Genomic DNA, 72,089 nt, shown 5'->3' with positions numbered 1-72,089 from the left:
AGGGAAGGAAACTAGCATTTCTCGAAAGTCACCACTTTGCATGACCCCCTTCAGTGACATAGCAAACCCAGGTTGTTCAGCAAGCCCCTCAACAGCATCACGAGTCAGGTTGGTCAGTCTCAACAGATTATAAAAAACATAGTTAATGCGTTCTACATTTTTAGTAGCAGTCACAGGGAAAATAGCACCAATTATAGGAAGGTTCTCGAAACCTGCACAGGATTCACACCACAATTTATGTTGTGGTGGGACCCCCCTTGGTTGTCCAATTGCATCAAAGTAAACACCCTCAGGGTTTCTCATCAAATCAAAGGAGCCCGTTACACTCCTCCGAGATAAAACATGGGAAGTTAGAGAGGCCGCTGAAACAGGAGTTCCAAGGGGTGCCAATTTGGTACCCAAGTGGGTGACCGGGGTCACCAGTCTAACCACAGCACAAAGTCCAATGGCTGACGTCGGGATTCTAATGTACAATCTGTGCTCCCCACAATACCAGAATAAGTCAGCTCGTGCCCAAGGGCCTATCCTTGAGCCATCTATCAGGGTGGTGCACCAGGAGGGGGTAATGTCACCCAATTTGTAGGGGGATGTTGAGGGTCCTGTAAATTGAAAACACGTGTATTTCAGCTTTTGGGCCTCAAAGAGAAGAAGTCGGGTGAAATTGTCAACAGGAGGGTACACACTAACCAACAAATCACAACCTGGCGGTGTGGGTTCAGAAAACAAGGAGATAAGACAGTTTGAGCCATTAGTGTCAGTCAACTTAAAAGGGGCGGGGTAAGTGTGGGGAAAGGCACGTCCAGCGGTCACCCAGGTCTTCGCTCTTAGCCATGCTAGTCATCCACCTAAGCCACAGGTTGCCTGCCCCTGCTCCTAAGGTCAAAGCTACCAGGTCTTCGGTGGTGATGTCATTAGTATACACAGATGTGAGAGCCTTTGTAAGCATAACACCTGCTCTGGCAATTGTAAGGGAAAGGGGGTTCTGGGACCGATCAAAGTTCCTCTGAAAGGTCATCCCTCTCAGAATAACTTTGAATTGTGGAGGTATGTTGGCATATTAAGGGTCATGGTAGTCTAAGGGCCCTGTGTAGTGGGTTACCTGCTTCCACGAGGGGCACCACTTACCAGAGTATGTTGTCCGCATCCGACACCAATAGTTCAGGTTTGAGTCGTAACAAAGATAGAGGTTACTAGCACGGTAAGAACAATTTTTTTCCCTCACACTTAATCACACTGCATAGGTCAAAAAAGTAAGTCTTGCTGTCCCCCTTGACCCAGTCTATTTCAAGTCCGCCGTACTTTCTAAGACACTTGTCAGTCACTGTCGTCGGGAAGGAAGAACTGAGACACAAGGTCAGTAGAGCAAGCCCAAACACCAGTCCGTCAGGGAATCCTACTGGGTATAGCATCCTGCCTTTCAGAAATCAAAATCAGAGTAATTCAGGTAACGAGACGGGGATAAACATCAAACTTTTCACTTAATGTAACAACGCAAATAGTTATGCTGAAAACAAGCAAGAAAAACTAAGAAACATTTCGCCTATGGACTGGTCTCAAACACTGATATACAATATAGAAGTTGATCAGAGTAATGTAGGTAGAAAATCTGGAAGATCTACACGACGGTAGACGGCAGCTCAACGGAGAGAGGTGTCTCTCAGCGTCGTCTTCTGGGCCTCTTCCGTGGCAGGCTCCTCCGCGGGAGTGCGGAGGTAGAGGTGGTACCAGGTGTCCCCTGTACCAGCTAGTCGAAGGGCGTGGGACGTCCGTACTACGACCTTGAAGGGACCATTCCACCTGGGCTCCGTACACTTGCGTTTGATGACCTTGATCTTGACCCTCTCAGTGGACGGAAGGGAATCTGGAGTGGCGGGCTGTCATCCCCGAATCTGTACAGAAGAACTGGCACACAAATTCTGCATTTTGTGTAAAATACCATTTTGGTTTTACGCTGATTCTTTCTTCCAGGGGGGTGTTGATCCTGGGAAGGGGCTGACCTGTATGCAGTTCATAGGATGAAAAACTCAAAGGGCGGTAAAACAGTTTTATTCACGGACATTCGAATGATCATTAACGCTAATTGCAACATGTCAATCCAATTCAATTTGGTCTGTGCACAGATATTAGCCAATTCGTTTTTGATATTCTGGTTCATCCTTTCAACCTTACCTTGGGACTGAAGATGGTACCCCCAAACCAAACCTGTGTTCTAGTCCAAGAGCATTTTCGACCAAGGCTAACGGAGTAATTTTAAAATGGGTGTTTTGTCTGACCTAATCTTTTTGGGGAAACCATGTCTGGGAATTAGGTCATTCACAAGCCATTTAATTACTGATTTTGCATCCTCTTTTGAGGTTGGGGTTGCTTCCGGCCATCCACTGTGATTGTCAACACAAGTCAGCAAGTATCTTTTCCCTTTCACCGGATTGATCATATCAATGAAGTCAAAAACTATACACGGTTCACCCTCACCTCCGCCATATTCCAAATTGATTTAATAAACTACTATCGATGTGCAAAATGGCTATTTTCAAGGTAAATTTACAAACTTACAACAATTTAGTTATAACTTCTTACCCACAGGAATATTGTTAAAGCTATTTTGTTGTACGGAGTCTGAATCCAAGAGTCTGAATCCACCCTCACCTCCTCCCCCTTCTGTTTCTGAAAAAGAGACTGTGTCAGTAATACTATCACTTTCAGAAACATCTAAGAAAAAGGTCAGCTAATAGTCAAGTACAGCAAGAGCAGGGGCGGAGGACATGTCATGTTTGAGGTCAATGAAAGTCATTTCAGTCTCTGTGGACCACTGGAGGGTGGTATTAGGGTAGGGGACCCCTTAGCGAAATCAGAAATAACTCAAACTCAACTAAACCCTACATTTTATGTAACTTATTCAATATGGTGGAAGCTTCAAAATATGTCTATATTTATATCGCAACAAATACTAGAAAAATACTAACCTTATGGCGGATGCCGTCGCAATAGTAATTTGAAATTTTACCACGCCTGGTGGCCACAATAACAAATTAAGTCAAGCTCATGTTGTAGAAAGTCGAATAATGCGGACACGTTTGTTACTGAATACTTTCTATCAGACTTCTGTCATGGCGACTGTGTGTATGTAATAAGCAACTATAATTTTTTGATATGCTTAAATGTAATGTGTCGTTTTAGCTCAGCTGTTGTGTAGCTGCTAGCTCCTCGTAGCCTACAGCCGGGGTGTCCAAAGTGCAGCCCATAGCTATGTGCTTAACAGAAAACTTAAACAAGAGGAAAATGTGGTTTTGGGTGTCGGTGCAATGAGTGGCAGCTACGCCGTGTTTTATCATTGGACCTAAGTCTTTGGTTTTGTAGGCGGGGCAAAGAGCAAGGGAACAATGTGGGACAGCATTTGTGTCCATCTTATACTATGCTAGTTGTAGCAAAGATATGTCAACATGAGCAGCCACACCTTGAGTTCCAACATATATAAATATAAAGGAGTCAAAGGCCTCCTGGCATGAACATGAGGCGAGTCGGGTGGCGGTACACACGGAAGCATCTCAGTCAGCCAGGGTTTTCACTGATAGAGCAGTTGGAGATGTCAGCCATTTCTGGTGTTTCAGGCTGTGGTATGAGCTCATGGAGGAGCTTTGGTAGTGGTGTCGCAGCTTGGTGGTTGAGCCGTCAGGTAACACCAGGAAGGTTCCTTCTGTGCGATATTGAATGTCAGGGTACTGTCTGTAAAGGAGGTCATTACCAATTAGGCAAGGTGTGTGCAGGTCAACCACGAAGGGGTGCTTCAGTGTGTGTCCAGCAATCTGAACCGGAAGAGGTTTGGTGACCGGTAACATTCTTGTGACCTCAGCGAAGCCTTCGACCTTCAAAAAGGAAGCACACAGTTTCTTTGGTACCTCTGCATTCAGAAATGAGTGGGTGGCACCAGTGTCAATCACAAACTGATAACATTGTCCGTTGACACTTATGTCCAGCAGGGGGCCTGTCTGTATTTCCTGCTGGGGCTTCTGCCTTGGGCGTCCTTTGCCATGCCTGTATGATGTTTTGGCTGCAATTGGGAGCCTGTCTCGTTCAGAGGAGTTAGGACATTCACGTTGCCAGTGACCCGGCTGGTCACAGATGAAACAGTTTTCACCCTGTCTTGGCCTTAAAGCACCGTGTCCACCACCCGAGTCCAACCGTCTGGTCGCACGTCTGTTGAGGATTCTTTCCTCCACCTGCTGGGACTCAAAAGCAAGGTCACCCACAGCTGAATATACCTTAGCTGATCTTTGACCTTTTGGTTCTTTTGTCTTTTCATCTACAGCGATCTGTAATTTAAGTAGTTGTTTCCTTGTTACTCTACCACCATCCTGCTCTGTCCAATTTTGCATGTGATAAATAAGATGTGCCTGCCATGTGTTGTTTTTGGCACCGTGTATATCAGGGTTAGCTTTGTTTAAAGTGTTTAGCCAAAGGTTCCCTCCCTGAGGTACAGGTGGGAAAGCAAGGTCAACAATGGCTTGCATGTCTGTGACGGCAAAATGCTTATTTTGAAATTGGCCCCTAATAGCAGCTTTATATGTCAACAATGTCTGGTATGCACGCGCGAGGTTGCCATCTGCATATATACATATATACTACATATACATATGTATAGATATACTGTAGATGTGTGTATATATATGTGCGTATATGCGTGTGTATATATATATATATATATATATATATATATATATATATATATGTGTGTATATATGTATATATATGTACATATATGTGTGTATATATATATATATGTATGTATATATATATATATATATATATATATGTATATATATATATATATATGTATATATATGTGTGTGTATGTGTATATATATATATATAATAATGTATATATGTGTGTATATATATATATATATATATATATAAATATATATATATATATATATATAAATATATATATATGTGTGTGTGTGTGTATGTGTTTATATGTGTGTATATACATGTGTGTGTATATATAAATGTGTGTGTGTGTGTGTGTGTATATATATATATATATATATATATATATATATATATATATATATATATATATATATATATATATGTATATATATATATATATGTGTGTGTGTGTGTGTATATGTATTTATATATACACAGCTGTTTTCCGTGTAGTTCTGCTTGTGTTTTTGCCGTACATGTTTTTGTGGGAATTAAAGTACAGTCGTTTAGCGAGGAGCTAGTATCTACTAGCTGCCAATATGAGATCAACTAATCTTTGGTTCATCTAATAAAGAAGTAAAATAATATTAGGACCTCGGCAGCATTGTCTATCAGGAAAACTGTACGAACAACAACTCTCCACAACTTTGTTTCTCACTTGGAAGAAGACACAAAATACGTCGCCAATGTCGTCATCACTTTTAACTAATTCTTCATTCAAATGATCACTCGTGAGTACTGAAATTAAATGTAGTATGTTAAAATTACATAAGAGTGTGGTATGTTTTTATGAGTGTGTGAAAGGTTAGTGACTGCATGTTAAGGGTTGTAAAGACTTAAAATGCAAATCAATCATACGCTGAATAGCGTACCTACCACACCTATACGAGGATCTGGAACGTAACGTAACTCCGGCGCTTGGCAAGAGAACATCGTACTGTGTTTAGGGCTGTAACTATCGACTATTTCATATGCGAGTTATCGATCGGTTAGTTTGTTCGATTAATCGAGTAATCGGATAAAACACACTTAAGCGTATTTTGGGAAACACTTGAAATAAACAACAATTTTCCTGCTTGCCATAACCGCCATTGTTTTTTTTCTTATAATAAATGCACACATGTTACATTCCACGTAGTGGTGGTTTGTTTGTGTTTCTTCCCCTGTTGTTTCTACAGGTCACACTCATTCACTGCCTCTACTGCCAATCAACCGGTTCCTTTTCCCAGCTGCTCCTCATTTCACCTGTTAATCAGCCAGCCAATCCCGGTCCACCATTCATCCTCCCATCCTGCTTAAGACCACCTGCTCACCACTGGATCATGTGGATTCTTGTTCCGCCATGCTGTGTGTAGCCTTGATAGACGCTACTTTGTTTTGTACCCATTTTTGTTAAGCTCTTTGCTTAACTTGTTCCACCCGTTTTTTGTCTTCATTTTTTTTTTTTACCTTTCCATGTGTAACAGGGTCCATTATGTCTTGTAAATAATGTATTTTATAATGCTTTATTATTGTTATAATTACACAAAATGTGTAAGTTACATGTAAATACCTGAATATTGTTTGATGTTTTGTCAATGTGGAACCATTGTGTAGGTGTACACCTAATATTGTGCACATATTTCTTTATGTATCTCTAATAACCTGAGATCCCTCAAAATATTTTCATCCAATCGCACCCAGGACCTTGGCCATAGGCTCGGCCAATCAATGACTAGCAGGATGGTGGACTGGCGAATGGGAGGAGAGGAGGGGCGGGACAAGAGAAGGGAGGGAAAAACAGACAGAGACGGAAAATGGCGACGCCCGAAGAGCTTCGAGGCTGACGAAGATTTTCGGTAAGATAACAGTAAATAACAGTTTAGCTCTTAGTTACTGCGTGTGTGATAGGGTAATCTGAGCTACAGAACTGTTAAGGGTTGAGTGGTGTGTGGATGAGCGGAAGACTCCACGCTAACAACGCAGAAGATCCGCCCGCCATTATAGAAACAACAAGTATAAGTCGCGTAGTGCGAGGCACCCGTCCTCGTTAGAGAGGGAAAAGTGTTCTTTTATTCAGTTATATGACTAACCGTCGTCAACGTGGGAGTCTCCTCACAACGAGAAGGACGGCGCCAGCCTGTGGACTGCTGCAGTGTGGACGTGTTTGGGGCTCCTCTCTCCGCTCTCCTCCTCATCCTCTCACGCCAGTGGTATACGGTGCGATTGGTGAGTAAAAAGACTTCCCTGCCACACATAACTTCACCACTTGGACCAAACAATGCGCTCATGATGGACACAGGTTTTTTTGTTTTTCAAACGGAACGTTGCGTGGGACAATCCAAACCGAAAAGGAACTTTGAACTGACTGTGAACAATGAGAGGACATTGAATACTGTGGAAACTGTGTGAGACTGTTTTTGGGTTTACTATTAATAGCAAAGGTACTGTGTGTGCATTGTGTTCACAAGCATACAACTGCTATTTGCATATGTGGGAATTTTGCTGTTTTTTGTGTGTATAGACACATGCTGATGGTGTTGAATCCAGTTTTCAGGTGTTATTGTGCCACTCGAGTGAAGTGAAGGCGAACATGTTTTGGGATTCTTATAGTGGTTACACATTATTAGAGAAATCATTCCTATAAGTCTATATTTTGTTTATATATTTTGTTATTTACTTTTCTATTTTACTTAGTATTAGAATACTAATACAAGTGTTAATAAATAACAATCTTTTTCAACTTTCACGATACTGATTTTATTGTGAAGTTTTTCTTTTCTCTGAAGTAGGGGCGTCTCGTCCTCTGTACTGGAGCATAATAGTTAGGGGGAATACAGTAAGTACCACACACTGACACTTACTCACTTATTCTGTACTTTAGGTTCACACTGTGACAGGTAAAATCCTAGAGCCTAAGCTATTGTGTTTTGACTGGACAGGCAGAGTGGACACGAGACTAATAGGCCTGGGGGTTAGGGATTTAGCTCCTCTAACTTCCTGCCATTCAGGGAAGAGTGATTTACCCCTACTAAGCAGACGTAGGTCCCGTCTGTTACATTTTGGCGTCACGAACAGGATAACTTCTTGTAGCGTCTTAGTTTTTGCACGATGGCTGAGATGGAAGAGTTAAGGAAGCAATTTAATGATCTCCAGAAAACAGTTACAGCTCAGACAGCTAGGCTGGGAGAACAAGCGGTACTTCTTGATCAGGCCAGACAAGATCAGAGGGAAGCGCTGATGATGGCTAAGACTGTTATCGAACAGCAGGCCAAGAACCCTGCGTCTTTGTATATCCCAAGAGAGAGAAAATGTTCCGATTTCACTGGTAGCCCAGCCCTAGGGGAGCTTTGCGTTGAGGAGTGGATAGCCTCCATGAAGTCTAGCTTCAAGATAGCCAGAGTTCCAGAAGAAGATCAAATTGAGCTGCTCGGACAGCACCTCAAGGGGGAGGCAAAATTGACAGTTAGGTTTCTGTTAAGTGAAGGAAATACTGATATCACAAAAGTCTTTGAAGTTCTAGAGAAAACCTATGGCGACAAGGTCCCGGTTGGTACTCGCCTTAGAGAGTTTTATGACAGGAAGCAAGGGCCAGGTGAAAAGATACGTGCCTACGTTTATGATCTTCAGGTGAAACTATGTAAGCTGAAACGGCGAGACCCAGGGCGAGTCCAAGATTCAGACCAAATGCTGAAAGAGCAATTTGTACTTGGGTTAAGAGATGACTTCTTACGGCGTGAAACAAAGAGACAAGAGAAAGCCCAACCAACGCTGTCCTTTCTGGACCTGATGCAAGCGGCCATCACGTGGTCTGAGGAAGAAGAAGCTCCTCCAGCTGCGGCTGTAGCCAGAGGCCCAGTGCGAGGAGGGGTTCATGCAGCGGCTGCTGAAGAAACCTCCCCTCCACTGACCCTGAAATCACTATATGAAGCTATTCAAAACATTTCGGCCCGCCAGGAGGAACTCTACAAAGCAGTTCACGGAAGAGAGCAAACTGTAATGCCCACTAGACTTGCTAGACCACCTCTAAGAGATGAGGAAGGGCGACTAATTTGCTATTCCTGCAATAAACCTGGCCACACGAGTCGTACATGTCGGCAGGGTAAACCAGTAGAGCATAGAGCGACGATGACAGCCGTTGCCACAACAGAGTATCAAGCCGAAAATGACACACAAGGCTCTGGTGGTTTGGCTTCAGCTGGCATTAAATCCGTTACCCAGACCAACGAGAGGGACTCAGCAGCTTCTAGTGGTGCATTTGGGGAGTGCTTCACAATTGATGTTTTGATAGATGGAGTAAAAACCAGCTGCCTTTTAGACACTGGTTCCAAGGTCACTACCATTCCAGAGAGTTATTTCAGGGAACATTTCCAGGGGACCGAGTGCTGTCTGTCACCAGCTAAATGGGTTCGTCTAACAGCGGCTAATGGCCTTGAAATTCCAGTGATCGGGTGTTTGGAGGCGGATATTGAGTGTATGGGCAGGCTGTTGAAGGGTCGGTGTGTTTTTGTCCTGAAAGACAGTTGCAGCGGCCAGAAAGAAAAGGGAAAACCACCGGGTATTCTGGGAATGAATGTAATCGGAGGGCTCAAGGGCTTCCTGTCTGATTTCAAAGGTGTTAAGAAGCTTGACCGAGGTACTCTACAGCCAGGCCATGCCAGCCTACGCCATATACTGGCAACTATGGAAGAAGAGGAACGGTGTGTAGGTCCGAACGGGCGGATCGGGTTCGTAAAAGTCGCAGGGAGGCGGGCGGTCAACATTCCCCCGTTCAGTGAAAAGGTGATTGAAGGTCGCTGTAGGATACCACCCAGAGCAACATGCAAAGTGTTGGTTGAGGCATCGGCCAGGGCCAGTCTCCCACGTGGTCTACTGGTGGCAAATGTACTGGCCCAGGCTACTGAGGGGAGGGTCCCAGTGCATGTATTCAACTCGAGTGAGAAGACCATCACATTGTTCCCAAGGTGCAGAGTGGCAGAGTTGAGTAAACCCGATGTGATCGTACCAAGGGAAGTAGTGTCCGTGGAGGAGGTGGACGGAGAAGTGTACGTGAGGAAGGTTAGTCGTGGGGAGGTCAAGTCAGCAGAGGGGGAGGGATCATTGTCTGTTCCGATACATGCAAATCTCGAGGGCCTAACGTCATCCCAGGTGCAGAAGCTGGACGATCTTCTCAGGAAACACCGGGATGTGTTCTCAGAGCATAAAAGTGATTTTGGGTACACTACCACGGTAACCCACCATATTCAGACTGGAGATGCAAGGCCAGTTAAGCAAAGCCACCGGCGTATACCTCCACACATATTTCAAGAGTTTAAGAGACACGTGCAAGACTTAGTCGCACAAGGGGTACTTAAGGAGAGCTGCAGCCCGTGGGCCTCTCCTGCGGTAATTGTCATTAAGCCAGACCAATCTGTACGGTTCTGTTGTGATTACCGTAAGCTAAATGGTGTTACATTGAAGGACGCCTACCCACTCCCGAGGGTTGAAGAGTCATTGGATGCCCTTGGAAAGGCAAAGCTCTTCTCATCGCTAGATTTGACAGCAGGCTATTTTCAGGTGGCAGTCCATGTAGACGATCAGGAGAAAACAGCTGTTACCACCCCATTTGGCCTATTCCAGTGGACTAGAATGCCATTTGGTCTTTGCAATGCCCCTGCCACATTTCAGAGGCTGATGGAGGTGGTCCTCGGTGATCTGGCATTTGACGTGTTACTAATATATCTGGACGATGTCCTGGTTTTTTCGAACGACTTCGATAGCCACTGCGAGAAACTGGACCTAGTATTCAGTCGTCTGAAGGAACATGGGCTGAAGCTTAAACCAAACAAGTGCTTCCTACTAAAGTCAGAGGTCAAATTCTTAGGCCATATTGTTTCCGCAGAGGGTGTTCGAGTAGACATGAAAAAGGTCAAAACCCTCCGTGATTGGCCGGTGCCCAGGAGTACAAAAGATGTGCGGCAAGTGGTGGGGTTCATGTCGTATTACAGGCGTTTTGTCCCGAACTTCGCCCACCTGGCAAAGCCGTTACATTCTCTAATGGGAAAGGGAAAGAAAGAGAGTGGAGGCCAGTCTGTTCTCTTTGTGTGGAGTAGAGAGTGTCAAGAAGCTTTTGATAAGCTAAGGGAGCACCTTATGTCATCTCCGGTACTTGCGTATCCTGATTTCTCCCTCCCTTTCACTCTTACCACTGATGGGAGCCTTCTTGGGTTGGGGGCAGTGCTTAGTCAGCGGCAGGAGGGGGTGGAGCGTGTTGTCGCCTTTGCTAGTCGAGGCCTCCGGGGTTCTGAGAGAAATGACAAGAACTATAGTGCATTTAAGCTCGAGCTGCTAGCCCTTAAATGGGGAATAACAGAGAAATTTCGGGATTTTTTAATGTACTCAAAATTTGTCGTGGTGACTGATCATAATCCTCTGCGCTATCTCGAAACAGCTAACCTCGGGGCGGTGGAGCAGAGGTGGGTCGCCCAGTTAGCAGAGTATGATTTTGAAGTGCATTATAAACCGGGGAGGGAGAACACTAATGCGGACGTGTTGTCTCGGCTGCCTCGAGCGCTGGAGCCTGAAGTGAGCGACAATGATAAAGACTTTCTCGTCATTCAGGCTGAGGAAGTGCGGGCCTGTCTATGGCCTAGACAGAAGACAAATGCAGGAAGGCCTAGTGTGCAGGTGGCTTCCCAAGCTGCTGTTGCAGCAAAAGTTGCTGGGTATAGCTGGGAGGAGCTTCAGCAACTTCAGGTAGAGGATCCTGTAGTAGGCCCTATAGCACGGGCAACGAAATGTAACACTCGGCCCAACAAGAACCAGTTACAGGGAATGGCCCCGGAACAGAAAAAAATGTCCTCACAATGGGATCGACTGAGCATCCGTCATGGTGTCCTGTTTCGTAGCATTTGTGACCCCAGAGACGGTGAAGAGGTGTACCAGTTGGTATTACCAGAGTTTCTGCGGAAACATGTGTTCAGTATGGAGCATGAACATGGGGGTCATTTTAGTCAAATGGGTACACTTGCACGTATGACACGCAGTTTTTACTGGCCCTCAATGAGCAGAGAGGTACATGAGTGGGTGAAGCAGTGTAAGCGTTGTGCACTTGCCAAAGACATATTTCCAACTATCCGAGCCCCGTTGACATGCACTAATGTGACCACCCCTCTAGAGGTACTGGCCATGGATTACACCCGTTTGGAGATGTCTGTGGGTGGCTATGAGAATGTTAGTCATGACTGACATGTTTACACGCTTTACAATGGCTGTGCCCACGAAAGACCAGTCTGCTAAAACCACAGCCAGGGCCATAGTCAAGCACTGGTTTGTGTATTATGGCTGTCCCTCTAGGCTTCACTCAGACCAGGGCCGCAGTTTTGAAGCCAGTGTTATCAAAGAACTCTGTCGTATCTATGGCATCGCCAAGAGTCGTACAAGTCCATATCACCCCCAGGGCAACGCTCAATGCGAGCGATTCAATAGGACGATGCATGATATGCTTAGAACTTTGACACCAGAGAGGAAACGAAATTGGAAGGAGTATCTTCCTGAGCTTGTGATGGCTTATAACAGTCACGTTCACTCCTCAACGGGATACTCCCCGTTTTATCTCCTCTTCGGCCGAGATGCACGACTGCCTCAGGACATTCTGGGGGGAAAAGACTTGGAGCCCAGTGACATTGACAACCTCGATGATTGGGTCCTCGACCACCATGAGAGGCTGAAAGTGGCCGCGGAGGTCGCCGGGGACGCAGCTCAGGATGCGTCACGGCGACGCAAACGTCTCTACGACCGGAAATCACACGCTGCACTTGTCCGATCGGGTAATCAAGTACTGCTGAGAAATCATCGACCAAGGGGAAGGAATAAGATCCAGGACAAGTGGGAGCCAGAACCATATATAGTTGTCAAGCAGAACCACCCCGACATACCTGTATTCACAGTCAGGCCTGAAACGGGTGGGCCGTCAAAAGTAGTGCATCGAAACCAGATGAAACATTGCACCTTTCAGACACCTGTTAGAGAAGTAGTTGCTCCCAGGCACAAGAGAGCTGCATCTGGTTCAGACACTGACTCTGTAGGGTTAGTTTGCATTCCTTGCACCCTTCACAATGCACCAACACCAGGCGAGGGTATTGGAGATAGTCAAAGGGAATTGAGGGATGTTGAGCCAGAGGCAGTCTTTGGCGGTAGCCGGGAGGGGGTGTCGGATCATGAACGTGGGAGAGCCTCTAATGCTAACTTTGGGGACGGGTCTGTTTTGGGGGGTTTATCGGAAGATGCAGATAACTCAGAGTCAGACAACAAGTCTATGATAGGGAGGCGTCCACAGAGGAAAACTAGGGGTCAGTTACCCGTTAGGTATCGGGAGGGGTATGTTCTGAAGTGAATCCCTTTTCTTTTGTCATGTTTTGTGTGATATGTGAAATGTGATATGTGATTTTGTTTTACACTGAAAAAAAATCGAAAAAGAATTCATGTATGTGTACTTCTGACCTATGTTCTTAGGCTGTCAGCAAACAAGGAAGTCTATGATGTGGCAGGGTTTGGAAGGGGGGAATGTAGGTGTACACCTAATATTGTGCACATATTTCTTTATGTATCTCTAATAACCTGAGATCCCTCAAAATATTTTCATCCAATCGCACCCAGGACCTTGGCCATAGGCTCGGCCAATCAATGACTAGCAGGATGGTGGACTGGCGAATGGGAGGAGAGGAGGGGTGGGACAAGAGAAGGGAGGGAAAAACAGACAGATATGGAAAATGGCGACGCCCGAAGAGCTTTGAGGCTGACGAAGATTTTCGGTAAGATAACAGTAAATGACAGTTTAGCTCTTAGTTACTGCGTGTGTGATAGGGTAATCTGAGCTACAGAACTGTTAAGGGTTGAGTGGCGTGTGGATGAGCGGAAGACTCCACGCTAACAACGCAGAAGATCCGCCCGCCATTATAGCAGCAACAAGTATAAGTCGCGTAGTGCGAGGCACCCGTCCTCGTTAGAGAGGGAAAAGTGTTCTTTTATTCAGTTATATGACTAACCGTCGTCAACGTGGGAGTCTCCTCACAACGAGAAGGACGGCGCCAGCCTGTGGACTGCTGCAGTGTGGACGTGTTTGGGGCTCCTCTCTCCGCTCTCCTCCTCATCCTCTCACGCCAGTGGTATACGGTGCGATTGGTGAGTAAAAAGACTTCCCTGCCACACATAACTTCACCACTTGGACCGGACAATGCGCTCATGATGGACACAGGTTTTTTTGTTTTTCAAACGGAACGTTGCGTGGGACAATCCAAACCGAAAAGGAACTTTGAACTGACTGTGAACAATGAGAGGACATTGAATACTGTGGAAACTGTGTTAGACTGTTTTTGGGTTTACTATTAATAGCAAAGGTACTGTGTGTGCATTGTGTTCACAAGCATACAACTGCTATTTGCATATGTGGGAATTTTGCTGTTTTTTGTGTGTATAGACACATGCTGATGGTGTTGAATCCAGTTTTCAGGTGTTATTGTGCCACTCGAGTGAAGTGAAGGTGAACACGTTTTGGGATTCTTATAGTGGTTACACATTATTAGAGAAATCATTCCTATAAGTCTATATTTTGTTTATATATTTTGTTATTTACTTTTCTATTTTACTTAGTATTAGAATACTAATACTAGTGTTAATAAATAACAATCTTTTTCAACTTTCACGATACTGATTTTATTGTGAAGTTTTTCTTTTCTCTGAAGTAGGGGCGTCTCGTCCTCTGTACTGGAGCATATTAGTTAGGGGGAATACAGTAAGTACCACACACTGACACTTACTCACTTATTCTGTACTTTAGGTTCACACTGTGACAGGTAAAATCCTAGAGCCTAAGCTATTGTGTTTTGACTGGACAGGCAGAGTGGACACGAGACTAATAGGCCTGGGGGTTAGGGATTTAGCTCCTCTAACTTCCTGCCATTCAGGGAAGAGTGATTTACCCCTACTAAGCAGACGTAGGTCCCGTCTGTTACATTTGTCTCGTTGTCCCTCCTACTGCAATAATTACGGTGACACCTGTCTTTATATATGCGTTGGACACGCCTTCCAACTTCCCTTTTGTCCACCATAACGGGAGAGGTAGGCGTCCATGCGACGACAGATAATGTCATGTTAAGAACTTCTGTTCATTTTCTTGTTCTGTATTGTATTTTGTGTAGGGACTCGACGACGTCAAAAACTTATTGACAACAATTGTGTTCTGTTTTATCAGGTATGTTTATTTCACTGTTGTACGCCCTTTTGTCCACCATAACGGGAGAGGGACTCGACGACGTCAAAAACTTATTGACAACAATTGTGTTCTGTTTTATCAGTAAAGTGCAGCTGAGCAATCCATGGTGTCGGTCGTTTTTCACAAAAGCCACACAACGCAGAGAGGAAAAGACCACCGGTTACACATGTTTTGTAAGTATCTGTTTAGTGTGCAGCCTAGTCTTGGGAAAGGTTAGACAAAGACGTCTGCACACTACACACGTAGGATTTGTTCGCGAGGTGTGCTGACAAATCACGCTGTTTTAAAGTGTGTGCGTGTGATTTAAGCTCTTTTAGGTTTTTGCTGGTGACATTATATCCAGCTGGTACATTTTATGAACATTTTTGTGACAGATAGTCCTGTCATAGCAGAAAGAAAAGTGGTGAATGGGCAAGCCTGTTTGTATGAGTGGTTATTGAAGCCTTTTGATGGTGTTTTATTTTCTGTTCATCTATTAATGGGTGTGGGCTAATGAGAGGCTTGATACGCCCTAATAGCACGGGGGGGATTTTTTTTTTTTCATGCAACAGTGCTGTGCTATGTATTGATTTGTCAGGGGCTATTAACGGTGGGCTTTACAGTGAAGTTTTTGAAGTCAACTTGTGTCACTATTGCCCTTGTTTTGCTATACTGCCTTCGTGGGGATTTCTCTTTGTTGTTATAGTGAAATATTTGCATAGTATTCGAGATTTTTACAATGGCTGGTCGTGGGCATAGTGTCACATTTGGAATGGGGAGGGGTAGGTTGGTGTCAAGCAGTCCCAGCTTCATGATAGACCAACCAGTTTTTAACCCGCTACTGACCCCCATCTCTAGCTCCACACCAGTTACTCAAGCAGTGCGTGAACCCACGCAAGTCATATCTGTTGATGCTTTTGGAGATATGATCACAACTTTAGCTAAACAGATAGGAGACAATATCTCTGCCAACATCAGCATGATGCACCAGCCAAGTGCCTTTCAGCCTCAGTCCACTGCTGTGAGCCCTTCCTCCGGGCATGATGGTTCGCCACAAGTGAAAGTTGTTGTGCAGCCTGACGTTAAAGCGCCACCTTACTTTAGGGGCGATAATGCTGATGTGTTCTCAATTCATGAATGGGTAGACATGATGAAATGTTACCTAAATAGAGTAAAATGTGACAGTCCTCCTGAAATATTTGAGCTAATTATGTCCAGACTAACAGGCAAAGCGAGGGATGTTGTAAAGGTGTCGCTGCGCAGCCGCCCTGAACTAAATACAGCTGACCTGCCCATTGCAGTGTTTGACATTTTGAAAGGTAACTTCAGTGAGCTATCATATTCTAACTTGCCTATGAAAGACTTTTACTGCACTATTCCCCATTCTGGTGAGAGTGCTATGGACTACTGGATCCGTCTTAACAAGTCCATTGATGCTGCTGATGAGTGTCTCCATAGGCGGGGCAAATCTGTTGAGGACCCCAGTGCTGAAGTCGTCATGATGTTTATTAACCACTGTCCTGACCCTCATCTTGCCTTGTTGTTTCAACTAAAGACACCTGAGCAGTGGACTGCAGCTGAGGTTCAGGAGCGTCTAGATGCTCACATAAGAAAGGTTAGAAAGACAGCAGCCCAGTCTCAATGTATGATGGGCTTGTCAGCTTACAGTCAAAGCCCAGTGACTGATTATTCTTCGCCGCAGGCTGTCTCGGTAGCACGCCAGCAGTCTTTGCTTTCTGTTCCTCAACCTTCCCCTGCTTTTTCCTGTAGTCAGCCTCCTTCTGATGCACTTGTGGCGGTCGCACATCAGTCCACCTCCCCATTCCACCCATCTTCTGCTGTCAATGTGGCGCCGGCCGCTTTTGACCCACCAGCTAACGACCCTGGTGCTCAAGTTGTGGCCATGTTTGATAAGGTTCTGTCCTTGTGCAATGCATCTTTGGCTAACAATCAAAGACCAAGAGGCCAAAGGTCAGGCACCCGTCAGACTGGTCAACCCAGAAACCATCAAAGTTCTGTGGCAGGCACGTGTCGAGTATGTACTTCCAGTGAACATTCAACTCATGCACACTGTAAGCTCTACAGATTGTGCCTCAACTGTTTGAGACCTGGTCACATGAAGCGTGAGTGCCCACAGGCCTCACATTCCCCGGCTATACCGCCATCTTTTCCACCCAATGCTGATTTAAACTAACCCGCCTGTGTAGTGAGAGGGGTAGCATGGGCGATGCTGGTAGCACCCTCAGTGAAAATGAAGATGTGCAATTGACCTATGTGAACTGTTGTAGTAGCCTTTCTGATGACAAAACAGTGATTGTTGTGGGTTCCCATAGAGTGGAAGGAGCTAGTGAGTTGTTTTATGCTCCAGTGTCTGTGGGGGGCCAGTCTGTTTTAAGAGGGATGCTTGATTCAGGTAGCATGTCATGCACGCTAAGTGTGGAGGCGGAGTCAAAGCTTAGAGCTGTTGGGCTACTCCCTAGTCCTCGGCCTGTGCCGGAGAAGATGGTCCTTGTTGGCTGTGGTGGCCTTATGACACAACCCAGGTGCATTTATGACCTTGAAATTGAAGTTTATGGGTCTAAGTTCATTGTGCCAACTTTACTTGTTCCAGGGCAGAAAGATGAGATGATCATTGGGACCAATGTCATAAGACCCATTATACAGGCAATGAAGTCTGATAATAAGTACTGGCAGCTGGTCTGCTCCAATACTTCTGACCCCAAATGTGAACAGTTTCTTGGACTACTCAGCTGCATTACACGCTGGTCTGGTCCCGAAATGCCTGAAAAAGTTGGTACAGTCAAGCTAAGACAATCTGTCACTCTTGCACCTCAGGGAGAGTCTCTCGTATGGGGGAAGCTGCCCAGCAGTGCTCCTGTGTCACCTGGGAGTACTGTCATTGTGGAGCCCACCTCTTCCCGTTCAACCCCTAGAGACATCATTGTTGGGCGGGTCGTGACACCCATGTGGGGTGATCGTTGGGTCCCAATGAAGATCCTGAACCCAACAAAGAGACCTGTGACACTCCGCCGTAACGCTAAGGTAGCAGATGTTTTCCCTTGTATTGCAATGGAAGACCTTCCTTTGTCACAGAGTGTGTGTATGCAGCAGACCTGTGAGGAAAGAAACCCAGCCTCCAAGTCAGGTACCACCTCTAATCCCCTTCAGCAGCTTAAAGACTGCGGATTGGCGGATGTTGATCTTGAAGGCTGTGAAGTATCAGAGGAATGGAAACAGCGACTGGCTGAACTAGTCCTCACTTACGAAGATGTATTTTCTAAAGACAAGCTGGACTGTGGCGAAGCAAAGGATTTTGTCCACCGAATCCACCTCACTGATGATCGCCCTTTCAGACTCCCCTATCGCCGTGTCCCTCCAGCTCACTATCATAAGCTGAGAGAGGTGCTGTCTGAGATGGAGTTGAAAGGAATCATCAGCAAGTCAGTCAGTGAGTATGCCTCGCTCCTTGTTCTCGTCTGGAAGAAGTCAGGGGAGTTGAGGATCTGCACGGACTTCCGCTTGCTTAACGCCAAGACCGTGACGGATGCACACCCGCTACTCCACCAGGCTGACTGTCTTGCCGCCCTTGGTGGAAATGCCTTTTTCAGTACCATGGATCTCACATCGGGGTTTTACAACGTCCCCCTCCATGAGTCTGACAGGCGGTATACGGCCTTCACAACACCCTTAGGCCTATACGAGTACAACAGACTTCCCCAGGGCTTGTGCAACAGCCCTGCATCCTTTATGCGGATGATGATCAGCATCTTTGGGGACTTGAACTTCTCCAGCCTCCTCTGCTATTTGGATGACCTGCTCGTGTTTGCTCCATCCGAAGAGGAAGCCCTGAAGCGGCTGGAGAGTGTCTTCCTGCGTCTCAGAGCCAAAAACCTGAAACTGGCGCAGAGGAAGTGCTACTTCTTGCGTAGGACCGTGAAGTTTCTCGGTCATGTAGTGAACAGCGGAGGTGTCGCAGTCGACCAGGAGAAAGTCAAAGTCATCTCGGCTTTTGAAAAAAAGGACCTTATGGAGGATGACGGCTGCACCCCATCACAGCGGAAAGTCAAGTCCTTCCTGGGCATGGTGCTGTACTACCAGCATTTCATCCCTGGCTGTTCTTCTCTTGCAAAGCCACTTTACACATTGACTGCAGGACAGAAGAGGAGTGCCAAGGGCTCCTTTGGGCGGAGAAGAGCAGGCACCTTCAGAAAACTGACTCCTCAGGACTGGACTTCTGCTTGTGAGAAGGCGTTTGAGGATCTGAAGAGTGCACTTCTTAATAGTGTGGTGCTAGCACACCCAGACTTTGAAAGGCCCTTCATCCTCTGCACCGATGCATCACTTGATGGTCTGGGTGCAGTCCTGTCCCAGGTCCCTGATGGCGAAGAACGAGCGAGACCCATTGCTTTTGCAAGCAAAACTCTCAGCCGCAGCCAAGTCAACTACCCTGCTCACAGACTGGAGTTCTTAGCCCTTAAATGGGCAGTTTGTGATAAATTCAGCCACTGGCTCAAGGGTCACAGGTTTACTGTCTGGTCGGATAACAACCCCCTCACTCACATCCTGACTAAGCCAAAACTAGATGCCTGTGAGCAGCGGTGGGTCTCCAAGTTGGCTCCATATAATTTTGAGATTAAGCACATCCCTGGCAGGCAGAATGTGGTGGCAGATGCACTCAGTAGAGACCCATTTGTGACTCCTTTGAGGGAGCGGCTGCTGCGTGAGCCCTATGCTAAGCTGCTGAATCGGGTCTGTGATGTCAGTGATGGATGTGTGCAGGATGCGTTCCGCTTCACTTGCCAGCCACAATCACTGAGGTGTCATCCTCACATTGACACCATTGAAAGTTCGATGTCCGAAGAAGATGTCTCTTCAATCCTTTCTTCTTTGGATGAATGGGACAGTGCTCCTCACCAGCGTGCTACCTCACTAGCTGACCACCTCACAACATTGGAACCTCCTGGCCAAGACACTTTGCCTTCCCTGTCACTTGCTGACCTTCAGTCTCACCAACAAAGAGACCCAGTCATCTTAAGAGCTACTTATTATGTTGACAGAAAACGCAGGCCCTCCAGACGCGAACGTTGTAATGAAAATCAGCTAACTCTGAGAGTCTTGAAACAGTGGGATAGGCTGATACTTCTGGATGGTATCCTCTATAGGGTCACAAAGGACCCTTTGACCAAGAAGAAGAGGTACCAGTTTGTTGTGCCAGAGTCCTTGAAGGCAGACGCACTGTCTGGCATTCATGACCAAACTGGTCATCAAGGTCAGCCCCGCACTCTTGCTCTAGCTCGCCACCGCTTTTTCTGGTATGACATGGAGAAGGATGTCCGCAGTTACGTGAAACAGTGCCGCAGGTGTGTCCTTAGCAAGACCCCCGAGCCTTCAGCAAGGGCCTCGCTACAAAGCATCAAAACCTCTGCTCCCCTAGAGCTTGTGTGTGTTGACTTTTGGACAGCTGAAGACAGCCACAACAAATCTGTGGATGTTCTTGTAGTCACTGATCACTTTACGAAATTGGCACATGCTTTTCCTTGTCAGGACCAGACTGCAAAGAGGGTTGCTAGGAAATTATGGGACAGCTTCTTCTGCATTTACGGCTTCCCCCAGCGCCTTCATTCAGACCAGGGTGCAAATTTTGAAAGTGAACTGATTGCTGAACTCTTGATGTTGTCAGGAGTTGAGAAGTCTCACACTTCCCCCTACCATCCTATGGGAAACGGTGGGACGGAGCGGTTTAACCGCACCTTGGGCAACATGTTGAGATCATTGCCCCCTCGCTCCAAGCAGAAATGGCCCCAAATGATCCAGACAATGACTTTTGTGTATAATTGCACTGTGCATGAGACGACTGGGTTTGCGCCTTTTTATTTGATGTTTGGGAGAACCCCGAGATTGCCGGTAGATCTCCTCTTTAAGAATGTGTTTCGGGATGAGACTGTGTGTGACTATAACATATATGTAAAGTCCCTTTTAGAGGACCTGCATTGTGCCATGACGCTTGCCCAGAAGAACTGCTCTGCTGAGCAGAAGCATCAGAGTGACCAGTACAACAGAAAAGTCAAAGGTCAGCCTCTTTCACTTGGCGACCAGGTGCTGTTGGCAAACAAAGGTGTCAAAGGGAAGCGTAAACTTTCTGACAAGTGGTTGCCTGTTATACACACTGTGGTGGCCTCAAAACCCGACCTGCACATCTACCGGATCAAGGATCCAGAGGGGAATGAACGTGTTGTTCACCGTAACCTGTTGCTCCAGGTTAACTTCCTGCCATTAGATGGAGCTTTGGAGGATGATGCTGGACCAGTGGTCATGCCTGCCACAGCAGTATTTGATGGGTGTGAGTCAGAGGTGTCGGATACGGCAGCTGCAACTGTTGGGACATCCCATGCTGGTTCCCTCTTGAGTGCTGATGCTTGTGATGATGGCCGTACTGACTCATGGGTCCATGAGCAGTCTTCCTTTGATGAGCCTCAGTGTTCAGAGTCCGCTAAAGTAGTCTCCCCTCCAGACAGTGGCCATATTGCTGCTCTGGATCCCCCGATAGCTCTCTCTGCTCCCTCACTGCAATTAGTCCCAGTTGGTCCACCTCAAGCATCTGGTGCTGAAAACCAATTTGCCTCACGGTTTGGCAGAGTCATTAAACCTGTTTACCGTTTCATAGAGTCCATGGTTCAACTTGAGTCCATATTAGGGGTCAAGCCAGGCTCCCATACTGTTATTAGTGTGTGAGATATGACCAGAAAGCTGTTTTGTGCTGCTCTTGGTGTGGACTCAATGTTCTGAAAAACTAATTTTTCCCTACTCACCCACAATGTTTGGCCTGTGTATGTGTGGTGTATAAGGCACCTCACCTTGTCTATAGAGTACTATGAGTTCTTGCTGGGCGCCAAGCAAGTCTCTTGTTCTCTTATCCTTTAAATAGGAAGCGTATATTGCTGTTTAATGCAAATTTGTGATTTTCATGGCTATTGTGTTTACACATGTGTACTGTTCTTGCAAACCGGACTTTTGTGTAATTCTTGGGGGGTGAGTGTAACAGGGTCCATTATGTCTTGTAAATAATGTATTTTATAATGCTTTATTATTGTTATAATTACACAAAATGTGTAAGTTACATGTAAATACCTGAATATTGTTTGATGTTTTGTCAATGTGGAACCATTGTCTCGTTGTCCCTCCTACTGCAATAATTACGGTGACACCTGTCTTTATATATGCGTTGGACACGCCTTCCAACTTCCCTTTTGTCCACCATAACGGGAGAGGTAGGCGTCCATGCGACGACAGATAATGTCATGTTAAGAACTTCTGTTCATTTTCTTGTTCTGTATTGTATTTTGTGTAGGGACTCGACGACGTCAAAAACTTATTGACAACAATTGTGTTCTGTTTTATCAGGTATGTTTATTTCACTGTTGTACGCCCTTTTGTCCACCATAACGGGAGAGGGACTCGACGACGTCAAAAACTTATTGACAACAATTGTGTTCTGTTTTATCAGTAAAGTGCAGCTGAGCAATCCATGGTGTCGGTTGTTTTTCATAAAAGCCACACAACGCAGAGAGGAAAAGACCACCGGTTACACATGTTTTGTAAGTATCTGTTTAGTGTGCAGCCTAGTCTTGGGAAAGGTTAGACAAAGACGTCTGCACACTACACACGTAGGATTTGTTTGTGTATAGAGACACCAGGCTTAGTAGTAGCTGTCACCCTTGTAGGTTTTGTACCCCCTCTTTGGCAAGAGTAGGTAGGTAGGTTTTTGGTGTATGCTAATTAAATAGCTTTAGTTAGTAAGCTTACCTTTCTTTTTCAGATGTGTATTTTGGTATGTTTTGTTCATTCCTTTGACAGCACCTGTATTCCCAAGCTAGGCTAATGTTGTGTCTTTTTCATATGGCGTCACATTAGTGCCAAAAATCCGAGCGCATAAAAACTGTTATCGCGCGCTGATTCTCCACTTCGTGTGCCTTTTTGCGCGCGCGCGACGCCTTTTTGCGCGCTCTCTGTGTACCCCTGGCATCTCTCCTCGCGCTGTCATGTTTCTTTTTGGCACTTTGGGGGCGGGTATGCTTAGACGGCCCCTCCTTTCTGATTGGTCAGGCGAAAAATGCTGAAAAATGCTCAGAGCCAATCAGAAGTATAGCAGGGCGGGTCATCGTCAATATGTATCAAGATTTACGGAGGAAGAAGTGGATAAAAAAATGTCGCGCGCTGATGAAGGTTATTTCATACTACATAAACACAATACAGGGTAATACAAAATGTGACCCAAATAAATAATAAGACAACAAACACCATAATCACATCTTTCAGCCAGAACTGGTCCACCAGCAATAACATACATTTTGAAATGTTAAAAATAGCTCTTAATAATGTATTCTGAAACAGTTTAAAATAATCAAAGAACTGACTAACACTGACCCTACACAACTATGTTGCACAATTAAGTCTTTTTTTTTTTAATGCGAAAGAGGTCATTTCAACAGGTACAGCATCCTATGTCATATCTACATGTAATAAGATTTGTAACAAGGCAAACCGTTTGTAAATTGGTCGAAAATCGAGCAAGTTATGGTAATTTAATTAGTACATGTACCATTGACATCAATGTAATGATTGAGGCTAGATGTCCGAGGTAAGATGGCTACAACGTTGCTACGCTGGAGAATCATTGGTCATATGAAAAATGCTCACAGCCAATCAGAAAGAAGGGGCCGTCTAAGCATACCCGCCCCCAAAGTGCCAAAAAGAAACATGACAGCGCGAGGAGAGATGCCAGGCGTACACAGAGAGTGCGCAGAAAGGCGTCGCGCGCGCGCAGAAAGGCGTCGCGCGCGCGCAAAAAGGCACCGCGCGCGCACAGAAAGGCACCACGCGCGCGCAAAAGGGTGCCGCGCGCGCGCACGAAGTGGAGAATCAGCGCGCGATAACAGTTTTTATGCGCTCGGATTTTTGGCACTAATGTGATGCCATATTTTCAACCCCCCCCCCACCCACCATGGTTACCTTTTAATAACACGAGTTTTGTCTTGGCTTCGGTGTCTTTAATTTACATCTCATTTAGTTTATACACTTTTATGTTGCTCCCCGGGAGGCAAATCCAGAAGTTCACAAAAAAGCACCGCAGAAGTCACGAAAGTCCCAAAGGGTCCCGAACCAAAAGGCAAAAAAAACCCACATGAAAACAAGAGAGAAACATACCATACTATACCATACCAACTTTATTTATAAAGCCCTTTAAAAACAAGCACAGTTGAAAAACAAAGGGATGTACACCACAAAGAAATAGAGGCAAAGGACAGACTAAAAAATAACATTTAAATCAGAAATAAAAATACACATTTAAAAAGCAAATATAAATTACCCTAAGAACAGTTTGTTAGATAAAAACAGTTTAAAAGTTAAAAACAGTTCAGGAACACAAAAGGATGAGCTCCTGCCACCAGCAGCCACGACAGCAGCGTCATCTTGGGAAAAAAAAAGCAAACGTTCCGTTACAGAATTATGTGTATGAAATTATAAAAAAAATACTACTGTTGGTAAAAATAAAATACAAGTTAAGCAACTAAAACAGTGACCACAACAGTGAAGGAGGCCAGCAGAGCACTCAGTAAAACGGCAGCTGCTTTCACGTCTTGTTCTGCAACACAAGAAGAGTGCATCTTAGGACTGCAATACAACGTTACAAAATAAAGTAACCAGTTGGATTCAGCGCGCCTTGCTTGCCCCTTGGAGTCCGCGGGACAAAACCATTCACACTCTGAAGTTATTATTGCAAAAGCCAAATTCTAACTTCAGACTAATACCAAGAGAGCAAAGCAGTTTGATGACGGCAGCGAGTCGGACCGCAACAGGAAGTAGCAAGAACACAGCGAGAGGAAAGGGTGCAACTTTCTGCTCTTCTTTGTTGCGTCTTCAAACCAAATGAAATTTGAACATCGTGCAGGTGTTGACTTATTGAAGTCGGACGAAGTGAACATGTGAGTAAAGTAGGAGGAAGACGCAGAGCTTAATAAAGCATAGCCCTTCTCGCTGTCTCATGCAATTACTGCTAGTTTGTTCACTTCCTGTGTTTAACATGCTCGTCTTCTGATAGAGAGAGAAAAGAACAGAGTCGCCTGTTTTGTTTTTGTTTTAAAGTGCAATGACAATAAAGCTATCCTAATCTAGTTCTGCTTCCTCCTCATGCTTTGTCAACACCTCCAACATCAACCTGAGAACCAACGTCCTGTGTGGTGGACCTTTGTGTACTGCATAACAGGGCCTTTTTTTGCCCCCCTTAAATAGTGCGAGTCTGATAAAAGACCAAAAACAAATGTCCACTGCAGAGGACGCTATGTTATACTTGCATTGTTTTACTCCACATATTGACACGCTCTATTTTTTTTGTGTTGTTCAAGTATGTAAATGTTTTTTTTTGTATTTCTGAGATTTATCCATCTATCTTCAACCGCTTATCCCATACTTGCCAACCTTGAGACCTTCAAATTCGGAAGATTTGGGGGAGGCGAGGGGCGGGGTTAAGGGGGGAGGAGTATATTTAAAACTAGAATTCACTGCAATTCAATATATATATATATATATATATATAAATTAAATAAATACTTGACTTTCAGTGAATTCTAGCTATATATATATATATATATATATGTATTTTATTTTATATATATATATATATATATATATATATATATATATATATATGTATATATGTATTTTATTATATATATATATATACATATATATATGTATATATGTATTTTATTATATATATATATATATGTATATATGTATTTTATTATATATATATATATATGTATTTTATTATATATATATATGTATATATGTATTTTATTATATATATATATATGTATATGTATATATGTATTTTATTATATATATATATATATATACATATAATTAAAATAAATACTTGAATTTCAGTGTTCATTTATTTACTCATATACACACACATAACACTCCTCTACTCATTGTTGTATTTGAAAGTGCAATGCTTTGCAGCCAGTAGCACAGCCTTTAAAGGAGCATAGGTATGGGCAGTGTATTATTCTGGGTTGGAGTCAATAACCAGGCGAGGTGATGAAGTTACGTCTCTTTACTTCATACTTCAGAACCGACTCCCACACTTGCCGTCAGGGTGCGCAATACAACGTAAACCGTTGGCCAACCAAAAAGTAACCACAGAACGCTCTACGGTATAGTGTTCTGTGGACGTGGACGCGGGCGTGACGACAGGCTGTCCTCACTCAGGTCCACATGTACCTGGAGGAGGCGTGCCTTAAGTCGGGCTGGAAATCAGGAGAAATTCAGGAGAATGGTTGTCCCGGGAGATTTTCGGGAGAGGCACTGAAATTCGTGAGTCTCCCGGAAAATTCGGGAGGGTTGGCAAGTATGGCTTATCCGGAATTGGGTCGTGGGGACAACAGCTCCAGCAGAGACCCCCAGACTTCCCTCTCCAGAGCAACATTAGCAACTTCCTCCTGGGGAATCCCGAAGTGTTCCCAGGCCAGAGAGGAGATGTAATCCCCCCATCTGGTCTTTGGCCTGCCGCGGGGTCTCCTCCCAGTGGGGCGTGCAACGAGGACCTCCCTAGGGAGACGCTCGTGAGGCATCCGCACGAGATGCCCGAACCACCGAAGCTGGTTCTTTTCCAAGCGAAGAAGCAGCGGCTCTACTCCGAGTCTCTCTCGGGTGACTGAACTTCTCACCCTATCTCTAAGGGAGATGCCAGCCACCCTTCTGAGGAAACTCATTTCGGCCGCTTGTATCCGCGATCTTATTATTTCGGTCATGAGCCACACTTTATGACCATAGGTGATAGTAGGAATGTAGATAGCGCGGTAGACCGAGAGCTTTGCCTTCTGGCTCAGCTCTCTCAGTGCGGCAGAGAGACTGCAATACTGCCCCAGCTGCTCCGATTCGCCAGCTGATTTCCTTCTCCATCTTTCCCTCACTCGTGAACAAGACCCCGAGATACTTAAACTCCTCCACCTGAGACAGAGTCTCGTTCTCTACCTGGACTGTACAAACCATTGGTTTCCTGCTAAGAACCATGGCCTCAGATTTGGAGATGCTGATCCTCTGATTTCTGAGATTGTGTTTTTTTAAAAAGGGACAGTACATTTGAATGAACGTGTGACACGTAAATATGTGAGATTATAGCCATTGGTTGATTTCCATCTCCAAGTTGATGTTAAAATGAAGACAAACACTTTCGAAACAAATACACTGATTCGCAATATTAAAAATGTTAAAATTCCAAGATTTAGTTGCAAAACATGCTGCTGTATTGATTGATTGATTGATTGAAACTTTTATTAGTAGATTGCACAGTACAGTACATATTCCGTACAATTGACCACTAAATGGTAACACCCGAATACGTTGTTCAACTTGTTTAAGTCGGGGTCCACGTTAATCAATTCATAGTAAGACACTCACTGTCACAGATTTACCTTTTGCATTCCACAAATACATAAAACAATTGATAAAATACATTATTCGTAGTATACACTTTCATTTATACCAGTAGTACTTTCATTTATGCAGTTTTGTTTTTTAAGCAACCAATCAAACAAGGCTTTCTCTTTTCATCTTTACAACAGGTTGTTTAAAAATGTTGAAAAGGTAAATCCAAACAGTTAATCTAAATGTTAAATGTAAGTCTTGAATTTTATTATGAAGGTTAAATCCAAAAGTGAAATCTAAGTGTTAAATAGAAATGTTAAATATACAAATAAATGTTCAAACCAAGCAATAGGTCTGTGTACATTCCGGTCATTCTAGTTCCAATTCTGAAACGCAAATCAAAAAATAAAATTAGGGCCGTTTTCCGATTTTTATTATATATGGCAGATTTTAAAACAAAAAAAAATTCAAATATTTCCATAAAATGGGATTTTGTGCTGTTTTCTTTCTATGGATTTGAATTTTTCAAGATAAGCAGAAAAATCGTTAAAAAAAAAAAGTTCATCCAAAATGCAAACATGTGTGGTTATCTGTGTGATGACAAATTGAACCGGAAGCGGTATTTTAGCTTTTCCTTTGCGTTTAGCATGTTTTTAGCAACATCTTTGTTCAGCAGGAGTCCTATTATCGTTTTAAAAAAGTGTCATTAAATAGTTGTCCAACTTTTTTTTCAGAAATGAAAGTACAAAAAAATCGCCCGAAATTTGTTTTTTGATTTGCATTTAAGAACTGGAAATAGAATGAACGGAAAGTACACGGACCACAATAAACATAAGTGTTTAATATAAATATAAACATAAATAAATGTTAAATGCAAATGCTAATCTAAATGTTAAATCTCGAGGTGAAATCTAAATGATAAAATCCAGATCTCAATGTTAAATCCAAACATTAAATCTAAATATGAAATTTAAGTGTTAAATTTACATCAAAATGTTATTACATTGAAATGTTAAAGCCCCACTTAAAAACTTTCAGTTTTGCTTGATTTTGGCGGCGCCACTGGACCAAAGCGGGTGTTTTGGCTGAAGGAAGACCACATTTTCCACGGGGGCAAGCGCATAGCTTCGTAAATCGTCATAAACGTACATACAAACTGACACGATAATACCACAATGGTTCAGTATGACTGATCAGTTTGAGAATCACTGGTCTAAACCTATTTATTAACCTTTAAAAAAGGCCAACAATTGATTAAAATAAATAACATGAGTAAATGTTTAATACATACGTGAGTCCACATGAGTTCCTTGTCCGAACAGGATCTGTCCACACGTGGCTACGGCACAGTAGTATGTTCCGGTGTCAGAGGAGTTGAGTACGGTCAGAGAGAGGTGATAGACGCAGCTTCTTGGGTCTTGTTCATCATCACTGTCGGAGTAAATGATGTGTGGATCAGACTCTCCCGATCCTGACTTCAACCAGTAGACGCTGCTTTGGTTCGGACATTGGCGGAAATATTCTTTGCTCTCAGCGAGGACGGAACACTGGATGGTCACAGACTCGCCCCCTTTGACCGACTTGCTTTGCGGAATTTGTCTCACCTGGAAGGACTTGCGTCTGGGGTCTGTGTGAGTCACAAAGAGGCATTAACATGTTTGATTCAGAAGCCCTTTTATCGATAAACAGTCCACATACAGTCGTAGACAAAAGTTTACATACACTTGTAAAGAACATAATGTCATAGCTGTCTTGAGTTTCCAATCATTTCTACAACTCTTATTTTTTTGTGGTAGAGTGATTGGAGCCATACTTGCCAACCCTCACGAATTTTCCGGGAGACTCCCGAGTTTCAGTGCCTCTCCCGAAAATCTCCCGGGACAACCAAATTTCTCCCGATTTCCACCCAGACAACAATATTGGGGGCGACTGCCTTTAGCGTCCTCTCACCTGAAAAGGAGACTATTATATATGTCTCCGTTATCCATAGGTTTATCTATAACCCATAACACGGTGGCCGAATGGATATATTCACTCATGAACGGTCAGAAAAGCACAAGGCGGCGGCAACGCAGTATTATGGGCCACCTTGCAAGCAACATCCCGTTCTCATTTGCGGATGTTTTCAACAAATCCGTGAAGGATATGATCCCGGATTCAGAGATCGCTCGCCAGTACTCAAATGGTAGAACAAAGGCTACTCAAATAGTGAAAGGTAAGTGTTATTTTTTTTAAGTAAACAGCAAGTACAGTACAGTTAGTAGAACAACTGTGTTTCCATTACTCTGTACTGTACTATATATATATATATATATATATATATATATTTAAGAAATACTTTAATTTCAGGGAATTCTAGCTAAAAATATACTCCTCCCACCCAACAAATATGTGCTCCAATCACTCTATCACAAACAAATAAGAGTTGTAGAAATGATTGGAAAACTCAAGACAGCCATGATATTATGTTCTTTACAAGTATATATTGTACTGTATATTCACCTTTCACCACCAGATGCGTGCCACCGGTGAACACCATGTTGTATGAGCTCCCAGCTTGGCAGGTGTACATCGCTTCATCGTCTTTGTATACGTTTGTGATGTTTAAAACGTACATGTCACCCGTACGCGCGCTCACAAATCTTCCGTCCTTGAACGGTTCTCGAAGGGACATTTCCCCGAAATACCCCTCAACAATGGTTTGAACCATTGAGCCGAATTTCATCTTGTACCAGTAAAATATGTCACCTCTTTCGTCGTAGCGTGGGCATGCCAAAGTGACGTTAACGCCAACTTCCACCAGGCTCAGTGTTATCGGAACGTAGGATTGACTCAGAACTGAAGAAAAAGACAGAAAAAAAGTAAAACGAAGAAAAAGTGGAAAATACAAAACGGAGGTGCCTAAGCTCACCCAATGCGCCGAGAAGCACAAGTGCAGTCAGCTCCGCCATCGTTGTGATCGTCTTTCCACTAAGTCTCGAGGAGGTTTGCAAGTAAGAAACAATGGTGTTAGGCTGAAATGCGAAAAATGTATTTCCGCTGCATTTTTTTTTTCAAACTACTGACCCATTTTTACCAAGCGTACGTGACTAGACGCTCACTTGTGAGTCTAAAACAGGGGTGTCAAACTCAAATACAGAGTGGGCCAAAATGTATAACTGAACAAAGCCGCGGGCCAAGGTTGAACAAATTAACCTTTTAATAGGGACCCAAACAAGTTTTGCATTGAACATTGATCAAGCAAGGCTTATATAACTTTATAGTGACATGCAAAATCCAGTTTCAAATAATAACAATAAAAAAATATCAATGGCATATCAAATACAATTTAAATAAAAATGGAATGCCTCTTTTCTATTTGCAGCCTTCTGAGGTAAATATCAACTTTAACTATTTCCACAGGCTAATAAATTTGAAAATAAAATAACAATGAATAAACAAACCATTCAGGACTTTAAACTGCTCAGTTTGTAACACACTGATCTAATCTGATGTGCCCAAGCCAGATACCTGCCATCTTTTCTTGGATACTAGTTCATTAATGTCAGGGCTCAGGCTTTGAGCTGAGGCAACCTTCATTATCCAACAAAGGTGTTCATCAGTCATTATATCTCGTAGTCCACCCGGACCACAGTCTTGGGGGCGTGCCTTAAAGGCATTGCCTTTAACGTCCTCTACGTGCTGTCGTCACGTCCGCTTTTCATCCATTCTAAAAACGTGCCGGCCCAGTCACAAGATATGTGCGGCTTCTGTACGCACACGCACGTGAATGCAAACGCACACTTGATCAACAATGATAAACGTTACACTGAGGGTGGCCGTATAAACAACTTTAACACTGTTATAAATATACGCCACACTGTGAACATCCTCACCGTAACACAACATAAACACAACAGAACAAACAAATACCCAGAACCCTTTGCAGTACTAACTCTTCCGGGACGCTACAAAATACACCCCCGCTACCACCAAACCCCGCCCAGCCCCCCCCCCCCCATACACCTTGTAGCGTCCCGGAAGACTTAGTGCTGCAAAGGACTCTGGGTATTTGTTCTGTTGTGTTATGTTGTGTTACGGTGCTGATGTTCTCTCGAAATGTGTTTGTCATTCTTGTTTGGTGTGGATTCACAGTGTGGCGTATATTTCTAACAGTGTTAAAGTTGTTTATACGGCCACCCTCAGTGTAACCTGTATCGCTGTTGATCAAGTATGCATTGCATTCACTTGTGTGTGCGTGCAGAAGCCGCACATATTATATGACTGGGCCAGCACTCGTTGGACTGGATGAAAAGTGGCCGTGACGATTTTCGGGAGGGGCACTGAAATTTGGGAGTCTCCAGGGAGGGTTGGCAAGTATGAGAATTAGCGGTGAATGCGATGTTACCGCCGCTGTATATAATCGGCGGGCCAGCTCGCTAGTGTTGATTTGATATCGCCTCAAGGGCAAAGTGAAATTACACGGCGGGCCAATTTTGGCCCGCGGGCCAGAGTTTGACACCCATGATCTAAAACAAAAACAAAAAAAACTATCCTGAAATGCAAGAAAAGTGCAGGTCGAAGTATTTTGTGCATGGATATAAAAATTTATTTTCTACTCTTTGAATGTTGACTATGTAATTTGTCTATTCAGAAGTTGACCTGCTTTGACCCATTTGTTCGTGTTTTTTCATTTGTCAAGCAATTTTCACAGGTTGAATTAAAATAGATGACAAAGGATTAAAACATTGAAACATAAGCTCCATGAAGACGGAGACATTGGTTTTCGCGACCAAAAATGTCTCATACATAAAGTGCATGTAAACAACACTGCATTATTTCAGAGTGACAGAGATTCAGTTGCCTGATTGGCAACCAGGACAAACCTAGTTGTTTTTTCTCCCCCTCCCTCGTGAGTGCATTTTCTTTTGAATTATTAAAGAATAGGGCAGCACGGTGGGATAGGGGTTTGTGCATCTGCCTCACAATACGAAGGTCCTGAGTAGTCCTGAGTTCAATCCCGGGCTCGGGATCTTTCTGTGTGGAGTTTGCATGTTCTCCCCGTGACTGCGTGGGTTCTCTCCGGGTACTCCGGCTTCCTTCCACCTCCAAAGACATGCACCTGGGGATAAGTTGATTGGCAACACTAAATGGTCCCTAGTGTGTGAATGTGAGTGTGAATGTTGTTTGTCTATCTGTGTTGGCCCTGCGATGAGGTGGCGACTTGTCCAGGGTGTACCCCGCCTTCCGCCCGATTGTAGCTGAGATAGGCTCCAGCGCCCCCCGCGACCCCAAAGGGAATAAGCGGTAGAAAATGGATGGATGGATGGATGTTTCTTGTTCTTTTTTGGCTGTGATGCGATGTCCAGTATTTGATGTTCCACGTTCAACATGTCCTGAATCGTAAGATGCCATTTTAGCTAAAACTTCAGGATAGGTTCCAGAAACAAGTCGGATCCAAATTAAGTGTTCAACATTCTTAGTTGTACCGCGGGGACATGTCAGAGAGATACTTTGTCCAGGTCCAAGAGTCTGAGTGGAAAAGTTGTAAGCACCTGTACATGCTGAAGAGAAAAAAGAAGACATATTAATAAGAGTCATGTACAGTATGAACATGTCTCCATTGGAACTGAGCATGGACTTGCCTCCACTTTGGAGCAGGAGCAGCAGATGAAGCACGATCCACATTTTCTCCTCTTGTTTGACCAAGTGAACATCAGACCATCTAGACAGCATCTTAAGATTATTGACTTGAAACACATCATACCAAATGGGAGGGAACCATTTTGCTGCTATCTCATTGGTCGCCATGTGCCCCCTCTACCTCAGTGGAAATATGTCCAACCAAACTTTCCAGTCCCTTTGTATCATTTTCTCACAGGGTTTTTTTTTTCTACTTTTGTTGACTATGCAGTATTTCTGTGGCAAAGTCAACTTTTTTTTTTGTCTCTGCAGATTTGTACAAATCAAAAAAACTATGTAGCACATGTGCTGGATTTTGCTAAAACAAGAGTGAATGTATTTCATTTTCACTGGCCACAACCAGTAACCAGTAATCCTCCACTAATTATTTTAAGAATCATTTTAAAGGCTGAACTTTCCTTTTGGAAATGGTTGTGTAAAAAATTTAAATAAATTAAAAAATAACAATAAAGCTTTGTATTTGTCTGAGGGTCACTATCATGTCAAGTGACATGAGCGGCAACAGCTGTCCATTTTTGAGTCACGGGTGTCACTTTAGGCCAAAATGTTTGAACTACCCTGTTAGGAAAACAATAAATCCACCCTGAATTCACAAATGACATCACACAGGACAACGATTCAAACTCTGATCTACACTATATTGCCAAAAGTATTTGGCCACCCATCCAAATGATCAGAATCAGGTGTCCTAATCACTTGGCCCGGCCACAGGTGTATAAAGTCAAGCACTTAGGCATGGAGACTGTTTCTACAAACATTTGTGAAAGAATGGGCCTCTCTCAGTGATTTCCAGCGTGGAACTGTCATAGGATGCCACATGTGCAACAAATCCAGTCGTGAAATGTCCTTGCTACGACATATTCCAAAGTCAACTGTCGACTTTATTATAAGAACATTGAAGCGTTTGGGAACAACAGCAACTCAGCCACCAAGTGGTAGGCCACGTAAACTGACAGATGCTGAAGCGAGAGGTCAGCGACTTTCTACACAGTCAGTTGTTACAGAGCTCCAAACTTCACGTGACCTTCCAATTAGCCCACGTACAGTACGCAGAAAGCTTCATGGAATGGTTTTCTATGGCTGATCAGCTGCATCTAAGCCATACATCACCAAGTCCAATGCAAAGCGTGGGATGCAGTGGTGTAAAGCACGTCACCACTGGACTCTAGAGCAGTGGAGACGCGTTCTCTGTAGTGATGAATCACGCTTATCCATCTGGCAATCTGATGGACGAGTCTGGGTTTGGAGGTTGCCAGGAGAACGCTACATTTCAAACTAAATGGGCCCTAGTGTGTGAATGTGAGTGTGAATGTTGTCTGTCTATCTGTGTTGGCCCTGCAATGAGGTGGTGACTTGTCCAGAATGTACACCGCCTTCGCCCGAATGCGGTAGAAAATGGATGGATGGATGGATTATTAAAGAATATTATTTTTGGGGGCTATGGGATGCTGTGCGGTGGGGGATGACGACGGAACGCTGCTGCCCGCCTCCGTCTTCAGTGGGTTTTCCGACCAACCTCTCCTGCAATGGGTTCAGACAACGCCATTTGCTAGACTTCCAGCCCAGCAGCCTGCCAGAGCTCCAGGACAGTCGCTCGCTTGCCTGCCGTCATTCTCGTCTGCTGCGGAGGCTCCCGCCTGGCGCCCATACTCCTCATTTTAGTAAGTCGCAGGGGTGGCCGGCTCATGGACGTCCACCTCGCCAGCTGCAGCGGCTTTACGCTCGGCGCCATCACCTGAACTGTGCCCGGTATCTTCAGGGACACTGGGTCTACAGCTCCCATGACGTCATCGCTGCTTTTCCCTTTGCGCGTGTCCACCGTGCCTGGGACTTTTGCGAGGACTCACTGTCAACACCGGACTCTACTCCACTGGCTTCAAGGTCACGTGGCCGACATGCCGGCCAAGCATTAAGGCCACAGTTTTGCGACCCGCCACCAACGTTCTCCCACCGCCCTCCATTTTTTTTGGTACATTAACTTCCTCGTGCCGTACACAGGTGTCTACCCTGCTGCCTGATTGGCAACCAGGACACAGCTGCATTCGGTTGCCAATCAGTCTCCTATGTAGGTCAGTCACTGTCTCCTTCTCCATGTGGTTCATTTCTGCACTCCACCTGAGCTTAGAACATCTGGAAGGAAAGGACACACACGTGTGGATGTTGTTTCTGGACTTCAGAATCCCGCGAACCTAGTGAGCAAACTGGCCCCCCTTGGATTCAGTACCCCACCATGCAACTGGCTGCTTGACTTCCTCACAGACAGACCCCAGTCAGTGAGAGTGGGCAACAACACCTCCAGTGCCATCTCCCTGAGCTCCCCCCAGGGCTGCGTCCTGAGTCCGCTGCTGCTCACACTGATGACCCATGACTGCTGCGCCAGGTCGACTACTAAGCACATTGTGAAGTATGCAGACAACACAACAGTCATCCTCATCTGCTGCGGAGGCTCCCGCCTGGCGCCCATACTCCTCATTTTTGTAAGTCGCAGAGGTGGCCGGCTCATGGAGGTCCACCTCGCCAGCTGCAGCAGCTTTACGCTCTACGCCATCACCTGAATTGTGCCCGGTATCTTCAGGGACACTGGGTCTCCGGCTCCCATGACGTCACCGCTGCTTTTCCCTTTGCGCGTGTCCACCGTTCTTGGGACTTTTGCGGGGACTCACTGTCAGCACCGGACTCTACTCCACTGGCTTCAAGGTCACGTGGCCGACATGCCGGCCAAGCATTAAGGCCGCAGTTTTGCGACCCGCCACCAACGTTCTCCCACTGCCCTCCATTTTTTCTGGTACATTCAGTTCCTTGTGCCGTGCACAGGCGTCTACCCTGCTGCCTGATTGGCAACCGGGATAGAGCTGCAACCGGTTGCCAATCAGTCTCCTATTTTGGTCAGACGCTGTCTCCTTCTCCCTGTAGTTCATTTCTGCACTCCACCTGAGCTTAGAACATCTGGAAAGAAAGGACACACACGTACGGATGTTGTTTCTGGATTTCAGAATCCCGCGAACCTAGTGAGCCAACTGGCCCCCCTTGGATTCAGTACCCCACCATGCAACTGGCTGCTTGACTTCCTCACAGACAGACCCCAGTCAGTGAGAGTGGGCAACAACACCTCCAGTGCCATCTCCCTGAGCACCGGCTCCCCCCCAGGGCTGCGTCCTACGTCCGCTACTGCTCACACTGATGACCCATGACTGCTGCGCCAGGTCCACTACTAACCACATTGTGAAGTAGGCAGACGACACAACAGTAGTGGGCCTTATCCATGACAACAATGACATGGACTACAGGGAGGAGGTGAAACATCTGGTTGACTAATGCAGAACCAACAACCTGGTCCTGAACGTTGACAAGAACAAGGAGATCGTCGATTTCAGGCGGCACCAGTCCAGCCACACTCCACTCTTCATCAACGGCATAGCAGTGGAGATCGTAAGCAGCACCAAGTTCCTGGGGGTGCAGATAACTGTCAATCTGACCTTATCCCTACACACCGGAGCTCTTATAAAAAGAGCTCAGCAGTGCATGCACTTTTTGCGTCGGATGAAAAGAACACAGCTCCGTGCCCCCATTCTCACCACATTCTACAGAGGCACTATAGAGAGCCTACTGACCAACTGCATCTCTGTCTGGACCGGAGTGCAGTGCCTCAGACTGAAAGTCTCTGCAGAGAGTGGTGTGGACGGCGGAAAAGATCATCAGGACTCCTCTTCCTCCTATTCAGGAGATCGCAAACAGCCGCTGCCTGACCAGGGCTCAGAAAATCTGTAGAGACTCCTCCCACCCCCACCAAGGACTGTTCTCACTGCTGGACTCTAGAAAGAGGTTCCGCAGCCTCGGTAGCAGAACCTCCAGGTTCTGTAACAGATTCTTCCCTCAGGCCATAAGACTCTTCAACACAAAAACCAAAAAACAGATTAACTAGCTGGAATATAAAGACAATATAACATACATCCGTAATGGTGGATGCATATGCAAAAGTGCAATATATTTATCTGTACAGTAATCTATTTATTTATATATGTACCTTATTTTGTAAATGCAAACACTCTGCACCTCTTTGTTCGTTTATCCCGCACTACAATGAGCTAACACAAATAAATGTTGATCTTATCTGTACTGTAAAGTTCAAATTTGAATGACAATAAAGGAAATCTAAGTCTAATTTGCTCTGCCTGGCTCTGCCTATTGCTTCAAACAAAGAAGTCCCATGTCTTGTACAATTCTGTTTGCACTTGCCTTCTTTTGTCCTTTTTTCATTCCTAGTTGTTTTTCCTCAACTCTTTCTAGAATGCATTAATTATATGTTGATGTATTAAAGGATATTATTGGCAACTGTTGGCAATAGCGTGTTGTTGGCTGCATCTTGGGGTCACGTTGCTCAAGCTGCCTTCCACGCATCAAATCCCGACACACCCACTTACTGACACCAATGCTGCTTTGAAATGGTTGTGGTTGTGGTTTCTCTTCTGAAAAAACAAAAAATAATCTCAAATAAGCACAATCTTCAACTTCATGCAATAACCAAAAAAATGAAGTGTAAAAAAAGTATCTTCCTGTCAAGTGTGCAACAATGTCATACACGATTGTTGCAATGACTCCACAGAGCAAGAATACTGCAAAATGTCAGTACTTTTTATTTAATGTTTGCCGTATGAAGTATCATTAACATACACATGATATTGATTTTGGAACTAAACAGGGTGGATATTTATGTTTCAAATCAGCACAAAAGTACAATAAAAAATATAAATTTTACATTTTTGGACAACCCTTATTGTACATATATTGGGCGCACAAGTCTATAAACTGCAGGTGCACACATTGCAATATTTACACAGGCGCTTGTGTTCAGTCACAAATTTGACAGAAGACAGTGAATAGCCTACCTGAGTGCGGTATTTGTCCTTCTCCTCCTTCTTTGCTCAACATATCTTCTTTGGCACGTCCTGTTGGGGCCTGTTAGTGGTGGTGGATTTTCGTTCCGTTCTGTGCAGCGTTGGCCGTTTTTTTTTCGATGGCCGTGTCGATCGTCTTTGACTTTGGGGCTTTGTTGTGTGCATTTTGTTGCGACTTTTCCATAATTAGTGTGAGTGTGTTTTGATTTACTGTGAACAGTTTTTTTGGTCCACCATAACCTCTTTGGCAATTTCATTGGATTAATGCAGGGGTCGGCAGCCCAAAATGTTGAAAAAGTCATATTGGACCAAAAATACAAAATAATATTCCTTCTGGAGCTGCAAAAAAGTAAACGCCTTACATAAGTCTTACAATGCAGGCAACACATGATGTAAGTCAGGGGTGCTCACACTTTTTCTGCAGGCGAGCTACTTTTCAATTGATCAAGTCGTGGGGATCTACCTCATTCATATAAATAATTTATATTTACTTATTTATGAAATCTATGTTTTTGTTAACAAGTTAAAGGTGTTTAATGAAAATACAAGAATGTTTAACTCATATAGTTAATATTGTTAACAAGTTAAAGGTGTTTAAAGATAATACAAGCATATTTAACACTTATAGTTAATATTGGTAATAAGTTAAAGGTGTTTAAAGATAATACAAGCATGTTTAACACATATAGTTAATATTGTTAACAAGTTAAAGGTGTTTAAAGATAATACAAGCATGTTTAACACATATAGTTAATATTGTTAACAAGTTAAAGGTGTTTAAAGATAATGCAAGCATGTTTAACACATATAGTTAATATTGTTAACAAGTTAAAGGTGTTTAATGATAATACAAGCATGTTTAACACACATAGTTAACATTGTTAACAAGTTAAAGGTGTTTAAAGATAATACAAGCATGTTTAACACATATAGTTAATATTGTTAATAAGTTAAAGGTGTTTAAAGATAATGCAAGCATGTTTAACACATATAGTTAATATTGTTAACAAGTTAAAGGTGTTTAAAGATAATACAAGCATGTTTAACACATATAGTTAATATTGTTAATAAGTTAAAGGTGTTTAAAGATAATGCAAGCATGTTTAGCACATATAGTTAATACTGTTAATAAGTTAAAGGTGTTTAAAGATAATACAAGCATGTTTAACACATATAGATTCCTTTCTTTCATGAAGACAAGAATATAAGTTGGTGTATTACCTGATTCTGATGACTTGCATTGATAGGAATCAGACAGTGGTGCTGATAACGTCCGCATTTTTGAATGGAGGAGAAAAAAAGTCCTCCTTTCTGTCCAATACCACATGAAAGTGGTTGGTTTTTGGTATCTTATTTGTCCAGCTTCCGTACTCCTTTGTATGCACTTTACAAGAAATATATTGTCGGCAAACTCCGTAGCTTGCTAGCTTGTGCACGCCAGCTTTCTGAGACTCTTATTTTGTTAGCGCAAGCAGGATGAAGCAGAGCTTTTATTGTGCAACTGTGCAGTCGGTGTTTGGAGTTTTGACGACAGGTACGGCGCCAGAGTCTGTTGAAATAAAGTGTTTCTCGCCTTCCAGTCGGTAATTTTAATGAGCTGGCAGCAGCCAGCGTCATCTCAGAAGACCCTCGGGTGCCGTGAATGTCAATCAAGTGACGAAAGTGACGTCATAGTGAAGATTTATGATCGCTCATTTTTAGGACTATTTTTTTAATGCCTGGCTGGTGACCGACTGACACACCCTCCACGATCGACCGGTAGCTCGCCATCAACGTAATGAGCACCCCTGATGTAAGTGTTTATATTGGTGGGCGGTCGAGGGTGGAGTCGGCTCTTTTGGTTGCTTTGTTGGGTCTGCTCCTGTCTCTGGTCATGCTCCACCCACCCCGGGAGTCGATGGCGTGGAACACGGCAGAGGCCACCACAGTGTATATGTTTTTTTGTTTTACTTTTGTGGCTGGGTGTAGAAGTGGTTGGTTGCATCAGCTCTGCTCTTCTAATGTCTTTAATGTCCTTTGTGTTCTTTGATGTTACCCTCTTAAACACATGTCTATGTGTGCTATGGCTATGAGTTTTTTTTCCCCCTTGGCCTCAGTCTGGACCCCCTTTCCAGCGGCCCAGGCTTCCATCCATCAATGTTCTACCGCATGTCTCTTTTAGGGTCGCGGGGGGTGCTGGAGCCTATCTCAGTTGCATTCGGGCGGAATGCGGGGTACACCCTGGACAAGTCGCCACCTCATCGCAGGGCCAACACAGATAGACAGACAACATTCACACTCACATTCACATACTAGGGCCAATTTAGTGTTGCCAATCAACCTAGGAGGAAGCCGGAGTACCCGGAAGGAACCCACGCAGTCACGGAGAGAACATGCAAACTCCACACAGAAAGATCCCGAGCCCGGGATTGAACCCAGACTACTCAGGACCTTCGTATTGTGAGGCACATGCACTAACCCCTGTACCACTGTGCTGCCCGCGGCCCAGGCTTGGACTGAATTTTTTTATTTATTTAATTTATTTATTTATTTTTTGTTTAAAAAAATAAAATAGAATAAGTAAATAAAAAAATTCAAAAAATTAAACGGCCCAGGCTTAGACTGATTTTTTTTTTCTTTCTCAAAATTAGCCAAAAAGGAGTGCCACATGTAAACAAACTACGGTGCGTTGAAGGACCGCCCAAATTAGTAGGAAAAACGATGCTCGCCAAATCCTCTCATCAGTGAAGCATGTTTAATATCAACAGTGGGATTTCTGACAATTAGGAAGGTGTGTGTCATGTTTGCTCTCTTACAAAAACAATATTAAAACAAAAAATTAATTTTTTCCACCATCTTTTCCATTTTCATACATTTTTGAAAAAGCTCCAGGGAGCCACGAGGGCGACGCTAAAGAGCAAATTTAGTTTGTGAACCCTTAAATATCTATTAGTAGCCGCAGCATTGTATAAAGCGCAGGGTTCAAATTGTGAAAAATAAAATAGCAGCCTATAACCTGAAAATATAGTTAATTTAAGATTATCTTCATCAACAGGTCTTGCATCTCTCAGCACACTGTGCTAAGTCTTACAGAAAATCAATACAACTCTTAAGATAATACTTTGATAAATCAGAACAGGAGGATTTACTTTTGAAGACGCACGTCAGCGTACGTGCTGAATTCCCCTGCTGCCCTCGTATTTGTCTGCCTCGCTCTGCCAGTTTTCTTGGTAACAATGGTCGGCATGGAATAAACCAAAGAGTCCTCGTCTCTCTGAGGAAACAAATCATGTAAGACATGGCAAGAAAAAGAAAACGAAACAAAGACGCAGAACTTTTCTACAGACTTTTTCTTACCTGCTGGACGCGACTAAATGTTTCATCGAGTGTTTGTGGACCAGCTAAAAAAAATGTTAAATAAATCATCAAAGAGCAACCTAATGATGTGTTTTTTTCTTACCTTTGCAGCAAAAACAGTTTTTTGTCCTGATCTTGTTGATGAGGAAGGCTGACATGATGAAACTTAAGGCCAAAGCAGCACTCAAGACGATTATAACATACTTGTATGAATCAGAGCTGCTGGAATCTGGATAGTTATGATAAAAAAAACACTTATGAAAAAACACTGTTGTCGAATCTATCAATAAAGATCTTTACCTTTACTTTTGAGTTTTTTTGGATTTGCCATGAAAATCCTCCCACATGTGACCACAGCACACAAGTAAGTTCCAGCATCAGAGGAGTTGACGTTCTTTGAGAAAATGTGGACACATTTCTGTGTGGACTTATCTTTGATCTTCTTGCATTCCTCATGAGTGTAAACAAAGCTGGGATGGACACTTTCTGGTCCAGTTCTGAACCAGGACACTTTGGGTCTATCCTGACAGGTTTCATTCCAAGAGTGGGAGAGGACTGAGCACTGCAACTTCACAGGCGGTCCTGGTTGGACTTCAGAGACAACAGACACGGAGGGTTCTGGTTCTGGGAAGAGTGCAAGACAAATTGAAGTCTTTCAGCACTCTGTGACTTTGATTCCACAGATCCACATTCACTGCTGTTAAAATCTTGAAGGTAAAAAATACTGTGATGTGTTAATGCAGAGGTTACATTTCTTGTAGTGCATGTAAAAACATGTTCATCACAATAAAATATTTGTTCATTTGAAGGTTGAATTATTGGAAGAGTAGTCAAGTAACATTGTTATCTATAAACAGATGTTATGTAACAATTAAAATATGTAAAATTGTTCATTTAAACTGTTTTCTAATTATTTGTTGTCATATTTACCTGTGACCTGAAGGAATGTTCCTTTCAAAAACGAGAGTTGATCTAATTCCACTTTTAAACAGTAGTAGATCGCCGTATCACTTTTCTCTGCTTAACTAATTTGCAGAACAAATATTTCTTGTTCTTTTTTGGCTGTGATGCGATGTCCAGTATTTGATGTTCCACGTTCAACAGGTCCTGATTCGTAAGATGCCATTTTAGCTAAAATTTCAGGATAGGTTCCAGAAACAAGTCGGATCCAAATTAAGTGTTCAACATTCTTAGTTGTACCGCGGGGACATGTCAGAGAGATACTTTGTCCAGGTCCAAGAGTCAGAGTGGAAAAGTTGTAAGCACCTGTACATGCTGAAGAAAAAAAAGAGAAAAAGAAGACATATTATTAAGAGTCATGTACAGTATGAACATGTCTCCATTGGAACTGAGCATGGACTTGCCTCCACTTTGGAGCAGGAGCAGCAGATGAAGCACGATCCACATTTTCTCCTCTCGTTTGACCAAGTGAACATCAGACCATCTAGACAGCATCTTAAGATTATTGACTTGAAACACATCATACCAAATGGGAGGGAACCATTTTGCTGCTATCTCATTGGTCGTCATGTGCCCCCTCTACCTCAGTGGAAATATGTCCAACCAAACTTTCCAGTCCCTTTGTATCATTTTCTCACAGGGTTTTTTTTTATCTACTTTTGTTGACTATGCAGTATTTCTGTGGTAAAGTCAACTTTTTTTTTTGTCTCTGCAGATTTTTACAAATCAAAAAAACTATGTAGCACATGTGCTGGATTTTGCTAAAACAAGAGTTCATGTATTTCATTTTCACTGGCCACAACCAGTAACCAGTAATCCTCCACTAATTATTTTCTGAATCATTTTAAAGGCTGAACCTTCCTTTGGAATGGGTTGTGTCAAAATATAAAATAAAATTAAAAAAAACAATAAAGCCTTATATTTGTCTGAGGGTCACTATCATGTCAAGTGACATGAGCGGCAACAGCTGTCCATTTTTGAGTCACAGGTGTCACTTTAGGCCAAAATGTTTAAACTACCCAGTTATGAAAACAATAAATCCACCCTGAATTCACAAATGACATCACACAGGACAACAATTCAAACTCTGATCTTCACTATATTGCCAAAAATATTTGGCCACCCATCCAAATGATCAGAATCAGGTGTCCTAATCACTTGGCCCGGCCACAGGTGTATAAAATCAAGCACTTAGGCATGGAGACTGTTTCTACAAACATTTTGTGAAAGAATGGGCCGCTCTCAGTGATTTCCAGCATGGAACTGTCATAGGATGCCACCTGTCCAACAAATCCAGTCGTGAAATTTCCTCGCTCCGACATATTCCAAAGTCAACTGTCGGCTTTATTGTAAGAACATGGAAGCGTTTGGGAACAACAGCAACTCAGCCACCAAGTGGTAGGCCACGTAAACTGACAGATGCTGAAGCGCATAGTGCAAAGAGGTCACCGACTTTCTGCACAGTCAGTTGTTACAGAGCTCCAAACTTCATGTGACCTTCCAATTAGCCCACGTACAGTACGCAGAGAGCTTCATGGAATGCTTTTCTATGGCTGAGCAGCTGCATCTAAGCCATACATCACTAAGTCCAATGCAAAGCGTGGGATGCAGTGGTGTAAAGCACATCACCACTGGACTCTAGAGCAGTGGAGACGCGTTCTCTGGAGTGATGAATCACGCTTATCCATCTGGCAATCTGATGGACGAGTCTGGGTTTGGAGGTTGCCAGGAGAACGGTACATTTCAGACTAAATGGGCCCTAGTGTGTGAATGTGAGTGTGAATGTTGTCTGTCTATCTGTGTTGGCCCTGCAATGAGGTGGTGACTTGTCCAGGATGTACATCGCCTTCGCCCGAATGCGGTAGAAAATGGATGGATGGATGGATTATTAAAGAATATTATTTTTGGGGGCTATGTGATGCTGTGCGGTGGGGGATGACGACGGATTGCTGCTGCCCGCCTCCGTCTTCAGTGGGTTTTCCGACCAACCTCTCCTGCAATGGGTCAGACAACGCCATTTGCTAGACTTCCAGCCCAGCAGCCTGCCAGATCTCCAGGACAGTCGCTCGCTTGCCTGCCGTCATCTTCGTCTGCTGCGGAGGCTCCCGCCTGGCGCCCATACTCCTCATTTTTGTGAGTCGCAGGGGTGGCCGGCTCATGGACGTCCACCTTGCCAGCTGCAGCGGCTTTACGCTCGGCGCCATCACCTGAATTGTGCCCGGTATCTTCAGGGACACTGGGTCTCCGGCTCCCATGATGTCATCGCTGCTTTTCTCTTTGCGCGTGTCCACCGTGCCTGGGACTTTTGCGAGGACTCACTGTCAACCCCGGACTCTACTCCGCTGGCTTCAAGGTCACGTGGCCGACATGCCGGCCAAGCATTAAGGCCACAGTTTTGCGACCCGCCACCAACGTTCTCCCACCGCCCTCCATTTTTTTTTGGTACATTAACTTCCTCGTGCCGTGCACAGGCGTCTACCCTGCTGCCTGATTGGCAACCAGGACACAGCTGCATTCGGTTGCCAATCAGTCTCCTATGTAGGTCAGTCACTGTCTCCTTCTCCCTGTGGTTTATTTCTGCACTCCACTTGAGCTTAGAACATCTGGAAGGAAAGGACACACACGTGCGGATGTTGTTTCTGGACTTCAGAATACCGCGAACCTAGTGAGCAAACTGGCCCCCCTCGGATTCAGTACCCCACCATGCTACTGGCTGCTTGACTTCCTCACAGACAGACCCCAGTCAGTGAGAGTGGGCAACAACACCTCTAGTGCCATCTCCCTGAGCACCGGCTCCCCCCAGGGCTGCGTCTTAAGTCCGCTGCTGCTCACACTGATGACCCATGACTGCTGCGCCAGGTCCACTACTAACCACATTGTGAAGTAGGCAGACGACACAACAGTAGTGGGCCTTATCCATGACAACAATGACATGGACTACAGGGAGGAGGTGAAACATCTGTTTGACTAATGCAGAACCAACAACCTGATCCTGAACGTCGACAAAATCAAGGAGATCGTGGACTTCTGGCGGCACCAGTCCAGCCACACTCCACTCTTCATCAACGGCACAACAGTGGAGATCATAAGCAGCACCAAGTTCCTGGGGGTGCAGATAACTGTCAATCTGACCTTATCCCTACACACCGGAGCTCTTATAAAAAGAGCTCAGCAGTGCATGCACTTTTTGCGTTGGATGAAAAGAACACAGCTCCGTACCCCCATTCTCACCACATTCTACAGAGGCACTATAGAGAGCCTACTGACCAACTGCATATCTGTCTGGACCGAAGTGCAGTGCCTCAGACTGAAAGTCTCTGCAGAGAGTGGTGAGGACGGCGGAAAAGATCATCAGGACTCCTCTTCCTCCTATCCAGGAGATCGCAAAAAGCCGCTGCCTGACCAGGGCTCAGAAAATCTGTAGAGACTCTTCCCACCCCCACCAAGGACTGTTTTCACTGCCGGACTCTAGAAAGAGGTTCTGCAGCCTCCGTAGCAGAATCTCCAGGTTCTGTGACATATTCTTCCCTCAGGCCATAAGACTCTTGAACACATCATAATATTCCCATCAATTCCCCCAAAAAACAGATTAACTAGCTGGAATATAAAGACAATATAACATAAATCCGTAATGGTGGATGCATATGCAAAAGTGCAATATATTTATCTGTACAGTAATCTATTTATTTATATATGCACCTTATTTTGTAAATGTAAACACTCTGCACCTCTTTGTTCTTTGAGCTAACACAAATAAATGTTGATCTTATCTGTACTGTAAAGTTCAAATTTGAATGACAAGAAAGGAAGTCTAAGTCTAATTTGCTCTGCCTGGCTCTGCCTATTGCTTCAAACAAAGAAGTCCCATGTCTTGTACAATTCTGTTTGCACTTGCCTTCTTTTGTCCTTTTTTCCATTCCTTCTTGTTTTTCCTCAACTCCTTCAAGAATGCATTTATTATATTTTGATGTATTAAAGGATATTATTGGCAAATGTTGGCAATAGCGTGTTGTTGGCTGCATCTTGGGGTCACGTTGCTCAAGCTGCTTTCCACGCATCAAATCCCGACACACCCACTTACTGACACCAATGCTGCTTTGAAATGGTTGTGGTTTCTCTTTTGAAAAGAAAAAAAAAACTCAAATAAGCACAATCTTCAACTTCATGCAATAACCAGGAAAATGAAGTGTGAAAAAAGTCTCTTCCTGTCAAGTGTGCAACAATGTCATACACGATTGTTGCAATGACTCCACAGAGCAAGAATACTGCAAAATGTCAGTACTTTTTATTTACTGTTTTCAGTATGAAGTATCATCAACATACACATGATATTGATTTTGGAACTAAACAGGGTGGACATTTGTGTTTCAAATTAGCACAAAAGTACCTTCAAAAATATACATTTTACATTTTTGGACAAATCTTATCGTACATATATTGGGCGCACAAGTCTATAAACTGCAGGTGCACACATTGCAATATTTACACAGGCGCTTGTGTTCAGTCACAAATTTGACAGAAGACAGTGAATATCCTACCTGAGTGCAGTATTTGTCCTTCTCCTCCATCTTTGCTGAACTTGTCTTCTTTGGCACGTCCTGTTGGGGCCTGTTAGTGGTGGTGGATTTCCGTTTCGTTCTGTGCGGCGTTGGCCGTTTTTTTTCCGATGGCCGTGTCGATCGTCTTTGACTTTGGGGCTTTGTTGTGTGCATTTTGTTGCGACTTCTCCAGAATAAGTGTGAGTGCGTTTTAATTTACTGTGAACAGTTTTTTTGGTCCACCATAACCCCTTTGGCAATTTCATTGGACTAATGCAGGGGTCGGCAACCCAAAATGTTGAAAAAGCCATATTGGACCAAAAATACAAAATACAAATCTTTCTGGAACTGCAAAAAAAGTAAAAGCCTTACATAAGTCTTACAATGCAGGCAACACTTTATGTAAGTGTTTATATTAACATTACCCGGTCTGCTTACTTTCATCTACGAAACATTAATCGTCTTCGCCCATCCCTTACCCCACATACTGCTGCCATACTAGTCCATAGCCTTGTCACCTCTCGCCTGGACTACTGCAACTCTCTCCTGTTTGGTCTCCCTCACAAGTCACTTCACAAACTTCAGCTTCTCCAGAACTCTGCAGCGCGGATAATCACCAGAACCCCTTCAATCCAGCACATCACCCCTGTTCTGCAGCAACTCCACAGGCTACCCATCAAACATTGTATCCATTTTAAAATAATTCTCCTCACTTTCAAAGCCATCCATAACCTCTCTCCATCATATCTCTCTGACCTGATCCATGTCACCACGCCCTCACATTCCCTAAGATCCTCTTCATCCATCCATCTCACTGTCCCTTTATTTAAACTGTCCACCATGGGTGCCCGAGCTGTCAGCCGCTCTGCCCCACATCTTTGGAACTCTTTACCACCAGACCTTTGTAACTTAGACTCAATATTCCTCTTCAAATCAAGACTCAAAACACACCTATTCCTGGCTGCTTATTCGTTGTAATCATCTTTTCTTCTCTATCTTTGTTGTTGTTGTTGTTTTTATCCAATTTGATTTTATTGTTTTGATTTTGTCCTTGAGTGCCCAGAAAGGCGCCTTATAAATAAAATGTATAATTATTATTATTATTATATTGGTGGGCGGTCGAGGATGGAGTCGGCTCTCTTGGTTGCTTTGTTGGGTCTGCTCCTGTCTCTGGCCATGCTCCCCCCACACCAGCAGCCGATGGCGTAGAACACCGCAAAGGCCACCACAGTGTATATGTTTTTTGTTTTACTTTTGTGGCTGTGTGTAGAAGTGGTTGGTTGCCTCAGCTCTGCTCTTCTAATGTCTTTAATGTCCTTTGTGTTCTTTGATGTTCCCCTCTTAAACACATGTTATGTGTGCTATGGCTATGAGTTTTTTTCCCCTTGGCCTCTGTCTGGATCGCCTTTCCAGCGGCCCAGGCTTCCATCCATCAATTTTCTACCGCTTGTCCCTTTTGGAGTCGTGGGGGGTGCTGGAGCCTATCTCAGCTACATTCGGGCGGAAGGCGGGGTACACCCTGGACAAGTCGCCACCTCATCACAGGGCCAACACAGATAGACATTCACACACTAGGGCAAATTTAGTGTTGCCAATCAACCTAGGAGGAAGCCGGAGTACCCGGAGGGAACCCACGCAGTCACGGAGAGAACATGAAAACTCCACACAGAAAGATCCCGAGCCCTGGATTGAACCCAGACTACTCAGGACCTTCGTATTGTGAGGCACATGCACTAACTCCTGTACCACTGTGCTGCCCGCGGCCCAGGCTTGGACTGATTTTTTTTATTTAATTTATTTATTTATTTTTTGTTTAAAAAAATAAAAGAGAATAAATAAAATAAAAAATAAAAGAGAATAAATAAATTAAAAAATAAAATACAAATTAAAAAATTAAAAAATTAAACGGCCCAGGCTTAGACTGATTTTTTTTTTTTTTCTCAAAATGAGCCAAAAAGGAGTGGCAGCCACATATAAACAAACTACGGTGCATTGAAGGACCACCCAAATTAGTAGGACAAAACGGTGCTCGCCAAATCCTCTCCTCAGTGAAGCCCAAGACAAATTTCCCCGCAGGGACAATAAAGTTGAACCTTGCATGTTTAATAAAAACAGTGTGATTTCTAACAATTAAGAAGGTGTGTGTCATGTTTGCTCTCTTACAAAAACAATATTAAAACAAAAATTATATTTTTTCCACTATCTTTTCCATTTTCATACATTTTTTAAAAAGCTACAGAGAGCCACGAGGGCGGCGCTAAAGAGCAAATTTAGTTTGTGAACCCTTAAATATCTATTAGTAGCAGCAGCATTGTATAAAGCGCAGTTGAAATCGTGAAAACAAAATAGCAGCCTATAACCTGAAAATATAGTTAATTTTGGTTTATCTTCATCAACAGGTCTTGCATCTCTCAGCACACTGCGCTAAGTTTTACAGAAAGTCAATACAACTCTTAAGATAATACTTTGGTAAATCAGAACAGGAGGATTTACTTTTGAAAACGCACGTCAGCTTACGTGCTGAATTCCCCTGCTGCCCTCGTATTTGTCTGCCTCGCTCTGCCAGTTTTCTTGGTAACAATGGTCGGCATGGAATAAACCAAAGAGTCCTCGTCTCTCTAAAGAAACAAATCATGTAAGACATGGCAAGAAAAAGAAAACGAAACAAAGACGCATAACTTTTCTACAGACTTTTTCTTACCTGCTGGACGCGACTGAATGTTTCATCGAGTGTTTGTTGACCAGCTAAAAAAAATTGAAAATAAATCATAGAAAACAGCAACCTATTGATTTGTTTTTTTTCTTACCTTTGCAGCAAAAACTGTTTTTTGTCCTGATCTTGTAGATTGAGGAAGGCTGACATGATGAAACTTAAGGCCAAAGCAGCACTCAAGACAATTATAACATACTTGTATGAATCAGAGCTGCTGGAATCTGGATAGTTATGATAAAAAAACACTTGTGAAAAAACACTATTGTCGAATCTATCAATAAAGATCTTAACATTTAATGTTGACTTTTATTGGATTTGCCATGGAAATCCTCCCACATGTGACCACAGCACACAAGTAAGTTCCAGCATCAGAGGAGTTGACGTTCTTTGAGAAAGTGTGGACACATTTCTGTGTGGACTTATCTTTGATCTTTTTGCATTCCTCATGAGTGTAAACAAAGCTGGGATGGACACTTTCTGGTCCAGTTCTGAACCAGGACACTTTGGGTCCATCCTGACAGCTTTCATTCCCAGAGTGGGAGAGGACTGAGCACTGCAACTTTACAGGCGGTCCTGGTTGGACTTCAGAGACAACAGACACGGAGGGTTCTGGTTCTGGGAAGAGTGCAAGACAAATTGAAGACTTTCAGCACTCTGTGACTTTGATTCCACAGATCGACATTCACTTCTGTTGAAATCTTGTGTCACGACCAGAACAGGACTCTGAACACAGATGCAGGATTTTAAGACAATTTATTTGGACAAGGGAAGGAGTTTGCATGTTCTCCCCGTGACTGCGTGGGTTCCCTCCGGGTACTCCGGCTTCCTCCCACTTCCAAAGACATGCACCTGGGGATAGGTTGATTGGCAACACTAAATGGGCCCTAGTGTGTGAATGTGAGTGTGAATGTTGTCTGTCTATCTGTGTTGGCCCTGCGATGAGTTGGCGACTTGTCCAGGGTGTACCCCGCCTTCCGCCCGATTGTAGCTGAGATAGGCTCCAGCGCCCCCTGCGACCCCAAAAGGGAATAAGCGGTAGAAAATGGATGGATGGATGGAAAAAACAGGAGAAATAAACAGGCTATAAAAACACAACTGACCTGAGCTCTAAACTAACAAAAATATCAATAACTCAAAAACGCTCCGTCTACGGAGGGAAAAAGGGGCTATGAACAAAAAACTACTAAGTATAACAAAAACCGCTCCAATGGAGGTGATGCTAGGAAGCTATTCTTACCTGAGAAAACTTACAAATCAAAATACTCCCATGGATCCAAAAAAGATACAAGAAACGTGGCTGTGGACAATGCTATGGCAAGGGAACGCTGGAGGTACGCACATGAAGTAACGAGACACTCTGGCACAAGACAAGAGGAGGGCGAGACATTTATACACATGAGGGAGTGTGACACAGGTGGGAACAATCAGGCAATCAGGAGAGACATCAGACCAGTGAAACAGGAGGAAGGGCAAGTGACCTGAAACGAGAGGGAGAGTGAACCTTTCAAAATAAAACAGGAAATGGCAAGACAACATGACAACAGACGAAACCCAGAAAAGACTTCACCCAGGTGTGACAGAACCCCCCCTTCTAGGGCCGACTCCTGACGGCCCAGGGACCTCAGGGTGGAGTCTATAGAAGTCCCGGATCAGGGAGGGGTCATCAATGTTCCGTTGGGGAATCCACTGTCTCTCTTCTGGACCGTACCCCTCCCAATCTACCAAGAACTGTCTACCTCGACCTCTTTTGCGTACCGCTAAAAGTTTCTTGACCCAGTACAGAAGTCCTCCGTCTACAGCTTCCAGCGGCGGTGGGGGGGGTTTGGTGGCTGGGACCATGGGGCTTTCTTTGGCAGGCTTGACTTGGCTGACATGGAAAGTAGGGTGGCTGCGGAGCGACCTGGGTAGGCGGAGGCGTACTGCTGCTGGACTGATGACCTTGGTTATGGGGAAGGGACCCACGAATCTGGGCGCTAATTTCTTGGAGGGAACTTTGAGGTGCAGGTCTTTGGCGGATAGCCATACTCTCTGTCCTGGCCGGTAATCAGGTGCTGGGCGCCGCTTCCGGTCGGCTGCTTTCTTGACCCGATCTCCTTGGCGAGCGAGCACTTGTCGGGCCGCAAATACGACGGCATCGGCGCACCAGGACGTGGGCGGAGGGCACGGAAACTTCTGGCTCTGAGTCTGGGAACACTGGCGGTTGGTAGCCCTAGACACACTTGAAGGGGGAGAAACCAGTGGCAGAGGTAGGCAAGGAGTTATGGGCATATTCCACCCAGACCAGGTGGGAACTCCACGTTGTTGGGTTCTGGGACACGAGGCATCGGAGGCCGGTTTCCAGTTGTTGATTGAGGCGCTCGGTCTGGCCGTTTGCCTCCGGATGGTATCCTGATGTCAGGCTGGCTGTAGCCCCGATGAGCTTGCAGAACTCCTTCCAGAACCGTGAGATGAATTGGGGCCCCCGGTCTGATACAATGTCTGTGGGAAATCCATGAATTCTAAAAACGTGTTGCATCAATATCTGAGCAGTCTCCTTGGCTGTGGGCAACTTTGGCAAGGCAATAAAATGTGTCATCTTTGAAAATCGATCGACCACGGTGAGCACCGTGGTGTTACCTCTTGAGACCGGGAGGCCAGTGACGAAGTCCATAGAAATGTTAGACCACGGTCTGGAAGGGATAGGCAGCGGCTGTAAAAGTCCAACACGTGGCCCAGAGGATGTTTTGTTACGAGCGCAGACTGGACATGCCTCGATGTACTCCCGGACCCCCGCCTCCATGGATGGCCACCAGAACCGCTGTGAGATCATAAACATAGTTCTCCGGACCCCCGGATGGCAGGTAAGCAGCAAGGTGTGAGCCCAATGGATCACCTGTGGGCGCAGACTGATCGGGACAAACAGGCGATTCTCTGGGCACCCACTAGGTGGAGGGGTCTCACCATTAGTGTGCCTTACCTCTCGTTCTATCTGCCAAGTGACCGCTCCAACCACACAGTTCAGTGGAAGGATGGGTTCTGGTACCTTGGCAGCAGGCTCGGGGTCGTAGAGGCGTGACAAAGCGTCTGACTTGACGTTGCGGGACCCCGGCCTGTAAGTTAAAACGATTGAAAAACAATGCCCACCTGGCCTGACGTGAATTCAGTCTCTTGGCGTTTCGAATATATTCCAAGTTCTTGTGGTCAGTCCAAACTATGAAAGGATGTTGTGCCCCCTCTAACCAATGTCGCCACTCTTCCAGCGCTACCTTGACCGCCAGAAGTTCCCTGTTGCCAACATCATAGTTACGTTCTGCAGGGCTCAACCGGCGAGACAGAAAAGCACAGGGGTGGGTCTTGCCATCTGCCTCCAGTCTTTGGGATAAGACCGCCCCAACTCCCTCGTTCGACGCGTCCACCTCCACCACAAATTGGCGTTGTGGATCTGGTAGCGTGAGGATGGGTGCAGTCGTGAAGCGGCGCTTGAGATCCTGGAACGCCCTCTCTGCCTCCGGAGACCAGTGGAAGCGCACCTGTGGAGAAGTCAAAGCATGGAGAGGGGAAGCTATTGCGCTAAAGCCTCTGATAAATCGTCTGTAGAAGTTCGCAAAACCGAGGAATTGCTGAACCTTCTTACGACTATCAGGTGTTGGCCACTTGGCGACTGCGCTAACTTTAGCCGGATCCATCTGTACACTTCCAGGGGCTACAATGAAGCCCAGGAAGGAGATGGTGTCGGCATGGAATTTGCACTTTTCAGCTTTTACGTACAGGTGGTTTAACCGGAGCCGTTGCAAAACCTGGCTGACATGGTGTCTGTGAATGTCCAGATTGTCAGAATAAATTAGTATGTCATCAAGATAGACGAAAACAAAATTGTCCAAAAAGTCTCTCAGCACATCATTAATCATAGCCTGAAAAACGGCAGGGGCACTAGTGAGACCAAAAGGCATTACTAAATATTCGTAGTGGCCACTAGGGGTGTTAAATCCAGTTTTCCACTCATCACCTTCCCTAATGCGAATGAGGTGATAAGCATTGCGTAGGTCAAGCTTGGTAAAAACTTTGGCCTGCTGGAGCTGATTGAAAACTGATGACATTAATGGCAGAGGGTGCCGATTCTTTATTGTTATGTCGTTGAGGGGACTATAGTCTATACACGGTCGCAGGGTGCCGTCTTTCTTGGATACAAAGAAAAACCCTGCTCCAGCAGGTGACGATGAGAGACGGATGAGTCCCGTTTTAAGTGAGGATTGTATGTAGTCTTTCATAGCATGTTTTTCGGGACCTGAAACCGAATATAGGCGCCCCTTGGGGATGGTAGATCCGGGAATGAGGTCTATAGCACAATCGTAAGGACGATGTGGTGGGAGCAATGTAGCTTTTACCTTATTAAAGACCTCCTTCAGGTGGTGATAGCAAGGAGGTACTGACGTCAAATCTGGGTGCTGTGGTTCTATGGTAAAGTGAGCAGAAACAGAGTTTATATTCGTGGTGGTTCTTGCTGGGGCACTAACCCTCATACACTTTCCCACGCAGTTCCTTCCCCAGCCCCTGATTTTGCCTGGCCAGTCTATGTGGGGGTTGTGGTAAACGAGCCATGGATGTCCCAATACCAGGGTGCGTGCTGGTGAGTGAAACAAAAAAAAGTTCAATAGTTCGTGGTGATTATCAATGTCTATGGCTACGGGTTCTGTGACATGGGTGATCGTGAATAAAGCGCTACCATTAAGGGCGCTAGCCTTAAGGGGGGGTGTGATGACCCTTGTTTTTACTCCCAATTTCTTGGCTAAACCCCAGTCCATTAAGCTCTCATCGGCCCCAGAGTCAATTAAAACATGCATAACCACACTAATAGAGTCATTGGTTACCTTAATGGGTGTCAAGGTACGCACGGTAGCACTTGAGGCAGGATTCTGATCCCTCACCTGGGTCGACTTGGAAGGGCAGGTGGCCACGAGATGCCCCACCTCCCCACAATAGAAACACCGCCCCTCCTTGAGGCGACGTTGGCGCTCTACCAGAGGGAGTCTTGCCCGGCCCAACTGCATGGGCTCCTCTCCCCTCTCAGGCAGGGAATAGGGAAGCCGTACTGTTGGTTGAGGACCTGGAGTAGAACTGGCGGTGAGGGAAAACTGCGGCTGGTGGTCTGGATCCGTCGGACGGCCTCCTTGGAGAAACTTGAACTCCTGTAGTCGTTGGTCTGTCCTGATGGCGAGGGTGATGAGGTCGTCCAGGTTCGCGGGTAGGTCTCTGGGTAGAAGTCGCTCCAGAAGCGGGCCGGCCAGCCCCTTGAGGAAGACGTCATAGAGTGCTGTAGTGTTCCATCCGCTGTCTGCGGCCAGTGTTCGAAAACGAATTGCATAATCAGAAGCTGATTCTTTCCCCTGACAAATCCTACTTAGCTCTCTGGCCCTTTCGCGCTCAGTTGAGACAGGATCAAAAGTCTTTTGGAGAGTCTCTGTGAAGTCTTGGAGTGAGCTGCATATGTGAGAGCCCCTAGACCACTCGGCCATGGCCCATTTCCTTTCTCTCCCCGCCAGATAAGAGATCATAAAAGACACCTTAGCACGATCGGTGGGAAAGGCGTGGGGCGAGAGCTCCAAATGCATCTCACAGTTTATGATGAGTTCTTTGCATTGTCCGGGTTCGCCCGCAAAGCGTTCTGGAGGGGCCAATCGGGCTCCCAACCCACTATGAATTGTGGGGAGTACCTGAGTCATGGGGGCTGGCTGCGGCTCAGGCACAGAGGGTGCGGGACCAGGCTTGGTCATTTGGGTGACCAAAAGTTGCACCTGTTCCGCAAGTTGGCCCACCTGGGAGGTAACAGCGGTCTGAAAGTTCTCTTGGATTCGGGCGATCCCCTGGATTCCCTGGCCCAAGACTGCCAACTGATCCTCATTAGCGGAGAGGCGGGATTCCTGCGCATGAAGGGTCGCGGCCCACTGCTTTGATCCTGCTGTGTCCATACTGGCCAGAGTGTACTGTCACGACCAGAACAGGACTCTGAACACAGATGCAGGATTTTAAGACAATTTATTTGGACAAGGGAAGGGGTCCAAAACAGGAGAAATAAACAGGCTATAAAAACACAACTGACCTGAGCTCTAAACTAACAAAAATATCAATAACTCAAAAACGCTCTGTCTACGGAGGGAAAAAGGGGCTATGAACAAAAAACTACTAAGTATAACAAAAACCGCTCCAATGGAGGTGATGCTAGGAAGCTATTCTTACCTGAGAAAACTTACAAATCAAAATACTCCCATGGATCCAAAAAAGATAAAAGAAACGTGGCTGTGGCTGTGGACAATGCTATGGCAAGGGAACGCTGGAGGTACGCACATGAAGTAATGAGACACTCTGGCACAAGACAAGAGGAGGACGAGACATTTATACACATGAGGGAGTGTGACACAGGTGGGAACAATCAGGCAATCAGGAGAGACATCAGACCAGTGAAACAGGAGGAAGAGCAAGTGACCTGAAACGAGAGGGAGAGTTAACCTTTCAAAATAAAACAGGAAATGGCAAGACAACATGACAACAGAAGAAACCCAGAAAGGACTTCACCCAGGTGTGACATCTTGAAGGTAAAAAATATTGATGTGTTAATGCAGATGTTACATTTCTTGTAGTGCATGTGAAAACATGTTCATCACAATAAAATATGTGTTCATTTGAAGGTTGAATTATTAGAAGAGTAGTCAAGTAACATTGTTATCTATAAACAGATGTTATGTTACAAAAATTGTTCATTTAAACTGTTTTCTAATTATTTGTTGTCATATGTACCTGTGACCTGAAGGAATGTTCCTTTCAAAAACCAGAGTTGACCTAATTCCACTTTTAAACAGTAGTAGATCGCCGTATCACTTTTCTCTGCTTGACTAATTTGCAGAACAAATGTTTCTTGTTCTTTTTTGGCTGTGATGCGACATCCAGTATTTGATGATCCATGTTCAACATGTCCTGAATCATAAGATGCCGTTTCAGCTAAAATTTCAGGATAGGTTACAGAAACAAGTCGGAACCAAAATAAGTGTTCAACATTCTTAGTTGTACTGCAGGGACATGTCAGAGAGATACTTTGTCCAGGTCCAAGAGTCTGAGAGGAAAAGTTGTAAGCACCTGTACATGCTGAAGAGAAAAAGAAGACATATTAATAAGAGTCATGTACAGTATGAACATGTCTCCATTGGAACTGAGCATGGACTTGCCTCCACTTTGGAGCAGGAGCAGCAGATGAAGCACGATCCACATTTTCTCCTCTCGTTTGACCAAGTGAACATCAGACCATCTACACAGCATCTTAACGTTATTGACTTGAACCACATCATACCAAATGGGAGGGAACTATTTTGCTGCTATCTCATTGGCACATCTGTGCCGCCTCTACTTCAGTGAAAATATATCCAACCAAACTTTCCAGTGCCTTTGTATCATTTTGTCACAAGTTTTTTTTTTTATCTACTTTTGTTGACTATGCAGTATTTCTGTGGCAAAGTCAACTTTTTTTTTTGTCTCTGCAGATTTGTACAAATCAAAAAAACTATGTAGCACATGTGCTGGATTTTGCTAAAACAAGAGTTAATGTATTTCATTTTCACTGGCCCCAACCAGTAACCAGTAATTCTCCACTAATTATTTTCAGAATCATTTTAAAGGCTGAACCTTCCTTTTGGAATGGGTTGTGTAAAAAAATAAAATAAAATAAAAAATAACAATAAAGCCTTATATTTGTCTGAGGGTCGCTATCATGTCAAATGACATGAGAGGCAACAGCTGTCCATTTTTGAGTCACAGGTGTCACTTTAGGCCAAAATTGTCATGACGCGGAGTCGAACCCACGTTTCCTCTGCAGCTGGAGGTGCAGGCACCTCTCTTAACCCCTCTGCTGGCAGCACACTCAGACAAGCCTCTGCTCGCGCTGAGCACAACACGCCCACACAGCAACAAGCCTGCAAACAATTACTTATCCGCGCACCTGGACTTAACGAGGGGGAGCAGCATAAAGACCAGCGGACCCGAGGAACCTTTGCCAGAACGTCGCTAACCTTCCAGTAAGCATCACGTCTGGCATTCCTTTCCCAGTGATTTCCTCGTCCTTGTTTTGCTCTATCTCTCCGTGTTTTCCCCCTGGTTCATGCCCTTTTGTATTTCCACAGTGACTCCCCTGTCCTCCGTGATCGTGCCTTGTCACTCGACACCCATCCGGATTCCTGACTGCCCTCCACGATCCACGACCTCCCTGCTCAGACCCAGACCACGCTGCCCTGCTCTTGCCCACGACCACTTGCCTGTCCACGAACTGCCTCTTCGCCTTGCCCCCTTGGATAACGACGGAAGATACAATCAACATTTACAGACAACAACCCTTGGTAACATTTACATTATTAATTTTACACATAGTCAACACTCACTCACTTTGAGTAGCATACACACGCCACGTATTCATCAAAGGTTTCAAATAAACCTAGTAACCGCAGTCCTGCCCTGGTTGTCGCCTCCTTCCCTTCTCTGATACACAACAAAAATGTTTGAACTACCCTGTTAGGAAAACAATAAATCCACCCTGAATTCACAAATGACATCAGACAGGACAACGATTCAAACTCTGATCTACACTATATTGCCAAAAGTATTTGGCCACCCATCCAAATGATCAGAATCAGGTGTCCTAATCACATGGCCCGGCCACATGTGTATAAAATCAAGCACTTAGGCATGGAGACTGTTTCTACAAACATTTGTGAAAGAATGGGCCGCTCTCAGTGATTTCCAGCGTGGAACTGTCATAGGATGCCACATGTGCAACAAATCCAGCAGTGAAATTTCCTCGCTCCGACATATTCCAAAGTCAACTGTCGGCTTTATTATAAGAACATGGAAGCATTTGGGAACAACAGCAACTCAGCCACCAAGTGGTAAGCCACGTAAACTGACAGATGCTGAAGCACATAGTGCAAAGACATTATGTACAGTCAGTTGCTACAGAGCTCCAAACTTCATGTGACCTTCTAATTAGCCCACGTACAGTACGCAGAGAGCTTCATGGTTCGGTTTTCTATGGCCGAGCAGCTGCATCTAAGCCATACATTACCAAGTCCAATGCAAAGCGTCCAATGCAGTGGTTTAAAGCACGTCGCCACTGGACTCTAGACCAGTGGAGACGTGTTCTCTGGAGTGATTAATCACGCTTATCCATCTGGCAATCTGATGGATGAGTCTGGGTTTGGAGGTTGCCAGGAGAACGGTACATTTCAGACTGCATTGTGCCAAGTGTGAAATTTGATAGAGGAGGAATTATGGTGTGGGGTTGTTTTTAAGGAGTTGAGCTTGGTCCCTTAGTTCTAGTGAAAGGAACTTTGAATGCTCCAGGATACCAACACATTTTGGACAATTCAATGCTCCCAACCTTGTGAGAACAGTTTGGAGCGGGCCTCTTCCTCTTCCAACATGACTGTGCACCAGTGCACAAAGCAAGGTTCATAAAGACATGGATGACAGAGTCTGGTGTGGATGAACTTGACTGGCCTGCACAGAGTCCTGAGATAGAACACCTTTGGGATGAATTATAACGGAGACTGAGAGCCAGGCCTTCTCCACCAACATCAGTGTGTGACCTCACCAATGCGCTTTTGGAAGAATGGTCGAAAATTCCTATTAAGACACTTCTACCTTATTTGGAGGCGAAGAGGAATAAGCCAAACTAGCACAAAGTACAGATATAGAAGCTGAAATAGGTCAATATTTTTAAGTATGTGATACAATATAAACCTAATTGTTTAACCTGTGTCCAAATCACTCCAACTTCAAGTAGGCGTGAAAATGGGAAAAAAATGAGATATTTGACAAATCAGACTAATTTAGGGCATAGAAATGTACTGACTCTAAAAAGTGACGGACAAGGCAGTACAAATCTTCAATAATTACTAGGACTGTTTTCACTGCTGGACTCTAGAAAGAGGTTCCGCAGCCTCCGTAGCAGAACCTCCAGGTTCTGTAACAGCTTCTTCCCTCAGGTCGTAAGACTCTTGAACACATCATAATTATCCCCTCAACTAACCCAAAATGGATTAACTCGCTGGAATAAAAAAGACAATATAACATACATCCATAAACGTGGATGCATGTGAAAAAGTGCAATATATTTATTTGTACAGTAATCTATTTATTTATTTATATATCCACCTTATTGCTTTTTTATCCTGCACTACCATGAGCTTATGTAACGAAATTTCGTTCTTATCTGTACTGTAAAGTTCAAATTTGAATGACAATAAAAAGGAAGTCTAAGTCTAAGTAGTAAAAATAACATTTGTATCATGTGCTGTCATCTGTGTCAGTAGAAATGTTCACATTTCAGCCTAAAATAATTCCACTTCCAACGAGAGAAAATATGTTGCAGTAAATCGTTTGTGATTTTTGTGTTTTACACACACACCACCTACAATTGTAGCCCAAAAAAACAATAAAAAAGCTACTAAATAATTTAAAAGTTGTTCAAAAGTTACTCAATACTTGAGTAATTATTTTACAGAATACTTACTCTTACTCAAGTAATTATGAAGACTACTTCTTAGTTTTATAATATTCTAAAGTAGCAGTACTGTTACTTGAGTACAATTTTGGGTACTCTACTCATTCCTGATCATAAACTGCAACGGTCCAACGCGAGATGTTTACTTAAGTTCTGGAATATGCAGCACACACCATATTCTATAGAATCCAGACATTTTTGGCACCGCTGTCGTGATGGTGCGTCTGTAATGATCCAAACATGTATGTAATAATACATGAAAATGAATGTTTAAAGACATTTTACACATAAGCGATATAATAATATACATCATTTATACATCTCCTATATGGAAGAAAAAAAATTGCCATTAAAAAAATGTCAGCAGACACCACAACAAATCAACATTTGCCGCCATTTGTGCGTAACTGTGCCAGAAATGCTTGAAAAAGACACAAGCTGCGGCTGCATAACAGTTTACCGTATTTTCCGCACTATAAGCCGCCCCGGGTTATTAGCCGCACCTTCAATGAATGGCATATTTCAAAACTTTGTCCACCTATAAGCCGCCCCGGACTATAAGCCGCGCCTATGCTGCGCTAAAGGGAATGTCAAAAAAACAGTCAGATAGGTCAGTCAAACTTTAATGATATATTAAAAACCAGCGTTCTAACAACTCTGTCCCAAAATGTACGCAAATGTGCAATCACAAACATAGTAAAATTCAAAATAGTGCAGAGCAATAGCAACATAATGTTGCTCGAACGTTAATGTCACAACACACAAAATAAACATAGCGCTCACCTTCTGAAGTTATTCTTCATTCGTAAATCCTTCGAATTCTTCGTCTTCGGTGTCCGAATTGAAAAGTTGGGCAAATGTGGGATCCAAAATGGCCGGTTCCGTCTCGTCGAAGTCATCGGAGTCAGTGTCACTGTTGTCCAGCAGTTGCTGTGAAATAGTGGTCCGTGTGCGGATGGAGAGATTGCGTCTTTTCATGAACCGGAAACACCTTTAAAATCATCCAGGTGAAGTTCGCTTGCTAGCGTTGTTGCCTTCATTCGAATAGTGATGGTGCTGACACTTCTGCTTGCTGCTCTCTGCTCAACAACCCACTGTTCGAGTTTGTCCTCCAACAGTAGCCATCTTGCTTTGTTCCCTCGGAAACTCTGTTTTGTCTTCTTTACCTGGCGCAGGTCATCTTCTTGCTTCCTCCACCTACGCACCATTGTGTTATATTCTCTTGCTGCTGCTCTATTTCCGTGTTCTTCGGCATGACTTATTGCCTTAAGTTTAAATTCTGCGTTATACGCGTGTCGCTTAGTAGGAGCCATTTTGTGGTCTGGTCTTTACAGATGTAAACACACAAAGGAAATGAAACGAAAATCCGCGCGCTTCTTCTTCTTCCGGGGGCGGGTGGTTGCTTACAGTAGAAGAAGAAGCGCTTCCTGTTCTATGGGGGCGGGTGCTTACCTTGGCGATTGCTTGCGTAGAAGAAGAAGCGCTTCCTGTTCTACCGGGAAAAAAGATGGCGGCTGTTTACCGTAGTTTGCGAGATCGAAACTTTATGAAAATGAATCTTAATATTTATCCATATATAAAGCGCACCGGGTTAAAAGCCGCACTGTCAGCTTTTGAGTAAATTTGTGGTTTTTAGGTGCGGCTAATGGTGCGGAAAATACGGTAAGTCTTGAGACATCACATTGTGTGTGCTAAATTAAATTGAAATCTCCTTCCAGTATTGAGGACATTGTGATAATCAGCATATTCTGAATTTTCATGAAGGCAGACACGCTAAATGGATTGCGCTCCCTATTTTGCTGGCATTAAGTAGATCCGTTTTGCGTGTGCTGTGAAGTTTGCACGTGTTTTAGTACACACAAACCTTTGTTTGTCTCACTCGCTCTAGAACTGTTTCTCTGGCACACACAAATAAAAGTTGACTCGCATAAATAAATGAGCTACTCTCGCAAACAAACACTGTTGGAGTTGAAACTTTATGTGGTTAACCTTTACAATAAAAAAAAAGTGTGAACTAAGAAGGAGTTGGTTTTCCTGTCCAAGTGTGCTTCAACTTCATACACGATTGCTGCAATGACTGCACACAGGAAGATTACTGAAAATGTTTGATACTTTTTATTTATAGTTTGCAGTAAGAAGTGTTGCATTATCATCAGCATACACATGAATGTTGGATAGTGACGTTAGAAATAAACATGGTGGATATTTATCTTGGCAGTCAGAACAAAAGTACAAAGTTTGTCATTAGTTTTCATGGCTAGACCTACTACTCACATCTTTCACCACATTACATGTGCTGTTACTTACTTCAGGTTACTTTGAAATCACAATAAATCAAAAATAATGGCAAATTTTTTTTTTCTAAAGATTTAAAAAAAAAACATTGTTTTGATCATTTAGATTTCCAAGTATTTCAATGAGTGCCCTACAGTAGTGTTTTTCAACCACTAATTTCACCTATTTGGGTTAAAATATTTTTTGCAAACCAGTAATTATAGTCTGCAAATTATGTGTTGTTTTTAAATGTCGGTGCTGTCTAGAGCTCGGCAGAGTAACCGTGTAATACTCTTCCATATCAGTAGGTGGCAGCCGGTAGCTAATTGCTTTGTAGATGTCGGAAACAGCGGGAGTCAGTGTGCAGGTAAAAAGGTGTCAAATGCTTAAACCAAAAATAAACAAAAGGTGAGTACCCCTAACAAAAGGCATTGACGCTTAGGGAAGGCTACGCCGAAAGAAACTAAAACTGAACTGGCTACCAAGTAAACAAAAACAGAATGCTGGACGACAGCAAAGACTTACTGTGGAGCAGGACATCCGAACATAACATGACAATCAACAATGTCCCCACAAAGAAGGATAAAAACAACTGAAATATTCTTGATTGCTAAAACAAAGTAGATGCGGGAAATATCGCTCAAAGGAAGACATGAAACTGCTACAGGAAAATACCCCAAAAAAAGAAAAAGCCACCAAAAGAGGAGCGCAAGACAATCACTAAAACACTACACACTGGAAAATAGCAAAAAAAACTCAAAATAAGTCAGGGCGTGATGTGACAGGTGGTGACAGTACACCTACTTTGAGACAAGAGCTATAGTGATGCATGCTTGGTTATGCTTTAAAGTCATATCCAACAATTGCGACAACGACTTTTTACTATCAACTGAGTTTCAATTTTTAATGATTTCTGCTGGTGGTGTGCCTCTGGACTTTTTCTACGCAGAAAATGTGCCTTGGTTAAAAAAAGGTCGAAAAATACTGCCCTATAGAGGTAAACTCAACTTGTACGATCATTTCCAAAGCCTCTTTGCAGTATTGGGAATATTTATTTAAAGATGTTAAACAAGTTACATTAAGAAGATCACTTTTACACTCACATAAAATCAACATGTCCGAAAAGGAGCAGGAAGAAGCAGAGTTTATTTATTCCTACCTCATCTCTGTGTCTCCATTTTCTCACACGGAAAAAGTATACGAATGTGTAAAATAAACAGAATGTGTATCAGAACACATTTTTAATTTTGTGTGGTGAGGATTGAGTCATGATGACACACGTCAGCGTACGTGCTGAATTCTTCTGCTGCCCTCGTATTTGTCTGCCTCGCTTTGCCAGTTTTCCTGGAGACAATGGCATGGAATAAACCAAAGAGTTCTCGTCTCTCTGAGGAAACAAGTCAAGCTGAAAACCAAGCAAAGATGAACAAAACTTTTCTACAAACTTCCTTTTACCTGCTGGGCGCGACTGAACGTTTCATCGAGTGTTTGTGGACCAGCTGAAAAGTTGAAGAGAAATAATAAAAGAACACACTAATGATGATTGATAGTGCGTTTTTTTTCCGAACCTTTGCAGCAAAAACTGATTTTATTCCTACACTTTTTGATAAGGAAGGCTGAGAAGATGAAGTTTAAGACCAAAGAAGCACTCGAGACAAAGAACAAATAGTTGTTTGAATCACAGCTGCTGGATTCTAGATGGTTATAATAGAAAACACTTATGGAAAAAAGACACTTACAATGAATCCGTCAATACTAATTAATTAATGTTTACCTTAGGTGTTGTTGACTTTTATTGGATTTCCCATGAAAATCCTCCCACATGTGACCACAGCACACAAGTAAGTTCCAGCATCAAAGGAGTTGACGTTCTTTGAGAAAGTGTGGACACATTTCTGTGTGGACTTATCTTTGATCTTTTTGCATTCCTCATGAGTGTAAACAAAGCTGGGATGGACACTTTCTGGTCCAGTTCTGAACCAGGACACTTTGGGTCCATCCTGACAGATTTCATTCCCAGAGTGGGAGAGGACTGAGCACTGCAACTTCACAGGCGGTCCTGGTTGGACTTCAGAGACAACAGACACGGAGGGTTCTGGTTCTGGGAAGAGTGCAAGACAAATTGAAGACTTTCAGCACTCTGTGACTTTGATTCCACAGATCCACATTCACTTCTGTTGAAATCTTGAAGGTAAAAAAAATACTGATGTGTTAATGCAGAGGTTACATTTCTTGTAGTGCATGTAAAAACATGTTCATCACAATAAAATATTTGTTCATTTGAAGGCTGAATTATTGGTAGAGTAGTCAAGTTAACATTGTTATCGATAAACAGATGTTATGCAACAATTCAAATATGTAAAATTGTTCATTTAAACTGTTTTCTAATTATTTGTTGTCATATTTACCTGTGACCTGAAGGAATGTTCCTTTCAAAAACGAGAGTTGATCTAATCTCACTTTTAAACAGTAGTAGATCGCCGTATCACTTTTCTCTGCTTGACTAATTTGCAGAACAAATGTTTCTTGTTCTTTTTTGGCTGTGATGCGACGTCCAGTATTTGATGATCCACGTTCAACAGGTCCTGATTCGTAAGATGCCATTTTAGCTAAAATTTCAGGATAGGTTCCAGAAACAAGTCTGATCCAAATTAAGTGTTCAATATTCTTAGTTGTACCGCAGGGACATGTCAGAGAGACATTGTGTCCAGGTCCAAGAGTCAGAGTGGAAAAGTTGTAAGCACCTGTACATGCTGAAGAGAAAAAGAAGACATATTAATAAGAGTCATGTACAGTATGAACATGTCTCCATTGGAACTGAGCATGGACTTGCCTCCACTTTGGAGCAGGAGCAGCAGATGAAGCACGATCCACATTTTCTCCTCTCGTTTGACCAAGTGAACATCAGACCATCTAGGAAGCATCTTAACGTTATTAACAGGAACCACATCATACCAAATAGGAGGGAACTATTTTGCTGCTATCTCATTGGCACATCAGTGCCGCCTCTACCTCAGTGGAAATATATCCAACCAAACTTTCCAGTCCCTTTGTATCATTTTCTCACAGATTTTTTTTTTAATCTACTTTTGTTGACTTTGCAGTATTTCTGTGGCAAAGTCAACTTTTTTTTTTGTCTCTGCAGATTTGTACAAATCAAAAAAACTATGTAGGACATGTGCTGGATTTTGCTAAAACAAGAGTTAATGTATTTCATTTTCACTGGCCACAACCAGTAACCAGTAATCCTCCACTAATTATTTTCAGAATCATTTTAAAGGCTGAACCTTCCTTTTGGAATGGGTTGTGTAAAAAAATAAAATAAAATAAAAAATAACAATAAAGCCTCATATTTGTCTGAGGGTCGCTATCATGTCAAGTGACATGAGAGGCAACAGCTGTCCATTTTTGAGTCACAGGTGTCACTTTAGGCCAAAATTGTCATGACGCGGAGTCGAACCCACGTTTCCTCTGCAGCTGGAGGTGCAGGCACCTCTCTTAACCCCTCTGCTGGCAGCACACTCAGACAAGCCTCTGCTCGCCTTGAGCACAACACGCCCACACAGCAACAAGCCTGCAAACAATTACTTATCCGCGCACCTGGACTTGACGAGGGGGCGCAGCATAAAGACCAGCGGACCCGAGGAACCTTTGCCAGAACGTCACTAACCTTCCAGTAAGCATCACGTCTGGCATTCCTTTCCCAGTGATTTCCTCGTCCTTGTTTTGCTCTATCTCTCTGTCTTTTCCCCCTGGTTCATGCCCTTTTGTATTTCCACAGTGACTCCCCTGTCCTCCGTGATCGTGCCTTGTCACTCGACACCCATCCGGATTCCTGACTGCCCTCCACGATCCACGACCTCCCTGCTCGGACCCAGACCACGCTGCCCTGCTCTTGCCCACGACCACTTGCCTGTCCACAAACTGCCTCTTCGCCTTGCCCCCTTGGATAACGACGAAAGATACAATCAACATTTACAGACAACAACCCTTGGTAACATTTACATTATTAATTTTACACATAGTCAACACTCACTCACTTTGAGTAGCATACACAAGCCACGTATTCATCAAAGGTTTCAAATAAACCTAGTAACCGCAGTCCTGCCCTGGTTGTCGCCTCCTTCCCTTCTCTGATACACAACAGTACGTTCTGGCCACAACATGACGGAACCAGGCGACAACGGCAAGCCCCAGGCCCAGCCATCCAGAACTTCTGACCTGGCTATCCTTAGCTCCGTCGTGAGCGAGCATCAGGTTTGTTTTTCTGCCCTTGAGGACAATCTGGATAGAGCATTTTCCCGACTGTATACTAGGCTGGACAGCCTATGCCCTGGGGCCAGTCCCGGGCCGGTGGTACCCCCACATGCGTCCCAAATCCGGGGACCTGAACACTGCAATCTGGAACGGGAACCCAGGATTGCCAGTCCGAGACCCTTTGAGAGAGACTTTGAGCTATGTAGGGGTTTTCTGGTACAATGTGACCTCATTTTTTGTCATCAGCCCTCCCGCTATTCCACCGATGGTGCCAAGATTGCATTCATTTTTTCCTTGCTTTCCGGACCGGCACTCAAGTGGGCTACGGCCGCCGTCGACAGAACCGTGGGTCTCAACTCCGACTATTGTGCTTTCCGTGCTGAATTTCGGGCCGTCTTCGATCACCCCAAGGATGTGGGGGGACGCGGCTGGACGTCTGCACTCCATCTCGCAGGGCTCACGCTCCGTGGCAGCCTACACCCTGGAATTCCGGACCCTGGCGGCGGACAGCGGTTGGGAGGACCGGGCGCTCCAAAGCGCGTTCCGTCGCGGCCTCTCTGAGGACATTAAGGACGGTCTGCTGAGAGACAGACCTACTTCCTGCAAAGACCTCATCGAATTGGCCCTTCAATTTGACCTAAGACTTTGTGAACGTGCTGCAGAGCGAGGTCAGAGAGCGGCTTCTAGAAGCCAACTTTTCCCTCTTTCAAGGCGGAGGGAATCCTGGTGAGCCATACTTTATTCCCCCGTAAGGAAGAAAACCCAGACATTCTGCTACCCGCTACTCTGGCCTGGGACAAGAGGAGCGTACAAGTGGAGGCATTTGTGGACTCTGGAGCAGACGAGAGTCTTTTGGACTACGAGTTCGCCCAGCAGATGGGCATACCATTGATCTCCCTGGACAAGACACTGGCTGCACAAGCCCTGGATGGACGGCCTTTGGGCCCCATCAAGTACCGCACGGAGCCCCTCTCCATGACCATTTCCGGTAACCACAGGGAGACCATCAGCCTTTGGGTGCTGGAAGCTCCAGTAGCCCCACTGGTTCTTGGAAGATCTTGGCTTCGTCTCCACAACCCCCATATCTCTTGGACTTCCGGAAGAATCCTGGCTTGGAGCACACCCTGCATGGCCAACTGTCTCAGGTCAGCGTCCCTTCCAGTCCACCACACCTCTACCACGACTCCCCCGGCCGATTTATCCCTGGTCCCTGCTTGCTACCATGACTTAGCCGAGGTCTTCAGCAAGGTACGTGCACAGGGACTACCCCCTCATAGACCCTACGACTGTTCCATTGAGTTACTCCCTAACGCTACTCTGCCTTCTAGCCGCCTTTACAATCTGTCTCTTCCAGAGAAGGAGGCTATGAGGGAATACATTACGGAGGGCCTTGCTTCGGGCATCATTACCCCGTCCAAGTCTCCATTGGCCGCAGGATTCTTTTTCGTGGCCAAAAAGGACCGGTCCCTTCGGCCCTGCATTGATTACCGTCACCAAAACAACATCACCATCAAGAACAAGTACCCTCTTCCGCTACTCAACTCTTCTTTCGAGCCCTTGGCACCTGCTACCATCTTCACCAAACTGGATCTCTGTAACGCCTATCACCTTGTACGGATCAGAGAGGGGGACGAGTGGAAAACGGCCTTTAACACCCATATGGGGCATTATGAGTACCGGGTAATGCCTTTTGGTCTTACCAACGCACCTGCAGTTTTTCAAACACTTGTCAACGACAGCCTCCGGGACATGTTGAACCAATTCGTAGTAGTATACCTGGATGACATTCTGATTTTCTCCCGTAACCTCTCTGACCACCAGCAACATGTCCGGCGTGTCATGCAACGTCTCCTGGAGAATTGTCTATTTGTGAAGGCAGAGAAATGCAGCTTCCACTCCTCTTCAGTGGAGTTCCTGGGATTTGTGGTCGAAAAGGGGCACATAAGACCCGACCCGAAGAAGGTGAAGGCCGTGGTAGAGTGGCCTCAACCTACTAATAGGACGGAACTTCGAAGATTCCTCGGCTTCGCCGGCTTCTACCGGCGATTCATTCGGGACTTCAGTAAGGTTGCTGCACCACTCCACTCCCTCACATCAACTAACGTGCCCTTTGTGTGGACACTTTTGGCTAGAAAGGCCTTTGAGTACTTAAAGGAGCGTTTCGTTTCAGCCCCCATTCTCGTCCACCCCGACTTAGACAGTGCTTTCCTGGTAGAGGTGGACGCCTCAGACTCTGGGATTGGGGCTGTTCTCTCACAACGGTCCAGAAGTGACAATTTGATTCACCCTGTGGCTTTTTTCTCTAGGCGCCTGACTCAGGCCGAGCTGAACTACGACGCTGGGAATAGGGAACTATTGGCAGTCCACGAGGCCCTGGCTGAATGGAGACATTGGCTGGAAGGAGCTAGACACCAGTTCCAGATCTTGACCGATCACAGCAACCTACACTACATCCGAGCTGCCAAAAGACTCAACAACCGTCAGGCAAGGTGGCAGCAGTTTTTCTCCCGCTTCAATTACGTGCTCTCTTTCAGGCCTGGGTCTAAGAACACTAAGGCTGACGCACTATCCCGGTTATTCGTGAAAGAGACCACCTGTCCGTCAGTGGCGGAGCCCATCCTTCCTCCCACTCGCATCGTTGGAATGGTGACTTGGAAGGTGGAGGACCTAATCAAGTCTGCGCTGCGCGCCAATCCAGGACCGGGAGGTGGACCACCCAACAAGCTTTATGTCCATCGGGAGCTACGACCCAGGGTCCTGGATTGGGGACACTCAAGTCTGTTCTCTTGCCATCCAGGCTTTCAACGATCCCTATCACTGCTGCGAAGACGTTTTTGGTGGCCATCCATGGCCAAGGATACTTGTGAGTTCATTGCTGCTTGTACTACTTGTGCCCGTAGTAAGACGTCACACAGGCCTCCTGCTGGTCTCCTTCGCCCTCTCTCCATTCCTGCCCGTCCTTGGTCACACATCGCCCTGGATTTCGTCACGGGATTCCCAGCCTCCAGAGGTAACACCACCATTCTAACTATTGTTGACCGTTTCTCCAAGGCAGCCCACTTCATTCCTCTGCGCAAGTTACCTTCTGCTTCAGAGACGTCTGATCTTCTCACACTACACGTCGTCAAGCAACATGGTATCCCGGTGGACATCGTCTCTGACCGAGGGCCTCAGTTTATGTCACAAATATGGAGAGCCTTCTGCAAGGGAATCGGGGCCTCGGTCAGCCTCACATCGAGATACCATCCCCAGAGCAACGGGCAGGCTGAGAGGGCAAACCAAAGCTTGGAGACCATGCTACGCTGTGTCGCCAGTCGTCAACCCACGTCCTGGAGCAAGTTTTTGCCTTTGGTGGAGTTTTCCTACAACTCCTTGAAGAGCTCCGCTACCGGTATGTCCCCATTTGAGTGCTCGTTGGGTTATCAACCCCCCTTGTTTCCCCAACAGGAACTAGAAATCGCTGTGCCCTCGACTAGGGCTCATATTAGGCGGTGTCAGAGGGTGTGGAGAGCCGCTCGTGCGGCCTTTGAGAGGGCCTCCGAGAGGATGTGCCGCAACGCCAACCGTCATCGCATTCCAGCCCCGTCCTATCGGCCAGGACAACAAGCTATGCTACTCACAAAGGACCTCAGCCTCCAGGTACCATCTAGAAAATTGGCACCACGTTACGTTGCTCCTTTTGCCATCTTGTCCATCATAAACCCTGTATCTGTCAAATTGGCTCTTCCACCCTCGGTCAAGCGGCACCCAGTAGTCCATGTGTCCCAGATTAAACCGGTAGCGGAGAGCGCTCTGTCTCCTCCTGCCCCTGCCCCCCCACCCTCGAGGTTCTTGGCGAACGGAGATCAGGTTTGGACGGTCAAAGAAATCCTCAGGGTCCGTCGACAAGGTAGGGGGCTCGTTTATCTGGTCGACTGGGAGGGATATGGTCCAGAGGACAGATCTTGGGTTCCTGCCTCCTATCTTGCCGATCCCTCTCTTCTGGAGGATTTCTAACGTGCCAATCCTGATGCTCCCCGGCGCCCGTCTGGGGCCTCGCATAAGGGGGGGAGGGGGGGTACTGTCATGACCCGGAGTCGAACCCACGTTTCCTCTGCAGCTGGAGGTGCAGGCACCTCTCTTAACCCCTCTGCTGGCAGCACACTCAGACAAGCCTCTGCTCGCGCTGAGCACAACACGCCCACACAGCAACAAGCCTGCAAACAATTACTTATCCGCGCACCTGGACTTGACGAGGGGGCGCAGCATAAAGACCAGCGGACCCGAGGAACCTTTGCCAGAACGTCACTAACCTTCCAGTAAGCATCACGTCTGGCATTCCTTTCCCAGTGATTTCCTCGTCCTTGTTTTGCTCTATCTCTCCGTGTTTTCCCCCTGGTTCATGCCCTTTTGTATTTCCACAGTGACTCCCCTGTCCTCCGTGATCGTGCCTTGTCACTCGACACCCATCCGGATTCCTGACTGCCCTCCACGATCCACGACCTCCCTGCTCGGACCCAGACCACGCTGCCCTGCTCTTGCCCACGACCACTTGCCTGTCCACAAACTGCCTCTTCGCCTTGCCCCCTTGGATAACGACGAAAGATACAATCAACATTTACAGACAACAACCCTTGGTAACATTTACATTATTAATTTTGCACATAGTCAACACTCACTCACTTTGAGAAGCATACACACGCCACGTATTCATCAAAGGTTTCAAATAAACCTAGTAACCGCAGTCCTGCCCTGGTTGTCGCCTCCTTCCCTTCTCTGATACAAAACAAAAATGTTTGAACTACCCTGTTAGGAAAACAATAAATCCACCCTGAATTCACAAATGACATCACACAGGACAACGATTCAAACTCTGATCTACACTATATTGCCAAAAGTATTTGGCCACCCATCCAAATGATCAGAATCAGGTGTCCTAATCACTTGGCCCGGCCACATGTGTATAAAATCAAGCACTTAGGCATGGAGACTGTTTCTACAAACATTTGTGAAAGAATGGGCCGCTCTCAGTGATTTCCAGCGTGGAACTGTCATAGGATGCCACATGTGCAACAAATCCAGTAGTGAAATTTCCTCGCTCCGACATATTCCAAAGTCAACTGTCGGCTTTATTATAAGAACATGGAAGCGTTTGGGAACAACAGCAACTCAGCCACCAAGTGGTAGGCCACGTAAACTGACAGATGCTGAAGCGCATAGTGCAAAGACTTTCTGTACAGTCAGTTGCTACAGAGCTCCAAACTTCATGTGACCTTCTAATTAGCCCACGTACAGTACGCAGAGAGCTTCATGGTTCGGTTTTCTATGGCCGAGCAGCTGCATCTAAGCCATACATCACCAAGTCCAATGCAAAGCGTCCAATTCAGTGGTTTAAAGCACGTCGCCACTGGACTCTAGACCAGTAGAGACACGTTCTCTGGATTGATTAATCACGCTTATCCATCTGGCAATCTGATGGACGAGTCTGGGTTTGGAGGTTGCCAGGAGAACGGTACATTTCAGACTGCATTGTGCCAAGTGTGAAATTTGATAGAGGAGGAATTATGGTGTGGGGTTGTTTTTA

At 44.8% G+C, this 72,089-nt stretch overlaps 1 protein-coding gene across 1 annotated transcript; it reads right to left on the bottom strand.

The window, feature by feature from the left end:
* Positions 1 to 24,121: 24,121 nt before the first annotated feature.
* On the bottom strand, positions 24,122 to 30,515 carry LOC133617384 (uncharacterized). Its single transcript, XM_061977325.1, has 4 exons — positions 30,264 to 30,515; positions 29,855 to 30,190; positions 28,644 to 28,979; positions 24,122 to 24,563 (listed from the first exon to the last, which is right to left on the bottom strand). The coding sequence occupies exons 1-4, from the start codon at positions 30,301 to 30,303 to the stop codon at positions 24,481 to 24,483; spliced, it is 795 nt and encodes a 264-aa protein (XP_061833309.1). The 5' UTR covers positions 30,304 to 30,515; the 3' UTR covers positions 24,122 to 24,480.
* Between the last annotated feature and the right edge of the window lie 41,574 nt (positions 30,516 to 72,089).

Source organism: Nerophis lumbriciformis, linkage group LG16 (assembly GCF_033978685.3).
Source record: "Nerophis lumbriciformis linkage group LG16, RoL_Nlum_v2.1, whole genome shotgun sequence".
NCBI lineage: Eukaryota > Metazoa > Chordata > Actinopteri > Syngnathiformes > Syngnathidae > Nerophis > Nerophis lumbriciformis.
This window is presented reverse-complemented; position numbering and strand designations above follow the sequence as displayed.

What these genes read in the sequence shown, in the direction of transcription:
- LOC133617384 (XM_061977325.1), bottom strand. Translation starts at nt 30,303, where the DNA reads ATGGCGGAGCTGACTGCACTTGTGCTTCTCGGCGCATTGG. An exon ending in TGTGCTTCTCGGCGCATTGG is followed by an intron (nt 30,191 to 30,263) that starts GTGAGCTTAGGC and finishes CTTTTTCTTCAG; the next exon opens with TTCTGAGTCAATCCTACGTT. An exon ending in CACGCATCTGGTGGTGAAAG is followed by an intron (nt 28,980 to 29,854) that starts GTGAATATACAG and finishes TGACTCACACAG; the next exon opens with ACCCCAGACGCAAGTCCTTC.